Source organism: Aythya ferina (assembly GCF_964211825.1).
Source record: "Aythya ferina genome assembly, chromosome: Z".
Taxonomy (NCBI): Eukaryota; Metazoa; Chordata; class Aves; order Anseriformes; family Anatidae; genus Aythya; species Aythya ferina.
In genome coordinates, this window is record NC_140299.1 from 50,258,958 (window position 1) to 50,331,046 (window position 72,089).

Below are 72,089 nucleotides of genomic sequence, written 5' to 3' on the forward strand. Positions count from 1 at the left end.
ATTCCAGCTCTAATGAAAGATTTCATCTACCAAGACAGGCAGTGTTGATGATACTTTGCAGCCAAACAAGTTCTTCTGGCCTCACCTAATTCTTTTACAGTGATTAAATTTTTAGAGCAGAAGGGTTATATATCTACTTTCTTGGTAACCCTTTCCAATCTACATGACATTTTAAAACTTGTTAGGGCTCAAAGAATTTAAGCCAAGTCCCTCATCAGGATGATAAACAGAAACCAAGCTACTGTGCTGAAGTCATGCATAACATAGCCTGTCTGTGGCACCCTGATTTTACTGATTAATATGGATAGTTAAAAGCTGTCATGTCATTTGTCTTTGCTTTTTTTTTTTTTTATTTGTCTTTGCTTTCATGTGTTGGGTCTTATCATACAGTATGCTACAGAGTAGTGGGAGGATTGCAATGTTCTCCTTAGGCAAAGAATCATCCCATAATGGTCTTGAGTTAGCATAAACACTTAAGGCATTATTAATCTTATTTAACAGACCTCTTAGGCATGTAAGTGTAGAGCAACTTCCTTGAACCTTCCTAAAGGCACAACTGTCTCTACACTTAAACTTCTCTTTAATCGTGCTGTGTTGCAGTGAGTTAAAGGGTACAGAAACTACCATTTTCTCCATCTCTTCAAAAATTTTATTGTGGATTCTTCTAATATTGGCTATCCTAAAAGCGTGAATACAATCTTTTGCATAGAGTGAGCACTGCTACAGATGAGGACATGTAATTATTTGTGGCAGTGATAGAGTTTAAGTCTAATGTAACAGGACATCAAGGGCTTTGATCTGATTTATTCCTGCTTTCTTTGAGACTAAGAACTTGTTTCTAGCAGAGAAATAGCAGAAAACAGAAAGAGGTTCAAAAGCAAGGGTGCTGGTAGTTTATTGGGTACTTTGCTGGAATAGATGAGGGTTAGAGACTTTCCGTCTTCCTTTAAGATAGCAGAGATCAAAAGTAATTACTGCAGTCCAGTCTTGTAAAGCACTTTCACATGTGTAGTTCCTTAAGAATGTAAATAGTTTAATTTGATGGAACTTGCATTCTTCAGATGACATAAATGCATAAGCACTTTGTTGGAATAAAGAAGATGTTGATTTGTCATGTTGACAAGAAGGGAAAGTTATGATCGTCTCAAACAGCAAAAATGCTAACCTCGCACTTTAGTCAACAATGGAAAAGTCATGGCAGTGTTTTACTTAAACTACACATCAAAGGATATTTATAACCTGAATATATTTTTAATTGCAGTAGGTTTCACTCCACGTAGCTCTTAGTATCATAACACTATTAAAAATCCCTAGTCAAGTTCCCATATGCTTTTAACTGTGATACAATTACGTTCAAAACCCAGTTACTCTTTGTTGTGGACAGCAAACAAGAACTTATTAGTAATGAAATAAACTCCAACGTTATGGTCTACTATGTTGAAAAAGGAAAAAAAAAAAAAATCCAGTACATAGTAATTATTCAATAGTAGTTAAAAAAATGAGTTGTCCTAACCTGTTTTTTCAAGAAAAATTGGGGAGATAAAAGGGGAGAGGAGTCCCAGTGTCCATGATTCAGTAACTGGGGAACTTAAACTAACTTCTTAAAAGCCAATTGCTTGTGGTCTCTTCCTGGTGGCAAACTGATTTCAAATGGAACTGGACCAAGCTCTTTCCTTAAATCATACAGGTTTATTTCCATATGCTGTTACAACCCTTGTTCGGTTCAGGCTGAGCTCTATGATTTTGTTGTGGTCAATTTCTTCCAGTCATTCTGCCAATGGCCACCAAATATCTGCCAAGAAATACAACAGAGAAAACAAGGCTGAAGTCAGGGTTAAGGAGAAAGGGTGAAGGTCTGACATTGCAGTGATACTGCAAGAACCTGACTGAGATGCAGGATCATCCAGCAGAGCATCGTTGCTGTCACCAGGAAGCAGTTGTTCACACACATACCATGCATATTAACACACTTAAATGAGATGTTAACTCTGACTTTTCTCCCTGTAGTTTGTAATAACTGCCTGCACCCACAAAGTTAACTTTGAAATCTCAGGATCCCCTTATGTTTACAGATGTATATAAAATGTTTGTAAGGTATCCTTACAGTCGGTATTTACCTGTGGTTGCTGTATGTGCTTGATTATTTTTTTTTTTCAATTTCAAAAAACAAATCATGTGGACTGTTTAAAACCAAGAACAAGTGTTTCATCATCCTGTTCTGTGGTCTTCTCCCAGCCACGTACAGCTTAGTTCTACTTTTTTTGCACTGCAAAGTGAGGCTTTCCCCTACTATCGGTGAAATTTCCACATTTACATAAATTAACACGCATCCTAATTGCAGTCTCAGGTAAGTGAGCTAAATAACACAGGCATTACTATAACTGCACAGAGATTATTTTCATTTCACAAAGTGTGGCAGGTATCTTTGGCCAACTATTCTCTTCCACCATCCTTCTTCCTTGCACTGGCAGAACCAAATAGTTAAAACTGTTACTTGATAAAGATTTACCAGTAAGCACATTGCTCAGTGTTTGCTCAGCTGTGGTGCTGGTTAACCTAAGACAGTCATTGTAATCTGTGGTCCAATACGAGGATATGGAAAAAGTTTCTTCGTTCTACTGATACAGCCAGAGATACTGCCCTTTTGCCTTTCCATTCTCAAATAAAAATCTCACATCCAGGTGAAGCGGCACTGCAAACTGGGCTAACTGGTCTTGCTGAACATGTAACACAGTGCTATGACTCTGCTTCAAGTCAGCCAACTATGCAGCTATTCAGCTATTAACAGATTTTCAGTACCTCCCCACAGTTTCCCACTCTCCAACAAAGTAAAATACTTATCTGATCAGTGCTTTCAGAAGAATCATGTTATTAAAGCACAGACATCTAGACCGTATATTGCAGACATCACAGAGACATGCATGCACTAAAGGAACCGATGTAATGCAATGATTCAGGCCTGGCTTCTGTGTAACTTACAGTTATGCAAAATTTTGAAAGTAGCAGGTGCCTGGTGTAACTCTGAAGTGCACCAATAGAGTGGAGTAGGCCATGCTAATAGACAGGGACCTATTTATTGCAGTAATTAAGTTGCATTTGCAGTACCTTCCGTGTCAAATGATGAAGGGCTGCAGGCTGGAGAAAGCTGTGTACTACACAGCCCCCCAAAAATCTAACAAAACCATTGTTATAAATCAACTGTCAGCAGAGCTACACATATGTGTAATGTAAGTGTTTTACAATAGCATGCCAGTATCTTCAAGCAACACAGAAAAGTCTTGGCAACTTCCTGATAGCCAAACCAGACGCTGCAGAATTTCATTGTTTCAGCACCGTAACTCTTCATACTTAACATGTCATGGAGTACAGCTCCACATCTGAAAACAAACAGAATTTCTTAAGCAAAGTATAGCATAATTGGGTGTGTGTGAGATACAGGGGAAGTACACACGCAAAACCTGAAACTCTAGTACAAATGTGTATCATGTATTTTTTTCTCAACTAAGCTTACTGCAAGCTGGAAGTTTGTTTTTCCCTCCCAAAGAGGTGCTTTTTATGGCAGGAAGAGATCTACATCTTAGCTATCTTCTGTAAAAACTTTGTAGAGATAAGGCTCTGTAGTTTTTGGCACAGCATAGATAAGCTACTTCAACCATTGATGGGAATACTGTGGTAGACATACTGTTGAAATTGCCAAGTTACACTGAAGTAAAAGTGATGAGGCTTTACCTCCAGAAAAGTCCTAGTGGATTTTAGCAACCCATTTTAATTATGTCAGCATAAGAAAAGTAATCAAAAATATGCTGTTCAATTGCATAGGCCTTCCTTTCCACTAGGAGCATGTTTATTTTGGAGTCAGGAGAGGATTCATTTATTTTGAAAGTATTTGGAAATAGTGTCATTCCAGACAGAATGTGGCCTAGTGCACTACCTATATATCTCTCTGCCTCATACACTTGCTTAATAGCCAGTGGCAGTAGAAAAGTATTAATTATATGTAGTGCTGCACATGTTTAATTAAATCATCTCCTGAGCACTTCTGCATGACTGACATTCTGGCAAAACAGTGGTATTCACACTCTACTAATTAAATCAAAAGACTCCAGTTAAAAAAAAAAAAAAAAAAAAAAAAAGAACTTGTTTGGAGAAATGAGCAAAGAACCAGAAATAAATGCTGACTTACTAATTACACAATAGACCATACGAACTTCATCAAGTAGAGGCAAATGTAGGACTCACTTTACTTCTTCATGAGAACCCTTTGCAGATATCAGTAAAAAATAAAAATAAATAATAATAATAATTCCTTTTTCTCCTACATCATCATGACCCAGCAATGAAAACAAATAGGTTAAATAGGTTGTAGGTTGTAAAGAAACTACACAGTCCAGGAGCTGTGCTGTAGGCCAGAGAAACTTGAACAAATTATTTCTCAGTAAGGCAGATAATTGTCCAGATCTTTTGCCAACGAATATACCAATATTTGTCTTCATATTTTCTTGCTTCTCTTAGCAACATAGATGGTTAACATGCTACAGGAGATAGTGCAATGGGTGGATAATCCCACTCATATAAACCTGATTACAGGACACATTCATTCCATACTTCATCACATTTGTGTTTTGGAAGTAGTTCATTTGCTTTCCTTTTGTTCTAAATGTGCTTAAAGTGGAGTAACAAAAGTGTGAACTGAGTATGAAGTTTTCACTCCCTTAATCAAAGTTTTAAAGAGTCAACCAACAGCTCTAAATGTCCTCTGATAACTGATTTTGACCAGAGCAGGCTGACAACTAACGTAGTTTGACAGAAGAGTTCCTAATATCTACACTGCTCCTTGTTCTTGTTAATACAGTAGTCTTTAATCTTTATTGTGTCTGTGAGAAAAATCTCAATAACTTTCTTCAGATAGGATCTTCTGTGAAGCTATTTTATTTGCGATTGCAGTGGCGGGTGTCCTGCCAATTAGGAGCGCATTACAGTAAATAAATCATAACCTTTTATTCCCTATTACCTGACACCTGATCACCTTTCCTGTTTCCTCATTGAACCATGCTACAGGTTCACAAGCTACTCGACACTCCTCTATACCACATATGTACAATTCTTTTTGATCAACCCTTTAATTTCTCTTTTTTTTTTTTTTTTTCTTTTTTCCTTTCTTATGTTTTGAGAACTTGTGGTCTTTGTTTTACTGTTCTCCCACTGCTCATCCTGTTTTTCTCAAGGTTCTACCTTATTTTGGAACAGTGAGGCTGTCCACTTACCTGCTTAGAATTTTTCCGTGTTATGACTACACAGCTACCTTTGAATACAGAAAATTAGTTCTTTACTGCAAAAACACAACTTAGTTTCTCATAACTCCTTCCTCTTCTTTTCCTACTTCTATTGTTGTTTTTGAAGTGTTTTGCACTTCCTCACTTTCTTAGCTTTTGAGTCTCTTTAGCATTAGGGTGCAATACTTCTCTTCAAATGCATTGAGGGATAATTGTTTCCATTCAAAGCTCCAATTTGCAAAAGATGGTATACAGGAATTAATACAAGGAATAAGCAAAAAAAACACACAATACCACTATTATTATAATACCAACAAACAGTTGCTTAAACCAATTCCAGTTAGGTAACCATTAAGTTAGTTTCTCTCAGATGTCTCTAACTTCCCAGGACATGTCATCTTGAGCTACTCTATGTAGGATCTTTCTTTCTGTGTGTGTGTGTGTGTTTTTCCCAAATATTTTTGAGATAAGTCAAATTTGTCCCATTTGATCTACATATGTACAGCAAGCAGTATTAATTACAGTGCACACTTCTCCTTATGAGGTTATTAATAAATCTAATACCATTTGATTCTTGAGTACTAGTTTTGCAATCTCCTTTTTCTTCCATCTAGACTGTGTTCTAGTTCTTCAATTATGGCTGCAATATGTAAAATAGCTTTTTCTAATTCATTCACCCCTAACCAAGGTATAAACCACCTTGCAAAACTGTGAAATACTAGAGGATTTTAATAGAGGATTATCTGGAGACCACTGTGTGTGGTCCCAGGGGGCTTTGGCTTTGCAGGTCTTCAATAGTAGTTAATTTGGAATTATTGCCTCCAGGGTGCAAGTTCCCTTCCATCCTAGGGGGCAACACCTTCCTGGCTTTATTGCCAGTAGCACCCCTTGCCATTCGGGACAGGCTATCCATTTACAGGATTCTCATGTTGTATCTGGTGTGCATAATGTACACTAGCATATGGTACAGTATGGATACGGTGCAGTATGAATACTGTACAAAATAATGCAAATCCCAGCCCTCTAAGTAGCACTTTCTTTTTTTTTTTTTTTTTTTTTTAAAAAAAAAAAAAAAAAAAAAAAACATGCCTTCCCCTGTTTTCCAAATAGACCACTGCACAAATTTTATTACCTGCTGGGTAGGTTTCCATGAGCTGCCACTAAATTCAGTTTATAAGTTAATGCCCAAAATTTCAGCCCATTTCCAGACTTCCTGGGATCTTCCCCTTTGGATACCAATGAAATGGGCTGTTAAATCCATCAGAGCTTCCAGCAGGAAAACCCTTGTCCACTTCCCTGTAAGATCAGCAGTAGGTTACTTGCACTAACCAGACCCTTTAAAAAGAGAAAAGATGTGGCATAAACACAGTGTTATTTAAGCATTACATTAAGAAATCAAATGTAAAGTCTGTTGTACATAAATGTGCTAAACAAAACAAAGCAATGCATTTCTAAGCACTTTTTCATTTTTCAAACTAAGATAAACAGCAAGCTCTCACACTGCTACTTGATGTAGTTGCTAGAAGTCTTTTTAACTTCACCATCCACAAGAAACATAAAGAAGCACAGTAGAGAAGCCTAACCTACATACAGGAGGGACTGAGAGAAGCAGACTGATAAGAAACTGAGAGCCGCATCTGATTAGCATATAAATTTTCACATGCAGTGCTCATAAATTTAATGCAAACAGATCAGATTGTTATTTATAGAATATTGAAACTGCATCAAGGTCTCTACAAATCACCTAGAAACAGCTTTCTGGATACAAGAAGGAGTTGTTCCTCTGAATGTAGTCTCTGAAAGTTCAGGCTTTCTACCTGTCATGACAGAAATGATGGAGGAGCAGCAACAGTGGAATTTGGGGCCTTTTGAGTCTGATAAAAGTAATTTTTCTTCATCTGGAAGTTTGCTGAGTTTGCTGAAATGACATTATTCCATGTCTGCATGAGCTCTGACAGCGAATCTGGCAAACAATATTTTAAATTCTGTCTTACATATTCTTCACTTTTATGGATAACACTCCTGACCTACGTCTTCTACTACATGCTGTGGCACACAGTGATATTTAAACCAAAAACAAATTGCTGTGTGGCACAAGAACAACAGCCACAAAGACAATCCGTCCTGAGGATATTTTAGCTGCCAGTTTTGCTTCTGATGTAAAACCAATCATTTGCATTTTTGATCTGCACAACTCTGGGAATCCTGTTACTGTTCTCCTTATTGAACATTCAGTGAAACATGTGAAGCTCATTTACTTGTATAACAAAAAAGGAATACGACTTCAGGACCTCAAAGGATTTTTAGATGTGACACAAGACCATGAAGGTCTTTTGCTCTACAAGCATATCAAAATGCCATTCCTCTCAGTCAGAACACTCTCTCCTCTCTGAAGTGAGAAATTCTGTGAAGAATGTCCTACTTTTACATCTCAGAACGGCAAACTTTCATTTAAGTTCTGAACAAATACCCCATAGAAATGAAAGAAGACGGTTACCAGCATTTTAGGAGGACAATAGAGTGGACTATTATAGTTTTCATTAAAGAGCCCTGACATGCAGACTTTGATCCTGTTCATACAGCAGCTTCTACATGACAGAATTTTATAAATGTATGCTACTGTCAAGTTATGCCAATATACTTTATTGCTGTGGCTTATCATCCAATAAATCCAGTTGAAGATTTCTATAGCGTTTGATCATTTCATTAGTGACGTCCACTGCAGAACAGTTGAGTGTATGCACAATTGTACAGAAGGAGAACCTTCAGATTATGTAGTAAAATGGAAACAAAAATTAATTACTTAGAGCTGCTGTACAGACATATAGCTAGTTTATTCTAAGTCTTGATATTAAATGTGAGCTAATAAAAACATCATAACCGTAAATTACGACGACTATACAAAAATACAAAATAATTCAGTTTTTCAAGTCTAAGTATTTAATATTTTAACAAATAGAATTAACATGATAATATGATACTTATGTGTATAATTCTACACTCTGAAGCAAAATAAATAAATAAATAAAATTGTTATTAAAGTTCTGAGGCTAAGACATATGGGGTTCTCATGAAAGAGTAAACTCGAGATTTTCATATTTGGGAGCCCTGAATGAGGCATCTAAAATATACTGTTCAGCACCAAAACATATACTGTAATTTTAAGTGCTGTACATTTGAAGCTGCCATTGATTTTTATGAGTTTGCATCATACTCTTAATGTTTCAGAACTCGGTTAACTTTGATTGTATGACATTATGTGCGACAATTCTCTCATCCTTTTGAAGGAGGAAGGCCTAATTTTGAAGTATTTCTAGTTTTATACTTGCTGATAGTCATGCATAGGTGAGAGATGTAATTACACACCTTATAAGGGTTATAATGTCTTTGGGAAAATTAATATGTTGCTGCAACTGAAGTGACTTCGGCCCTTCTCTAGCCTCATCTGTTATTCTATTCACTCTCTGTTGGTCTGTAGGCAGCCAGTTTTCCCATTCTGTGAATCTTTCCAGCCCTGAATGAGGTCTTCTCTTTATAAAGATAAGCAAGTATGAAGTGCTTGTGAATACATGATTCATCCTCTCCTCTTGAGACTTACTGAAAGCTTACGAGGCGTAGGGTTCTTCTGTTGTTGTTTGTATGTTTTAGAAATCTTCAAGTTATTTTCCACTGCAAAGCTGTGAATAAATGGTATATTTGAAGACATATTTCCACTGCACACCTGACCTTTAAAGACTCGTAATTTGTAAGAGGTTGTTTGTTTGAGAAAACAAACAAACAAACAAACAAACAAACAAAAGCTCTTTGCTCTTCTCATTTTGAGTTTAAATCATCTTCTTCAAAGTTAGTCCGCAGCAAATTTGAAAGAAGACTTAAGAACTAACTATTCAAACAACGGTATTTCATTTACTATGTGACTACTATTTATTTGGACTACTTAAAAGGTTTTACATGTTTCAAAGTATTTAACTAATTATTGTAAAATGAGAACTTTTTCCCTGATTTCCCCATTCTCCCCTCCTACTCTAATCACCTTTTGTTCTTTCCATTCCTGGGATCATTGAGGTTCCTAGAAGCCAAAGCAGGTTTCCACTTTTAAAGGCTATGACAGACAAAAATAAATGAGTGTAACTAGCAGGCAGTAAATCTTTGCAGGTGATAGATGAGATCCAAATGTGTGAGAAAAAAAAAAAGTCTCAGTCCTCTCATACAATGCCACTGCACCACATACACAATACATGATCTTTGAACACACATACAGTGAGAAAAGCAATAAGCATTTATTGTCATGATAAAACTTCAAAGCTTGTTTTGTACCAAACACTTTAACACTTGAGACTGTTTGAAGTATGCCAGTCTTTTATCGGCAAAGCTGATTCACAGAGTCATTACATTGATAGTGATACAGACTATAGCGGCCAGAAAAGGCTTCAGTTTTTGTAAATCTTCCTTTACAATGCTGGGACAATATGAGGATGTGTAAGCCTAGAAAGAAATGCCAGTTTGGAACCAGGTGCAACTTTGAATAGGTCTGGTAACTACTCGCTTTGCTATGAAGTAGCTATGTAAATTACTCAGCAATGAGAGGCTTCCAGTACCTTCCCCTGCTGAGAGCTCATGATAGCAGAGATGAATCTCACAATAAAGTGGTGGAGAGTTACAGGTCATTTATAATCCTATGAAGAGAAGGCGTACATCTTCATGGCATGTTAATAAATGATCCAAGAAGAGTGATACTGAAGTGACAGTTTTCTCTTTAATCCGTGGTTATTCAGGAGAGTAAAAATAAGCTATAAGGAAGTGCAAAAGGAAAACAGTGACAGGGCAATAAACCAGCAGAGGAAATTCTGAGAAGATAAATGCAAAGTAAGGCATGGGAAAAAAATAATCCTAAAATTACATGTACAGCAAGTGACTGCAAAAGCAGTAACGGTCAGGACTGGGACTGTAAATTTATGACATCTAATTATGTGAAAATGTTCTATTAGTTCTCAATAACAGAAAAGCAAAGCAGGGAACAGAACAGAAAATCTCATTGTTTTACCATACACAATGCAGTGTTACTATACCAATGGTTAGAACATTGTGTGGATTTGTTAAGATTTATGACATTACTCATCTTAAAAGTACATGGTAGAACCCCAAATCATGCAGAAATAGGCAAAAGGATGATCAAAAATATGGAACAATTTTCATGTGAAGATATATCAGATTGGAAAACAAATGTCTGAGAAGAATGTGACTCAAAACTAGAAAACCATGTCTTGAACAAAAAAGGCAAACAGAAGACGAGTATTTACTGTCTTTCCTAATACAAGAATGAATGTGCATCGAATGTAACTATGAAATACTTCGTCAAGAAGAAGTAGGGCTTTTGTTTCATTGTTTTTGTTGTTGTTTTACAGAGCATGTACTTAAGTTGTGGAACTCATCACCACATGATGCTCTGCATCCTCCCATAAAATTAGTCAAAAAAGGGTAGCCAGACTGATGGAAAAAATTCTCTCAAGGACTATTAAATGAAAGAAAAAAACGTATTTTATGGTGCATCTGAACAAATGACACTCCAAGTAGCAATTACTGGTAGCTGGGAAATACTGCAGAAATATGGCTACAAAATACTGTTATACTTTTCTCATGTATCACCACCAGTTGTGACTACTGAACACTGGGCACGAGGCTAAAAGAACCTATGATCTGATGGAGTGCAGCCATGTTTTGTCCTAACAGAGTGATGACAATGCCATTTAAGAGACAATGACTTTCGTACAGCTTTGCAATGTGGCAGACCAGAGATGCTCAGTGGCAGATCAGCTGAATTATTACAGCAATGAAGACATAACCCCTGAGAATTTGATGAATGCTTCATCCGAGAGCTCTCTCTAGACCAGAAAAAAGTAACTACTTACACATACAAGGTCATATGAGAACTTCAATAACAAAACAGTGATGTTATAAGATGCATGTTATATAACACTATTGTTTGATTTTAAATCAATTATAAATAACTGAAAGATAATGTCAACAGAATGGATGATGGTTCCAGAAGCTAACTGAATGCTATTATTGTTCTGTAATGTCATGAAACAATGGTATTCTGCTCTTAAGAAAATATCAAAATAGCCAATGCTAGCCTCCAGCAATGCAAAGGCAAAAACCTTGCACAAACTGTTCTGAAATGCCACAAAAGACTCTCACCACAATCTGAGTCAAACCAGGGACTTTTAATCCCAGCTTCCACAACTCTGATGTATTTTTAAGAGCAATGGTATTATAACACTAGAGATATTGGTCATAATCACTCATAAATCTGCTATTTCTAAGCAAGAAATTTGGAACAACAGGTGTGAAGCAGTAGCTAGAAGGTGTTGCTGAGAGGTCCAAAACATCAACACCATATGGAGTTCAGGGTTTTAACTTCAGACTAAATGTACCCTGGCTGTCTGGGTTTAATGATCACGTTGCATACATGTCTCTAAGCTGCACAAACTTACACCATTGTTAATTGAATCTGTCCATCCCAATTAGAAGGGGTGGGGGTTGCATCCTGAGAACAGATTAGATTTTAATTCCTTCTGAAAAGCATCTAAGATTTGTGCAAACCAGATCCACTTGTGAATCAAACCAATATGAGAGTGAGTACAGCTGGGGGATTCCCTTTACTACTGGCTCCATAGTTTACACTACGGCCCCAATCCAAAATACAAATTTGGATGTTAATTCTCCTATTAAGCAGCAATCAGAGTGCTGACTGTTTACACTGAGATTTTTTTTTAAACTGCTCATTAGACTAGTTAAGGAATTGTATTGATTAAGTAAACAGTTAAAGAACTGCACTGCTTTGCAGTTTCAGTTTTTTAACATCATGGAATTTAATTTAGAACATGCTTTTTCACATTTACACAGATTAAAAAGCTGAAACTTGGAACTACATTACTTTTAACAACTGCATAGCTATAACTAGAATTAGATATTCGACTAGATATCAGAGCTGGAATACTCAACCAGGTCAAGTGTTGACGAGGTTAAGTGTTGTCTAATGGTGGCTGTGATCACAGAATCAGCAGTGTGGCAGGAAAGGGAATAAGGATAAGACAAAGAAGAAATAATGGCTAGCAAATTTTTAGTTCTCAAATGAACAGCTGTTACAATATATGGAAGAAAACGAAAACACACCAGTGCTTTGGAACTTCATTACTGGGAAACAGCAGACCAGCTCCCGTCCAAGTGAATGATGAACAGTCACTGTCATACAAAGCTGCCTAATGATTGTTTTAAGTAAATCAAAAACAATACAGAAAAAGCCAGAATGACAATACACCTACCAAGGTTTAGATGTTCTTTACGTCAGATACATAACAAATGCTGTCAAAGAAGAAAAATACTAGGTACACATTTGCCCCTCCTTATTAGAGCAGCTGAAGAGCTACAGAGCAATTTTTCCAGAATAAGAAAGATTTCAAGGAAAGTAAATCAGTACAAAGACTATTTTAAAAATTCAACCTCTTTCTGCAGTATATTCTATCAGTAGAGAAGCTGAAAAAGCATCACAATGAATTACACAGATCACATGGCTGTGAAAACTATAAAACAACTGCATTTGGAGAGAGTAGGACAACTATGCAAATCATGGCAGAGAGAGGAAAATGAACAAGAAGTCTTAACATTTCAAATATTGGAAAAATATCCCTGGACATAATTAGGGAGATCATACTCAAAAGGTGGCATTGGCACTCCTAGTTAAACCCTCCTGTAATTACCTTTGGAGTGTGATATTTTCTCTCCATAGAGCAAAGATATTAATACATACGTAGAACACTTAGAAGTCAAGTAATGAAAATTATTGCAAAATTGCTATGATGCAAGGAAACACAATAGCTTCAGCCTATGTTTTCAGAAATATCTGCAATGCTTAGCGACTCGCACTTTCAGATGGTAGCTGTTCAGCTCGTCTTCAGATCAAAAAGGGGATGACAGCATATAGTCAGATTCTTCTCACCATTTAATTTTATGTCACATTGCTTGTTCTGAATTTTCTAGTACTTCTAGTGATTTATCCAGTGAGGAAGGAGTCCCCTTCATACCCTATATGACATGTCTACTTCTTGGCCTTTGTTCTCCTGCTTTTTTTTTTCTTTTTCTTTATAACTCAACAAAGTTATGAAAAACCACTTTGCTTCCTGAGGATATTGCTGTACTTACAGGCAAGGAAGAAAGGCTTGCTTGCTTGCTTGCTTATTATTACTATTATTTTCTTTCTGAACTGCCAACTCCCCATACATAAAACTGAGAATATTGAAAATTCTAGCAATTTTGAATGTGTATTTCTTCTTGTCTTTAGCTTTGGAGAGAATGCTGGCTTGCTTGGGGGAAAGACGTTTACTATGTGGCATTCACTACTAAAAAGATAGTCAGGACTGCTGGATGAAAATGGAACTATAAATAGCCGTCCTTGCAGAAAAGATAGGACTTCATGTACCAAATTCTGCTCTTTTCTACACCATATGACTCTTGAGTTATTAGACTGATTTCCTTGGCATTCCTCCAAGCTTAAACTGATGCAGCCTGAGCACATTTCACCTCACAAAAATTAAAAGGATTTATTTAAATATATGAATCCATGGGATGCATATTCTTTGAATGCACTATTATTTTCCATACCCATTTATGTCAAATTTGGAGAAATATATAACCTGTGAAACCTATGGCATTATAACTTTTCAATAAGGCACATTTGAAAGACTTTGTACTATCAGCTGTAATACTGCAGGTCTTCATGACAAATTGGACTTGCATTTGTTGAATATCAAAGGGTGACAATAGGCCAGATACTTAATGGCAATAGCATAGTATCTCTTGAGATCTCTTCAAACCCCATATTGCACTTCATTTTTATCTGTTAGAAAGTTTTGTTAAAAAAAAAAAAAAAAAGATAATGAAGAAGGGAGGAAGTGGTGGAGGAAACTCTTCAACTCTTTTTTAATTCCTGAAGTGCTTTTAATGACATGGAAATTTTTTCCATCTGCCCCTTTAACGGCTAAAGGCTGCTGTAGTAAATGAACCTCTCTCAAATTCTCTCTTATATGCATGTGGTTTTTGTATGTATAGTTCTAGTTGTGGTGTGTGTTAATGTAAGTCATGTTCCTATGCTTCTTCTCAGACTCTCCAATTGCTGTGATTAAATCAGTTCTCTGAAGTTTCCTTTTTATTGTAATCAAATGAGCAGCACTTCTTTGTTCGTAGGAAGAGGTATGTTTACTTTTTAGTTTTATTATGTTGCTAAGCTAAAAAGAGAGTACCTTGCCCATTCTATTCTGCAGGTAGGAAGCTATATTTTATCTCAGTTTTTAAAGAAATTGCTGTTCATTTTTACTTCATTGTTTAACAAAAATTAACTGAAAAGGCTTAATGCTGCTGTGAATCTAAGGACACAATTTTACAAAGCAATAAACCAGTTAAACTTAATTGCCTACCTTTTTGTTTCAAAGCAAGCTGCCTCCATCCTTAGACTTAGATTCAGCATACTGTTAAGTTTTCAGTACAATGGGCCTGATTTAGTCCTCATTAATGTCAGCACTAATGGCAAGTCAATAGCAATGAAAAAAATACTACAATTCTGCAGAAAACAGCTGCTTTAGCAAGACTATCCATATGGATAAATATATATTTATTCATAGGTATGCCCCAAAAGGCCTACTCTATTACTGTAGCTTAAATGGTTTGAAAAATTTTCATGTTTACATACACTTTATTTCATTAAAAAAAAAATCAAGCTAACTTGATCTTCAAACTGTTTCCATGAAACTGTCAGTTCTCTTAATCTCCTTATACACTGGAAAGACAAAACAGGTACTGACTTCTTATTGATTGATCACTTTTTTTTGAGTACACATTTCATATCAAAATTAAACTATATCCTTGTCATGGCACAACTCCTTTGTTAAAATTTAATGAACATACAAGATATTTCTTGAAACTTGTAATTCTAAAATTCCTTTGCACTCTGTGTAGATTTCATTTTGAGCTGCTTTCTACTTTAAAAGATTCCCAGAGACTTTTAAATACTATTGTAGCTTTACAGATGGGTAAACTGAAGTCAGAGTTGCTAAAACATAAATAATAGTCAGAAGAGCAACAACTAGAACATACTAGGCTTGACTACCAGGCTTCTCCTCAAACTAGAGAGAACAATGCAAAGAACAGGATAAAGATGACAAGCCATAACAAAAAGGGAGAAAATTATCTGAATGGGATCAGTAGCAGCACTATTGACTGGCTAGATTTTATTGCACATACACAGCCAGAAAGCAACTTGTTTAGTGAATGAGTTTATCAAACAGACAGAACAATCCATTGTGATACGTCTTGACTGTTAGTGGTGGTGGCAGTTCAGCTGAACCTTACAGAGTAATTAGCTAAGGATAAATTAATCTGTTCTCAAACGTGGCCTGCTGATCTTCCCCAGGTTGTAAGCTCTGCTTAAAAGCATGGCTTCTCTATTTTCTCTCTCTTTTTCCTCTTTCTAATGTTTAACTTAGTCTACCTTGGACCTTGTGTAAATACTTGCATCTGCAGCTATGAAATATTACTTGCACGTTTTAAAAGAGTTTTCCTGAGTAAAAACAAACAAAAAAAAAGCTGTATGTGTTGGATTAATGTCATACCATTTTCTAGTTAACACTGGATCTTTAGATTATCTGTGCAAATGTTCTGCAGGAAATATCACATAGCTGGTCTCAAGGAAGACAAATATTTAGTTTTTGCAATACTGTCCTTGAATGACTACATGTACCTTAGGCAAAAAGGATTTGGCACAAATCTCTCTATTTTTCTTTAGCCACCATAAATGAGGTTTGTTCACAGAGCTTGTGGTTTTTCAAACTTGGGATCTTGGTTCTTTTAAACTATTCCAGAATGTACCTAGTTTCTGGCATTTATTACTTTTCCAAATATTTCACAGATTCTGCTTTAATGGTAGTTATTTCCAAACACTTGGTCTCATAGTTCTGTCCTTATTAGAGATATCAGGCTAAAATGTAATCAATATTTTACATTTCTGCAAAGCATCTTTTAAAAGAAAGGAATAAACTGAAAACTATCTTCAGAATACTTATTTTCATTTAAATTTCATTGAAATCAATTCCCATTAATTCAAACCAGAAATGAGGCAGTTCTCTACAAAGAACTAATATATACTAGGCACCCGCTATCCCACATAGACCTTCATTAAAATTTAAGGTTTATTTGAACTGCAAAACATTTGAGTTGATTTTTTTTTTTCCATGAGTTATATTGTGCATCTGATAAAAATCTAATTTTCAAGAAAGCTCTTCTTCATACTCAGATTTACAGCCATTTGAGACAGAAAGAATTCACACCATGCTGGGAATCTTCTAATTGTTTGCAGCAATTAGATATTGTTTGTACCTACAGAGACTGTCACCGGGCATCTATATGAAGTTCAATATGGCAGCAATTGTTTTTACCTTGAATTAGTTGATTGCAAAAGCAGCTCTCCATTACCTCAGGAAACATCCTGTCAGCTAAGGTATAAATGCAGATCCCTTTGCTCATCAACAAAGCTGAGGCTTTGTGCAGCTGCAGAAGGAACCACTTCTGGAGCTCTCTGTGGATTCATTCTTGAACAAAAACAACTGCAAGCAGGTATGATGCAGAATAGCACAGCCATCACCATCCAAGCAACATCAAAACACTATAATTTTCACCATGTTAAGCCTTCCTTTTAGGATTCTGAAGTGCTACCTTTTAAGTTTACTGTAGACTTTGATTTTGCTTGTTTATTTATTTGTTTGTTTGTTTTTATTCATATCATCACCATATAGATTTTGTTCTGAAGATGGTGCTGCTGGAGACCAACAGCGTGTTTCCCCTCGTGTAGTATGAACAGGCATAAGAAGCTGTGAACACAGAGGTGTGAAACTTAATAAATTTGTTCTTGGGTATTCAAGCAAATTTTCACCATTTGTCACATGGTGGAAGCTCCAATGCAATTTCTAAATATGGTCTTCTATAATTAAATGGAAACATGTGGTATGCATAACCTGCTGGAGGTGCATGTCCTGCTCTGTGCCTGATGGACAAAGGATGTAGTATTAGCTAGAGGACATCAGTTTTTACTGACACATTTCACACCTTGGGATGAAGTTTATACCTGGGGGTGAGGCCACAGCACCAGCGTGTCCCCAGACGCCAGCATGAGTGCCAGCACCAAGCCAGGAGTGGAGCCCTGGCCCTGCCTCCAACTGTGCCACTGCACCTCACCCTCAGGCCAAGCACTCTCCCTCCTGCCCCACCCCGAACTCATTTCAATCTGTTAAGGCATACACTGGAGCAAGTTGCCCCTTAAGACCCATGTGACTTGAACAGAAAGGAAACAGAAGTAAAAGAACTGTAAACAAATACTCTCACCCTGACTCCATGGTCATGTCCTTTCTCCCAGGCTGGTTCCAGTTCACCAGCTCAGGGGCTGGCTGGCTTGCAGCAGACTGGGTGCTGCCCCAGCCAGGCTTCCGTGTCCGTCTCCTTTCCCTTCTGAGGCACCTGGCTGTGTACCTGTTTTCTCCTCTCTCCCATGGGCTGGCAAGCTTTGCTGCTCCAGAGGGCTCACTCCTCACTTGGTCATTTCCTTGCACCACTCCCCCCATCACCCACACAATCCTCTGCACAATTGCCTGGGAAAGGCTCAGTGCTCCTTCTGGATCCTCATGTCCTTCCAGCAAGGACAAGGTGAGCCCGCAGCCTCTTATGCTGCCAAGCTACACCCTTGCAAAGGAACACATGCAATAAATGGCAAACAAACAACACATAAACGGGTATGGCCTTTCACAGCTGGTAACTACTGAAATTGCAGCCCTGAGGGAGTGGTAGCAACACTGAGGGGAGAGAGGTGCCCAGTGGGGGCAAATAATCCCGAGGCTGTCACAAAACTGCTACCACATGCCACCTCATCTGGGGCCTGGGCCCAGAGACTGCATGCCACCAGCCCCACTGCCAGCAGCAGCTTTTCCACAGCCTTCGCTTTCAGGTAGGGCAGAGCCCTCTGCACCACCTGGTGGAATGGGAAAGACTGAGAGAGGTCTTGTGGATGATTGTTCGGCTTTCTTTAAAATTTCTGCCATTCGAGAGGAGTTAGTCCTTTGGGAGCTTTCCTGTGTTGCTGGATGCATCCCGAGACATGTAGTTGATTTTGCTCACTGCTTTTGGTATGAGATAGATGCTGCAATAGTTTCCTGTTCCCTTGAGCAGCATACAGAAGTCTGACATAATGCTTTTATGAAAGCTGAAAATTAAATGAAAACTGGTTTGTACTAGTGAGTTTCAGGCTTGGCAGCTTAGCTTGGTGCTGGTGGTGTAGCTGCCTGCATGACCACTCAGTATCTTAAAATTCTCTACCTTTTTATTAACAGCTTCCCATAGTCTATTAACAGCTTCCTATTAAGGCATCTGGTAAGGCTGTGGTCAGCTGCGAGACTGGTTTTCTCTGAAGTTTGTGAGTTTGGTCTGACAGCCGTGTTTGATTAATGGCAGCCCAATGTCACTGAACACAGAAGGGCCAGAAAAGGCAACATGCTCCTTTGGCTCACAGTTGACTGATGAACCAGAAAAAGCTGCAGTGAATGTGATTTTTTCTTTTACACAGCACTTGCAATCAAATCTTTGTCCATGCATATCAACTTAAAGCAGCAGGTTGGGCAGTTAATAAAACTTCACGTAAGAGGAGGGATGGGGAGAGAAAAGAGCACACTGCCTTGGGTTGTTTGGCCTGCATAGCTACTGCCAAGCTGCTCTCATGTATCACTCAAGACAAGTTAACTGGGATATTAAATACAATCAACAAGCAAGAACTAGGTCATCTGTTACTTAGGATATTTTACTATAATGTTTCTGAGATAAAATGAGTATTAATGCTAAAATATATTTAGACATTTGGTTTATTTAGGAATATTTATGTGTTTAAAAATAAAATCATCATGGGACCATGGGATAACAGGCTGATAGGGTAATTCAGGCTGGGAGGGAGCCTTGGAGGTCTCTGATCCAATGTCCAGCTCACAGCATGTTCAGCTGTGGGGTCAGACCTGGTGACTTAGGGCTTTGTCTGTCTGGGAAGTGCTACCCTTTGAGGAGGGCAGCCTTCATGATTCTGAGGGGGCCTTCATGATTCCCTGGGGCAGCCTGTGCCACTGTTTGCCTCTCTTTCTGGTGGAAAAGTTTCCTTACAGCCAGTCTTAACCTTTCTTGGACCTGCTGCCATGCCTAGCTGAGCTCTCCTGCAGGGCCCCATAGGCAGTGCAGCTGCAGTTAGGTGCTGCCAGAGCCAGCTCTTCTCCAGACTGAACCAGCCCTGGTCCCTCTGCCTGCATTCACACAGGAGGTCCTGCAGCCCCAGCCATCTCTCTCAGTGGTCCTCTGCCAAACTTGTTCCAGTTTATGTCTTTCCTGCACTGGAGGGCACTGAACAGGATGCAGTATCTTGATGTGGTCTAATGCGGGCTGAAGGGAGCGGGAGTCTCATCCGTTGACTGACTGGTGGCATTCCTGTTCATACGGCTCAGGACGTGGCTGGCCTTTGCACTGTCCGGAGCACAGTGCTGGGTCATGCTTGGCTTGCTGCACACCCTGACCCTCAGGAACTTTTCATAAGAGCTGCTCCTCAGTCTGGCAGTTTACAGCCTGTGCCTCTGCAAGATGTTGTTCAATCCCAGGGTAGCACTTTCCATCCTGTTCTGGTTGAATTTCATGAGGTTCCTGTTGGCCCATTTCTCCAACTTGTTTACATCTTTTTAGGTGGCAGCCCTGCCCCAGAGCATATTGATCAACACCCCCAGTTTGATGTCACCTAATGATAAATTACAGCAATCAGTTTCATTTTTAAATTGTCCTTTTTATTCTTGTTTTTCAAAACATGCCTGGGCAAAACAACCTGTGCAGGGGACTTGTATAGGATTTTTCATTTATCTGTTAGTGGGACAAATTGCTTTTATGGCTATTACTAGCTAACAAAATAAAGCTGCCCTTGCTGTAAGAGGATCCTAACAACATTTAATAAAGTTTATGACTTAAGATATGTATTAGCCTCCTAGAATTGAGCTTTGATTCACAAAAGCACAGACACCATTTTGGATTCAATTTTGCATGTTTCCTTAAGTTTAAAATAAATCTTTGTGCTACAGTAAGACAAACATATCAATGTCATCTCTGTTTAAAAGGTTTTAAATTGATAATACAATCCAGGGAAAATATTAGAACAAATAATTGACCTCTACATAAAAAAAAAAAAATAAAAAAATAAAAAGGAAGAAATGTTTGCATTTCTTGGCTTATGAACATAAAGTTGCTCAGAAGTGGGAGAAGGACTATATTTTGCCACAATTGCCTTCTTCCTTTAATTTTTCAGATGTCACTATAGCTTAATGTGATTAACTGTTTAATATAGCCCCTGTAGTCTGCATGAGTAGATGTCCTCAAACACTGAAGAAAGACCCCACCAGTAAAGAACAAAGAGGAACATCTGTGTATCAAGTTCCTTTTTATTTTCTTCATTTGTTGGCAGAAAAAAAAAAAAAAAAAAAAAAAAAAAAAAAAAAAAAAAAAAAAAAAAAAAAAAAGGGGACCTGTACTGTCTTCAAAATCAGATAAAGAGAAAGCTTCAGGCAAGTCTGGGAGATGTTATACCACATGTAGGGAGTGGATGACTTTTGAGACAAAGCGAAATCCCAGCTAAACCATACAGAGTTCACAAATCTCTTGCAGGGTTCAGTTATGCTAGTAACTACCGATGCTGCTGGGAGTGTAACTAATAAAAGAATTTTAACAATACAGGCTGAGCCCCTCTATAGAACAAGTATTTCCAGATACAGAAGTATGCAGAGTTGGTCAGACTAGGTTACGTGCTATGTCTAATTTAGGAAAAGAGCAAAAAAGGACTTCTTGCCCTTTCTCCCCCTTCTTTTCTTCTTCCCCAGCTTTTTACCTCAGCAAATTGCTTTTAATTTCCTAGAAGTTTCAGAATAAAATGCTTTGACAGAAGGAAAGCTGAAGTACAATCTATTCAAAGTCTGTTGTGCTAGGCACTGTTTCCATAAATTGTATTGATGGCTCAATATTGGCTGCATTTTGGCTGGGGACTGAACAAGCCAGCAAGTGATTTCAAAAATAATTTTAGTAGTTGTAGAAAAGTCTTCTAGCATCTTATTTATGCCTTTTGAGAGTGATAATAAAACTTTTAACCACTCCAGCTGGATGTCCCCATCACAAATCCCAAATATCACATTCCATATGATATCAGGATCTAGAAACAAAAACAGTCAAGACAAGATCCTCTGTACATGAATAATCCTTCCACTGGGATTGTTTTCAAATAGATTGCTTTTTTTTTTTTTTTTTTTTTTTTAATTGCAGCATATGTTATGTTATTTATATGATATTAAATGAAAAGGCTGTTACTGCCTGTTAACTTTCCATTTTAACACCTCCACAGCCCTCTCTGCTAAACATTTTTCTCCCATGGTGGTCTTGTTTTTATTTTAAATGTTATCTCTTATGAGTCAAAATCTCTATACTGTTCTCATTATGGAAAACATTTTTCCATAATGTAATATTTTCATAACTATTTTTCATAGTGACCATGGCAAATTTGCACAATATCCTCAAGTATACTGTATCTCCTATGTTAGTTCTACTTAAATTGTACTAATTTGCCCACATGGAAACAAGGCCATCTCTTGCCTTGGGCACTAAACTTATCCTTTCCTAATTTTGTATTGAGACAAAAGGTGCCAGTGCTTGAGAACATTAATATTTCTAGTAAAAGAAGATTTGATAGTACAAATCTCTATCACACATTACATTATGTTGCATCAGCCAACCTAGAGAAACTCTTCCAGTGTGCAGCTGCGTACTATGTGAAATGGCATGCTCAGCACGAAATATTGTCTGCCATTTTTTTTCAGGTCAAAAAATACTTGATATCCTTTCTTCATCCTGTATCTTCTTGTTCTGTGTCTTAAAACCTAACAGTTCTTACATATCTTCTGCTATCACTTCAGTTTTGTAAGCTGAGCATGGGATTCTTTTCTCTTAACTTGAGCCATATGAGCTGCCTGGTTTAAAATCAATCTTTAATTCTGCCTCTGCTTGAGATCAGTGACAACAGTTCCTGGACACCTAAAGTAGAAAAAAATGAGTAGATGTTAGGCTCCATCAGTGTCTTTCCATTGGCTAGAGATGGAGCCTACTGAGGAAATGTGAACTCTAACATATATCTTTATGGCAGCAAAACTTGGGTGAGATTATATTAATTTCTCAGTGGGTTAATCAGTTTCTTGGTATAGAAGAACTTTATTCAGATTTACTGTTTTCTTAGATTTTATGAACCTTGTTTTGTATACCTTTTATTTTTATTTATTTATTTATTTTTTTTTTCATAGACTACTAAATGAAGTTAAACTTACTGGCTAAAACTCATACAGATGGAAGAAGTAGGTATCTGGCAGATATTCTTTGTCATTCACTTCTATGACTCACATCTTCTGTGGCTTGCATTTTAGTCTATGTTTGGGCCATGCATTTACATGTTAATACAGCTATAATACTTGTAAAAAACTTTTCCATGATGGAGGGTGTTCACTGCAAGGAAAAAAAAAAAAAAAAAGTGGTATTATTCTGAAATTAATGTCTATACATCATTTAGTAACTATTAGATGTTATGGTTTAGGTCGTCTTTCAGACCAACAAAACAACTAAGGTTCCTATTGATTGTGGGCATTTCAGATTTCTTTTTTTCTGTTTTTCACCAATGTAAGATATGTATATGTACACCCTGGCTCCTGGCTTCATTCTGTCTCATTCTGCTCGCTTAAATTCTCCCAGCAGCTCTACTAATTTTTTCAGTTGCCATTGTGGAACATTCATGGAACTTACTTTATAGTCAACTTAGGTTGACTGTATACAGTGAACTGTTATTTAATTCTTGCAGGTGTTATGAGGATAGATTGGTATTTTTATGATCCTGTCTTTGCTGCAGCCTTTGTCCTCAGAAGGATGCATATCAACATATCAACTGTGCTCTGAGGTCTAGGGCAGACCTGCAATTACCCTTCCTGAAAAGTGATAACAAAGATAATTGCTGTGAAAATGTGTTGACGCTGCTATCACAGAAACTCATACCCGATTTTCTTCCAAACTCTTCCACGAGCTTCTTCAAATACACCCTCCCAAGCACATATTCCTTGTGCTCCCACTGTGTGGCCATCCCCCCAACCTCCACCCTAATTTGCTAGTAGAGATCTAGCTTCATAGGTAGGTTCAATATTTTCATTCTCATCTCTGGAAGTCAGTTTCTATGCCTGTGCTCCTCTCTGGTATTAGGTAAAACACAGAATATGCTCCAGCCTTAGTTAGAAGGTGATGAAACTTTTTTTTTCTTTTCACATATCAAAATGAGGATTGTGTCAGAATCTAGCTTCCTAAGTAGCCTGATACAAGGTCTTTAATCTCCCACAGAGACACTATAAATCTGTGCAATGTTGTTATGTCAGAGTAGCAGGAACTGGTAACAGGATCAAGCAAACCAGCTGGCAGTGCACAGAGGTGATAAAAAGGCCGTGGATAACAATAAGAGATCTGGTGCCAACATACAGACCTGCCTTTTTCTGACAGTCTAGTTAGTGTGGACACTTTCAAAGTTTTGTCACAGGTCTCCAGTCAAGAGGAATTCCCTGGCCTTTGCTTGTAACCCAGGGATCTCTTCCACAGTAAGTACCAGAAAGGCCAAGCAGACACAGCTCTGTAATAACAGCCATTTGGCAGAGGCACGATCAGATAATTGCTGTTTAAAAGTTTAGCAATTGTCAGTTGTTTAGGGAAGAACAGATCCCTATGGTAAGCATTTAACAGAACATGGTCACACCAGATTTTCAGGGTCTAGACTCAGACAGTCAAAATGTAGCCTGAGGGTCAGCTTTAGCCTTTTGTTTGATTTTCTGCAGCCAGATGCCTTTTATCAATTAGAGAAGGAAAACAGCTGTTTAGGAGCATGCCTTCCTGTATCCGTGGTTGATAAGAGTACCTTTTTTACCCTCTGTATTGAGAAGCAAGACTCTATTGCTCCTGTTATTCCCTGCTAACCTGGCCTGGCCATGGGGAATTGGCATTCCACAACAGGAATTCAGACCCCTTGGGCTGTCGAGCAGAGTCATTCTGCTCTAGATCATTTCTTTCTTTGATCTTTTGATTTGGCAGGCAGGCTAGTCCATCATATCCTTCAGAAATGTGTGGAATAATACCATGACTTACAGTTTTAGAAATTCTGAGATAAGCTGCTTGTTGTACTACTGATCATAGCCAAAGATAGGCCAAAGTGTACATGCGGCATGACACCAACATACTGATATTTACGTGTCGTTCTATTGCTGCATGTTGAATTGCTACGTACTGACTAACTGGCAGTCATTTTACCTATCATTAATTTCCAGTGAAGTTTGTGCATCTCTTGGGAAAGTTTCAGATGGAGGATACTATCAATTTTTTGTCTAACCCCCAATATCCACTGGAAAAGAGAAAGAAACACAGATGATATTGTCCATTGAAAGCACAAGTGTTATCTACGTGCACCGTTCACATCACCTACAGCATGACATTTAAGACTAAGCAAAGCCATTGGTTATGTAATTAGTTAGCAGAGGCAAACATCCTGCCTGGAAAAAAACAAGAACAAAAGCTGATTTGTTATATCTTTACCATTCTCTTTAAGCCAATATGCTGCTCTAAATACAGCACTGCTGTACCAGTGTTTGTGTTCCTTCCTCACTAACAAAGCTGAGGTCCTGCTGCAGAACAATTCTCTTGCAGTGACATCAAATACAAATGGCCTCTGAAGTAACACATTTGCTTGAAGAAAGTCCTAGTTACTAAAATTAGCTGCAAAACTGCATTTATCATGAGAGATTACTGTGTCAATGATGCCATGCTGTGCCCCAGGAGACTTACATAATAGGTTTTTCTAACACTAATAATTCTGATTTTGTGATTCTCTGATCATCTGGGTATAGCACGAAACTTAAGCCTGCATTCAGGCAGAAGTAACTGGATAGAGAGATAGAAAATTCCAATTACTTACATTAGCTGTATAACGACATTTATTATGAGAGATTACTGTGCCAGTGATGTTGTGCTGGTCCCCACGGGACTTACCTAATAAGTTTCTCTGTCACTAATAATTATGATTTTGTGATTCTGTGATCAGCTGGGTCTGACACAAAACTTAAGCATGTGTTCAGGCAGAACTAGCTACAGAGAAGGAATTTTCACTTTTGGCTATACAGAAATCATAGTGCTTATGCACTTTCGCATATAAACACTGCTGCTAAGACTACCTTACTTCAAACAAACTTATCCTCATTAGATCCAGTGTTCCATTTAAACGTTAAAACACAATAGGCAGTGCATATTTGGGCAATCATTGCATGCATCAAATGATGTTTAACCACCCGTCAAGTACAATAATCCCCTAGAAATGCACCAGCTGAAATACCCTATTGCTTTTATAGACCTGAACTCACAAAGAATAGAGGGAAAGCAGTCAAAATGGGCACTGACCTAAAAGGGTACCATCACAGCCAAGCACAAATCTTTATTTATATCAAGTGTTCCAGAGCCATTATATAATTTGATGAAGTGTCCAAAGTATTCTCAGTAATCTCCCTAGTCAGGGCTAGTTTAGCAGAATACACATATGGCACAAAAATCTTGTTTTGTTTCTCCAGCTCATCTATATTTGTGTAGATTCCATAATCACGTGGAAAGATCTGCATTAAAAAGCTGCCTCTGGTTTCTGGTGTCTGGGGGAGAAAGAGTCTGCTTGAAATGCAGAGATAAATTTGTCATTAGTGGAATTATCTTACTTTTCTTACAAATTAAAAATTAAAAATTATGCAGTGAGTTCAGGTTGGCAGAAGAGGAGAGAAGAGTGATTCTACTTAAATGTTGATGTGTACTTGACCTTGAACTTACTTCATTATTGTTTATACTAACACAGAAGAGTCAACGTGATTCAGAGGAAAATCAGTTGAGCAAGTCTTATATCAGGCACTTCTCAAGTTGCAAGTGAATGCACAGTTTTCTGCTTTTCTTTGTGCTTGTATTCACCTATAGTAGGAATGACTTGCACCTTTACCAAGGATGTAGCCTTATGTTGACACAGTAGACAAGCAGAAGTAGATAAACACGGGTTATAGTTACTATACTGGTAATATAAGTTTATGTGGGCATATTGGTAATATTTGATGAATTACATAAATTTGTATGAGTAGATATTACTGCATTGTACCTATTAACATGTTCTTCGTCCTTGGTTAAGCCTTCAGAAGCCTCTGGCACAGACACATGCAGTCCCAAATCCATGATAAAATCAGAGGTAAGGGAGATTCCATTGTTACTTAGCGTTAATCACACCTGCTTGACAGTGCTCAAAGGCCAAGTGGAAACAAACCCTGTTGGATGTATATTCTGAGGCTCTCTGGGCAAGGCAACAGGATGTCTTGGAACTTGAACTGTCAACTCAGATCCATTTAGAGACAGAGCTGGAGACAAAGTAGACTATGCAAACCATGATATTTACTCATTCTAAAAGAAGATGAGAATCTTGGTAAGAGCTCTTACCTCTTATTCTTTTTATTCTCTTAGCCCAAACAGTGGTGAACCATTAGTGACATATATTAAAAAAACTTGATTGTCTGGGTAGTCTCACAACATTTAAAGTTAAGTATGAGTGACCAGACTGCAGATTAATCAATTAGCAGGTACTGGTCAAGGAGTACCAGCTGTCTACAATAGCACAATATATTTCAGTTACTCTGTCTACTACACATTTGGCAGAGCTTTATGAATGTAAAACACCTGAAGGATTTCAAGACTAGGACTTGGTTTATTCCAGGCTTCCTTCTTCCTGGTACACTGTACTCTTGGATGGATACTCCCTTTGTTTTTCTCCTCAAGCTGTCTATCACGGTTAGGAATCCCACTACTTTTCTCACCAGATTGATTTTAAGAGGGAACTATCTCATGAGCCAATGTTGCATTCTCTACTGGATTCATACCCAAACTATGCAGGAAAATGATACAGGAAAATTGCTATAGGGGGTACTGCCATAAAAGGGAGCTGAGCTGTATGGATGAGTAGTGGAGAATAGGACAACAGAGAGAGGTTGAAAAAGCTGATTTCAGTACAGTATGATACACAAAACCCTCATTCTCCAAATTTACATGAACAGAAACTGTTGACCCACATTACTGTGGGTTTTACCAGTCAATTGACATGCTATCAGGATGTTTCTTTTAACAACTGTTTAGAGGAGTAATCCTTACATGTGTATATATTAGTAGTCTAGAAAATAATTAGAAAAGTGTCAGAAACAATTAGAAAGGAACATGTACTAATTAGGGGTATGAACCTGAGATTGCCTGTTATTTCTAAGACAACAGTCTTACTGCTTGTTGTCTGTCTTTTATATGACAGCCTTTTATGTTTTATAATTTAGCAATGCAAAAACTTAAGTGAGCCCTCCTGGCAAGAAGGGCACTCAAAAGCACACAAGAAAGAGATATAACTAAAAAGAAACAGTATAACTACAGTGTGAGTTGAGAGAAAAAGCAGGGGGTTATATGCCTTGCAGACACAGTCAACTACAGCTTATTTTTCCACTCATTCCATGCTCAGTGGAAAAATGGGACACTTGCTTAAAATCCTCGAGTTTTTCTTTCACCACTTCTGATTCCCACAGATTTTACTAATTACAGCTCTGCAGAGATTCCCAGTGGTAGCCAGCAGGCCCATTTTTCCTGCTCACAGGAGCCTATTTAGAAAGCCTGGTGATAACACCGGATATAACCCTGATAACAGTAGGTCATTGCTGATCTGAGTCACACTAATAAAAATGATATCAGAATTTGGGACTTTGTAATAGTAATGTCTCTACAGTGGTGTAAAACTCATTTGAATAGAATTGAGCTCATTGATTTCAATAGAGCTTCTCATCAGAGTAAAGCCATCAGGATTGACCCTGGGAATCTTGTGACACAATGTTCCAGGAAGCAGCCTTTGTTTGCACACACTGCAGCTCTTATTTATTAATATGTGAAGCCAACAATGGCTATTGTCTCTTTTCATATTAGAATGTTGTCACATGAGCAGTTCAAGTGACACCAAGGATTGCAAGGCGAAGACAAGTGGCTCTCTCTGGCTCCAACTAGAAATGCTGTATATTTTAATATATTAATACTCAACAAACGTTCCTTCAGATTAAATCACCCACAGAATTTTTTTTTTTTTTAAATTAAAAACCACACAAACATCTATGCTTAACAAAGAGTTTAGCCACCTAAACAAAGGAATGATGTATTATGAAAATCTAGGCACAATATCTATTTTAAAAAGCAAAACAAAACGAAAACAAATGATGAGTAGCTGAAATCAGGTTGCAGGTTATTTACAATGATAAATTTCAGAAAGTACTCAATTAGTTCTTGTGCCACTTGGAAATCCTAAGTGCAGAGCTGTAATTTTTATATGGGCTTTTGTTCTGCTGTTTGTAAAGACTCATCTTATTTGTCCCCTTGTTGGTAGTAGAATTTTGTCTTGCAAAATAAACAGCGTATAAAATATTTAACCTTATTTACATGAACCCTATTATGTATAGTTTCCTCTGAGCTTTTTCACTCTATCTAGAACAATCCTTTCTTTGTCGCCTTACAAGTGCTGCTTTCTCCCCATATTTTAAATGAATCAGTTTTGCATAACTGCATCTATTATTCCATTCAAGAGAAAAGATGAGGACTCTTGTAAATGGTATCAGGCTAAATTGAAATTAATACAGCTAAGTCTTTAGCTGGTATTACAGTGCAAGGAGCAACTTTGTTTTTGTGCATTTCATGGTAGAATAAATGCAGAATAACAAAAAAGAGACAGTGAGCACTTATATCTGAATTGTATTTGAAGCTATATCTGAACCACTGGCATGTAGAGAGTGACATTTGCACTGTAGACAACGAGGAGATGTTCTGTCCTGGGAAAGGTAGGAGCAAGTACATAGAAGGTATTTTCAAAAATGCTGGACAGCATTTCCTTTTTCAAAAATGTATTAAGCACATAGCCTTCAATCACCAAACACTCCCCAGACCCAGATTTTAATAGGTGTTATACAACAAAACCCAACAAAATCTAACAATTTTTTTTTTTTTTTTTGATCTAATCCTTGAAAGCCTAAACTATAGTTTGCTTTACTAAAGGCTAGATTCAAAAAGTATACTGGATTTTAAAAGTGTAATGGGATAGCAATGACCAACAGTGTTATGCTACTGAAATTTTTGAACTCTCTTACTTGACACTTAACTGAAGTGTCCCTGTGTTTCTGGCGAGACTGTGTTGTGCTTCCTAAACAGCCAATGTCACCAGCCTGTTTGTCTCTAAAGCTCATTAAGCAAGGGAGACAGGACAGAAGAGAAAATGGAAGATCTCTTTTTCAGGTAGTACTTCTTTTATACAAACTAGAATAAAATCAGCAATATTCTGAAATGAAGTCCAGCAATAAGAATCTATGAGAAGTTCTATGAGACCTTGTTTCTATGACCTTGTTTCATACAAACAGATATTCTTGAATGGTGCTGAGGAACCCACCTGCTTTTGAGAGCTGAGAGCTCTTATCAGTATTTCCCAACGGTGAGTTTAAGCAACCTTCTCCTCAGTTTATTGACTTCTGTGAACCCCATTCTAAGGTGCAGACTCCTTTTTGTGTCTATCACAGACGTAGCTCAGGACAGGTAATTCCTTCAGGCACAGGAAATGTTGAACATGCCAATGCTGAGGAAGTTCTGGATGCATCTACTTCCCATTGACTTTAAAGCATGTACAATTTCTAGTATTTGGATCCTTAGACATATAAAAATCTTTACAAGTCTGTCCTTATATTCCTTCGATACTCAAGGTACTTCTGAGTATTGTATTTCTAGCCTTTGCTGTATGATTTTAATAATATTGTATACCATATGAATCCAGAAAAGATCCCTCAAATGCCAAAGGCATTTAGCATTAACTTGACTTTAGAAGCTTAGGACAATGCTCTCCCTTTCTCCCTTATGACCTGAGGCTCTGTGGAAACAGAGAAAGGGAAGGCAAAGAGCCAGGAAATAGCTTATCTAAGTACTCTGAGTCTTTCATAAATCAACAGTATTACCACTGGAGAGTGAAGCCAACAGAAGAATAATGCCAGCATCACTAAATTGCATCCATCGTACATCCTCCTTGCAGGGGGAGGATGTTATTGCATGGCAAGTAGTGCAGCTTAGGAGAAATAGAAATAAGAATTACAGCTTCTTGTAGATGCTGTGAAATGTATGCCTCTCTAGACGAAAGGAGACTCTACAGCTTCACCCAACATATGCAGAACTGGTTTCTAAATCTGCCTGTGATTTTGCTGAAGTGGTCAGACTTGTCATTGCCCTTCTCAGGAATTCTCATCAGTCCATGAATATTTTCATATCCCAAATGCTTGCCAACTTACCCCTTAGAAGCTGCTGCTCTCACCAACCACGTACAGCAACAGAATAAAATTCCAGAGATTTTTGTTGCACTGGCAACTACCATGTTTTACAATAGTTATGCAACAGATGCATCTCTGTTCAAGGGCCATTTTCTTTTAGATTCTGTTCGTGTGCTGTTGAAGTCTTTGTGAGTTTTGCCACTGACTGAATGGGCTCTGGATCAAGTCCTTACTGCTAAAATTGTTCTGCAGTGGTAGACAAGATAGTTGGCAAGGAAGAACAGTGGCACCCAGTGGTGATTTTCTTTTTCTTTTCAAATTATGTTCTCTTCACAGACTTCTTCCTTAGCTTTTTGAGCAGATTTCCTCATAAAATATATAAATTAGTTTACATAAAGAATATACAGACATCTGTGCATTCATTATGCAAAATATATTTGTACACATACACATGCAAGTATTCATAAAGAGAAACATAGCTTTTATAAATGCAATATAATTATAATGTTCATTTAAAGGAAAATAATCAAATGAATTGCACTTTAGAAAAAAAAAATCACTTCACCTAAGGTGCTTAAGGTGAATTTACTTGATAAATGGATAATGTCATTTCTGCAGCAGTTAATGAAAACAACTGTCCTAATGAACTGTTAACAAATAATAGAGGTTGAATATTTAGGTGCAGGTAGCTATCTCTTATCTTTTACTTTATTTCAATAAATAAGTGGTGAAAATTTTGTCTTTGTAAACTTCACAAATTTGCAAACTCTAGTTTAAAAAAAAATGTAGTTTCTTGCAACAATGCAATTCATGTTTCATAAAAATCCTATTTGGGAAAGATTCATACTACAGGTTATTCATTATCCAACAGGAACAATATTTATTTGATAATCACTTAGAAAATTATGCAGATTGTTCAAGCCAAACTTCTCTTGAATGTTTCCTAATTTCTTATTGCTTTTACATGGTATACTGTGGGAGATCCTGTCCTGTCTACATCTATGGCTACATGGCAATCGCATTAATGCAGTATCTATACTATAATCTTAAATGTAATCAGTCTTGTTATCTGATGCTAAAATAAATTGACAAATAAAGGTTTCTAAATGCTGTTAAATTCTTTGTCTCCAGAACATAGGTGCTGCAAGCAAAGCACTTGTTTGGAGTGATCCATAGCCCTTGTTTGTTTCTGAAGCACAAACAGAAATTATTAAAAAGGGTTAAGTGGCTTGGGCCAAAAATATACCAGAGGCAATCATGGCATTTTATCTGGATGGACAGTTCAGAGCTAATGCCTCAGAATACGCTCAGGCTTTGTTATATTTTCTAGTGTGCATATCCTGTAAAACTATATAGACCTGAAGGCTTCTAAAGTCTCAGGCAGTCCTGTCATGCTTGAACATGCTTTTCAGGGCTGCCGAATAGGAGTGATGCATAAGGTCTGAAAGGAAAGAGAATTCCTGGAGCAGAAAGTTGTAGATTGATGGAGGGATGGAAAGTGGGGGAAACTTGTTTGAGCTCCCTTGGTTGAGAGAGCAAGCAAGCCGAAACTAAAAGGATCAATGAGCACATGTAAAAATGTTAAATTTTAATGTTATGTTTTGTCATCGTTGCAGTCCTTTGTTTAAAAAAAAAAAAAAAAAGTTGATAAAATGGAGAGGATTATATTTGTATGTACAAGTTTGGGCAAACTAACTACTCTGAGGTATATCAGGGGAAGAGCATTCAACTTCACCAGTACATCACAGCCTTCAGATTCATTCTATAAAAACATTCACTGAAGAAGAGAAGCAGATACCTGGACTGGAATCAAAACGAAGTATAGCACTGGTTCAGCTGCAGCCTGTTTGGTGCTTTGCCATCTGTCATGGCAGGTAATAGAGCCCTGTGATTTGATACCCACATTTTGTAAATGGAGTGTTACTGAGGAGGAGGAGGGGAGCAGATACTTGTCCAAGTAGCTGCATGATCAAGAATGGAGAGGGAAGATTTAGGTTAGGAAAAAGCATCGCAGGCTACTGGATGTTATCCTTTCTCTTCTTTTATGAAGTTAGTGTTGTAAGACATGTGGTTAATTATTTTTAAGTGAGGACTTGCAGTTCATTGACCACTGTCAACAGTCTTTCAAGTTAGCAGCATTTTCAGAAGGGGAGGCTGAGATCCTCTTTGATAGAGGCCCTACACAGAGACTTGTCAGGCCCTGTTGAAGAAGTGTGCATAGACAGTAGACCAGTTCTTAGCAAATTAGTAGGTTTCAGTTATATCTGTTTTCTTTACCAAAACAATATGAAATTGGCATCAAATATGGCTTTTGTTATTCAAAATACATGGTAGTAAGTGAAGCAAACCTTTCAAAACTTAATTGTTTTCCACCTTATATGCCATGTGCTCCAGTTTCCTGCAGACCACATACAGAGTGCATATTAACTCAGCAATACATTGTTTATTTGAAATGTTAGACTTGTTTTCTAAACAGAAGCACATTAGGAAAAATACCAGATTTTGAGTAAGAAGTGTTATCCCACATGTGCATTCGCTATCAGCCTTATAAGACTTTTTTCTTACTTACACTTCTACAAATACACACAATGTCTGTTACTTTGCTGTACAGAATACCAAATGCTAGTTAAATTGTGCTGACAGCTTGTAAGAAAGCAGTGCTGTTGACCCCAATTACTAAAATCTGATTAAGAAGCAAACAAAATGAAATTCACTCACAGTCTAAAAATTTGTAATCTCCTGTCAGTGTAAATTAATTGTTGCCAGCAGTTCTGACTAGGGCTGCTGTGAAGCATTCATGTCTAACACAGCAAATCTCTTCTTGGAAGTTAATATAAAAATTGTCATCCTGACTGTAGTTCGTCAGACCAGGCTTTCTTATGTCTCAAAAATAGCAAGAGGATTACAAACTACTATTACAACAAAAAGGCAAAACCTGGCAAGCCTGAGGAATGTATGATGTGCTCCTCTTTTCTCCTTTTAAAAAGAAAACCTTCAAAGCAAGGTTCATGAGAACTTACTCTCTAACACTGAAGAGAATATAAAAATAAGAATATTCCCCTAGTTCTCTTGAGCACTCTCACAACCAATTGTGATTTGTGAGTCTTGCTATGCTCAGACAGAACTCCATCTTCCAGGAAGGCTAGGAGCTGCTTTTCTTCATTCCCCATGGGAATACTTGACACACCTAGCTTTAGGCAACTCCCCTCCATCTGCTAAGTGCAAGCAAACCAGCACTACTAGCAAGGACTCACACTGAAGGGCATGAGTCGTAGACAGAATCAGTTTCCAAGCCAAGACCTACATCAGAGGCCTACCATGTACAGTGAGATTAATCTGGCCAAAAACATATCTAAAGAACCCTAGGTATCAGCTTGCCAAATGCTAGTGTTGGAATTTTTTTTCTGTTACGAGACTAAAGATTCAGCCACTGTTTTTTATAAACCTGCAAAATCTCTCTCTATATATGTATATGTATATCTATCTATATACATGTATATAGATATAGGTATATAGGGATACAATATAGGGACATAATCCATATATATATATATATAAATACTATCTATGACTTCATGTCATTTTCCCAGAAAAAAAAAAAGAAAAAAAATACTCATATAATACATTCTGAAAAAGGTTAGTATATAAACAACACCAAGGTTTTTGAAATAGTAACAGCATTAAATATTACATTGTGATAAAGTATGTGATATGAAAAGACAGGCGGTTGTTTTTGAGTTTTACTATTAAATTAACTTTTTATGTGTAAAAGTTGATTTTCTTAAATCTCCAAGAGGAATGAATGAAAGGATTATACACACAAAATAACTCAGTAATATACAGTAGATGTATGGAATGCAATTTTCATAGATTGCTCTGTGGTAGGAATAAGTAATACCAAATAATTGTGTTTCTCCTTAAAATTAAGAAAAAAGACTGATGTTTTCACAGCTAATTTTTGAGTATATATGATTAAATTGTCTCAGATTTTGAAGCATATGTACTGATAAAATCAGAGAATAAACTTTTCAGAGATTAAATTCATAAACTTAACAGCAATACATACACACTGATACTCAGTTCCAAACATCCAGAGTTCAAGCCAGGCTCTGAGTTATTCAGATCTCTCATTCATAAAGTAAACTCAGCAAATACAGGACATAGATCTCTATAAGTGCTGGACAGAAGTAATACTCCAAAGCTGGCAAGTCAACAAAATTGTATTTGAAAAGATGTACATAAGCCAAATCAAAATCATGCAAAGCTTTAAGACTGACTGAGAATATTCTTTAATAGACCATAAATCACCAACAGACATCAAGGCTGTGAGCGTGCTGTGTGGAGTGTGCAGCTAAATGTTCATAAGGAGGAAATAGTATGTTTGGTCCTTTTAAGAAAGGATAACAACAAAAAAGGATCCTCTGTTATTCTCTCTAGGACCATCAGGCTAAAGCTAGTTCAGTAGTATAATATGCACAATTTTCTGGCTATGGTTTGTACTGTTGGAACAAAACATGAATTAAGTGAAATCTGGAGGCCTCCTGGATAGGCAAATCTACAGCAATTCAAAGTCAGCAATGTTTTAATCTGTAGTGGCAAAATATAGTAAAGCTGAAAGCCCCAGTGCACAGTACTGATTGAAATGCTAGAAAAAGCTTAGAATGGACTAATCTGCATTAGCAGAAAGATAAAATAGATCTTTCACTGATTGTCAGCAGTAGGTGATTATTGAGAGAATTTGATTAAACTTTAAATCCATCCTTATTTAAGTTTTTACAAGTTCTGCATTATGTTGTTTGTATTTCTTAACAGTTTCATAGCATAGTCAGTGGAGCAGAGGCTGAAATATGGATAAGAAAAGGCAACCTGTGAACAACACTCATCTTATTTAGGGTAATTGCCAAATCACTCCTAAGCACTATATTCTTATTTATTTCAGTCTTGGTCTTCAAAGCTACTAAGTCCAGTAGAAACAAGAATGCTACTGATGTCAGTAATTTGGGCAAAGAAGACAAGAAGATGGAATGTACTTTCACTGCAAAGATGTTTGATTTATCTGGGAATCAGCCAAGGTGGAAGGAATTTGGCTGCATTTGAAGGACACACAGAAGCTGTACATTTCCATGAAGAAAGCAAATACAAAGTAGAAATGAACTTAGCTTCTTTGCTGAATTATGGACAAAATCAAAAAATTCACAAGAGTATTGAATTAGATTGTTGGGTATAATATTGTCCCAATGCTGTTATACTCCTACCCATATTTTAGGCAGAGCTGGGATAATTAAATTGGTTTGGAGACATACTTCAGTGTTATAAAAAGCAATAGTCATTGTCATATATGCAAGAAATAATAAAGACATTCTTAATTATTGGTAGGGATCAAATGAGGCAAAATATGAGGAAAAAAAGTAGAATTATGCATTTGTAACGCATGAGAGATGATATCTGGAAAAATTATGACCTAGGAACAGAAGAATGGAAAGAACCAGAAATGAAGAACCAGAGCTGTTGTCTCTGTATATGGTGACAAAGATTACTCTCATTAGGTATTAGAACCCTCATTCCAAGCAAAAAGGTGGGGTCCCCCAGATCCCCTCCACTGACCCCCATAACTCTCTCGACAAATGAACTAGAAGACACTGATTATTTCTCTTTATTCTTCTTCTCTGGTGTTCTCCCTTATTGCCTGCTCTGTTCTCCCTACCCCCTCAAAACAGGACTTGCACACACGGCTACCTTGTCTAGCATAGTGAATATTATTAATTGTGCAGTAAGAGATTGTTTTGCCTGATGCAAGTCTCAAGCAGAAGAAATCAAATTTGAGAAATCCAGAGTTTGATGATAAAAATGTTGACAGACTATGCTTAAAATTCTTGATGTTGTTACTTTAAATTATTAATGCTGTTCAACTGAGTACTATTACATAGCAGTCTAATAAAATAACAAATGCTCTATAATATAAAAATGTAATATGGTGCATTTATATTACTTCATTGTTAATGGGGAATAATTTACCCTTTGTTCTCCTCATAAAGTCAAACAGAAAATTTCTAAATTTAGAGACAAGGGACATAAATTAGTACTATACTATACTGGGCCATACCCTCAGCCAAAGAGCAAAAAAGAAATGTGCAATAAAGATGCTTATCCTGGTGGTGGGTATTTTTCAGACAGGCACCTGGAAAATAATCAGATAAAGAGTTCTTTCTATCTTACCATTTTCACACTAGCATTATATTATTAGTGGCAATGGTATAGATTCAAGGCACCGTCTGACGATCTGATGTAGGCCATGTGAATGACAAGGGTCATTTGAACTTTGTATCCCTGCATTATAAAATGAATGAGCTTTGGTGTATTTAGCTAAGAATCATCCCAAAGCCATTCTAATGAAGAATCATTCCAGTAAAAGCTTACTAGCTGTGCCGTGTGAACACAACTAAACTATCTCAAGAGTCAACTCTGATGTTCAGTGATTTTTAAGTAACACCCAAGGTGAGCAGTCTAGGGGATTTGGGAATCCCTCTTCTGTGCTCTCTGCTGCTGTAGGATTATATATGGCTGATTAAGCACAATGTAGATGGCATTAGGATGATGCCTGGATTTTTATTGCCCTACATTTGAACCAGTGCATCTTGCCAGAGCTAGAATTCTGAGAGTTGCATTGAAGCAGCAAATAAGGGCTTGCAGAACTGAATGCTGGAGATCTGTGCATATCGGACAGTATTGATATTATCCAGATATTTCTGGTATGTAGGCTATGTAAGTCCCTAACTATCCTCGATAATGCAGAGTTAATGTAGTCTTTTCATTGTATTTCCATAGTCCCACAGTGATTGGGGTCATGGAGAAACTTATGTCTTGTATCTCCTTTTTTTTTTTTTGTCTGGGTTGGGAAAACTCAGTGCCTTCAAAAAGGCATCTTCCAAATCTTTTCTGATACTATTGCTCTTGCTTCTCTTCAATGTCAAACTCTTTATACAATGTCTTAAGCTCTCAAACTTAATTCAACCTACCCAAGGTATTGTCAGAACAAAGCAGTGTAATCCTTTATACCTTCCATGTAGCAATACCATTAATACTTAGGCAATGTCTTTTTTAAAAGTAACACTACATCTTTATTCGTATGTTTTGTACTCCACTACACAATAAAAATTCTTTTTTACAGCACTTCCACCTAGCCATTTATTTTTAATTTTACAAGGGTGCTTCCAAGTTATAATATTTTGTGTTATGTGTTATGCAGCTTGTCTTTTTTGAACTTCACCCACATGATTTTATAGCGATTTGTATTTGAACACTGTGTTTGTGACTCCTCTTAGTTCATGGTTGCTTATAAATACTCTTATCTTCCATTATAGCAGTTAGCAAATATGTGAGCTAGACCTGGAAAAGACCAGATTGTTTTCCAGTTGACCAGTCCCCAGATATTCCATATACCTCCATACACTTGAGATGTCTTCCAGTCTGATAGAAAAATATTAATACATGTATTTTGCTTACCTCCTGTTTTACAATCAGGTATATTTATGCCTTATTGTAAATTCTTGAAAAAAGAATTTACCTCCTTAGTTTATTAGGAAAATGTCACACAGAACTGTAAAAAATCTTAGGGAAATCAAGGCAGAGTTTCTCAAGTGCTCTTTGCTAGATATGCTACCTAAGAAAAGCACAGGATATGATGTTTTCTTTGAGAAATATATGCTGACTTTCTTTTATGACTTTATTATTCCCTAAATATCCTGAAAAGATATAGAACAAGTTTAAAGTGTGATTCTGGGTAACTAAATTGATTGGACTGTAAATCCTAAAATAATTCCTCTGTTCTCAAAACATACTTTGTTCTTTTTCAGTTTTTCAGTCCACTGGAACCTCTCTCCAACTTTTCTTAATAGTCTGTGATAGTCTGGAATGTCTCATCTAGTCCTTTAACTTTTCTGAGATGTATCTTACCTGTGTAATCTTTTCCTGTTTTGTTTGTTTGTTTGTTTGTTTGTTGTTTGTTTGTTTGTTTTGTTCTGTTTTGTTTTTTTTCATCTTGACCATTTTTTTTCTGTCTCCATTTAAAATGATACAAACATCAAGCTTTTGTTTTTTTTTTTTTTTTCTAATCTACATTTTTAAACACATCATCATTTTTTATGATTTTATAAGATGAATTTTATTCTGACAAATATGAAAGACATATTAGATTACATGTTATAATTGACCAAACACATTAGCATTAATACATGTATTATGGCAGCCTCCAGTGTTTAAAAGCTGAAGTATAAAAAAATGCTACAGATGGACAGTGGCCGACTGTGTCCCTGTGTCCCACATCTAGACTGGCAGAACCTGTTTTCTGGCTCCTTAGTGTCACTTTCATTTTCTGAAGGTCACTCAGATGTTCACAGCCAGCCAGAACCAGGACACGCAAACATTTCTGAAGTATTAATCCCTGCTGCCGTCTTTCATGGTCATGTCATTCTCACACCCCTGTTGTCATATAACCAAAATGCAGGCATCTGGTAACACAATTAGCACACACAAGTACATCAGGAACCTGGCCCACAGGATCATATGACAAATACACATTTTGTTGCGTGTTTGTGAATGCTTGTGTTTTTCTCTAGCAATGGGCACAAGGACCTCATTTTTGAAGCAAAGTCATTTCTTTTAAGTATATTGCAGAAAAGTATCCAAAATAAGAGGAAAACAAAAATTTCAGTGCTTGTTCAGCTGATGAAATTCCAAATATCTTTTTCAATAAATCTCTTTCTCTCTGTCCCATCCTTTGTTAAGAGTTTGGCTGGAAACAAAAAAATCATGTCATTACTTTTTAAACACATGTTCCTGCAAACTAAACTGTAAATGGATTGCTAATGAACATAAGATAATGAATGGTTATACTTCCTAACTACTGCATGTATGCATTTTTTCATATTTTCATGTTAATTCTTTACAACACGCTCTACAGTGGGATGAAAGTTAGCATTGCTTCAGAGACACCAATGACTCTTTGTAACTTCTAAAAATCATATGACAATTTTTTTTTTTGATAAGTAATATGAACTATGAAGGTGAAATTTTGACCTGATATGGAAATAATGGAATAATATTGTAAGTGGATTTCCAGCTTCATCTGTAGTACACAGCTCTGTCAACTGCAAAGCTGAATATCCTTCCACAACTGATGGATATTCCTTTAAAAGGGAAGTCACCCAAATCCTCCTGCGTATGCCAACAGGGGCAACAAGAGAAAGATCTTTTAAAGGACAAAATCTGTCTGCACACCCTTGCCTGCAGAACAAATACTAAAGCAGCTGAATGTCAGTGATTTAGGGATAGACTCATTTCCTGTATTTGCCTTTTTTGGCAGTCTCATAATCCCACCAGTTTAATTCGTTGACATTTAAACTGAGCAAGTGTCTGGATATAGGCTGCTGTATGGCAGGTCTACACAAGAAACAGCATTACTTTACCTAGAACAAAACAGAGGCTGCACCCCTCCCCTCCCTAACCCTGGTGACGCTGCAGCCTGGATGAGCTGTCATCACGTGATGTATTTGAGCATGATGGAACAGTGATCCCCTTCCGAAAACTGTGTCCAGAGCAGTGTGCATGTATTTAGAACGTTACCTTGCATAACATCAAGTGCACCAGTCATTTACAGCATGCATCGCATTTTGCCTGCAATAGCAAGTTTCTGAGTATTGTTTTCACAAAATTTTGTATCACCACAGAAAGTTTTTCATTCTCCATTGCTGTAGAAAATCCACTATTCAGACCAAATCAGAAAGAGAATTAGTTTAGTCCATTAGTGCACTAGAAAAAAGCTTTTTTTTTTTTTTTTTTTTTTTTTTTTTTTTTTTTTTTATGTTGCTTTATTGTAGTTAGCATCCACATTTAAGGAGGGTTGTTCTCTCTCTCTAAGATCTTTTTAAGTTGGAAACTATATTATTTTACTTAAATTACCTAGGTATATTTCCAGTATATTCTCTTGACTGTATTACTCTAGACTTTAGATTCTAAAACAGTACACTTCAGCATTGTTGCCTGAAGTAATGTAGTTAATGGTATTTTTATAAGCATTTCAGTCAAAGTTATTTGATCAGATCTCTTCTAATATTTTGTTTTTAGTGGGAGAAGAGTGTTTATTTCTGCTAACTTAGTGTCAGTTATGGATGCATTTTTTATATTACGTTGAAATATCCAGAGTTTCACTATAAAAGCCTAACTTGCACTGTTGAATTATTCCTTGGCTTCTTCCTTTTGTATGGTAGATAACAGGTAGCAATGACAGAGTATTGTGCTTCCTTTGAGCTCCATATCTATCAACATCTTCATTAGGTAACTTAATAGTATGAAATAAGGAATATCCAACTTAAACTGTTAAGAATGTTAAACATTTTTTTTCTTCTGTGTTCATTTTCATTCTTTCTCAAACAGCCATCCTGAACTATACAAATGCACCATTCACTGTATATGCACTAATCTCTGAACTTTCTGGGCCATTTTTTGAAGATAATTTTCTCCAGGAGTAGAATATTCTTAATTTTCTTGAATTTCATGCATCAAAGTAAACTTTACTGTCCTAACCACAAATTCAATTTTTGCAAAGAAACAGAGAGAGTGAAAAGAAATGGCAGACAAATATGAAGTTTGGCAGAAAATAGAATAAATCCCAGAAAACCTAAAAACTGTGCTTTTTTTTTTTTTTTTTTTTTTTTTTTTTTTTTTTTTTTTTTCCCCACAGAACTATTTTTTTTCCTGTTTGGAGTAACACATCATTCTGATGCCCTTGATTGAAGAGTGATTTGTGCCACATATTGTGTAAAGCCTAGATAAAACTAGATGCCAGTTTAATGGTGTACTACATTCCTTCATATGTAGGTAATGGGAACCAGAGATATTTTGCCCTTAATAGAGACACATACTACCTTTGTAATCTGATAAATGTACTCTGAATGGACATTATGGTACCTCAGTTCCTCTTCTAAGCAATACAGAGTAGAGCAAAACTATGGAAAATACAGTGATGATTACTGTTAAATAGTCATCACCTCACCTTTAGATGATGGTGAACCACACGAGATAATTGTCAGGGTATGTGGGGAAAAAAATCTGAAAGCCATCCTGAAATGCTGTGCCACAACTGATTACTAAAATCTCTCCTTGGTGGAACAAACAGAATCCTTGAACACCAGTCACTCTGCAATAAAACAAAAAATAATTAAAGTGTCTTGACCAACCTAGTCCAGGGTGATGTGAAACATCTGTATGAGGCATGCTGGGCAATAAGAGACCTGACTGTAGTTGTCGTTTAAAGGTAGAAGGCAAAGAAATGTCTTGATGAAAGCCAAGTTTTTTGTTTCTTTGTTTGCTTGCTTGTTATTTTTTTATGCTTCCTCATTTCTTTCCTCTCTCCACGAGGATCAAATATCACATAAATAGCTTCAACCACCACGCAGCTGTTTTTGACCTTATGTGAAGGAGAACGTAGGGGTTATAATGAGCAGAAACAGGAAAATGATGGTCTTCAAAACATAGAGAATATAGCAAAATACAAACTCTTCCATTGGTCTCAAAGATGCAGTGTAGACAAACAGCTGATTACAGCAGGACACTGCACCCTAAGGAAAATTAAGGGTAAGAATGATGTCAGTCAGTTCTGTCCTCTGGAGGTCATTAGAGCTATGTTAGCTCTGCAGCATCAAGGGGCTAGCTCCAAAATTTTAGTAACATATTACAGGGTCGTTAAAAGCTTGATTTCCCATAACCTCCAGTGGTCTGGTTGTAACAAAGCTGTCCAAATTGACCTTTTCCCACGACAACAATTCATTTGTACAGATTGTTTACACGACAGGATGCTACTTTATTTCAAACAGGAACATGGCGAATGCAAACAGTGTCTCTCCTCAGGAGAGAGTGTTCACTTTCATAATGCAAGAAAGCAGGGAAGACATGAGAGAAGGTGTTTCTTTAGTAACAGCTGCAGGCTGTGTTGTGAAGAGTGAAGTAAGACAAATGACTTTTCAGGAATCTCAAATGTCACATGAAGAACATATATTCCTATTATTGTTGCCTCCTTCATACTAACTACTGTAGCATGATCAGTGGCCTTGATTTATTATCCATGTCGGAGAATGGCAGAGTGACATTTAAGGGCAAAGACCTTACACCAGTACTACATAGATTTAAGTGAGGGGACTTGTCTTCAGAAGTTGAATACCAGCTCCATAGCTTATCTTAAGTGTCTGCACTCACATTGCTAGTTAAAAGAGCGTGAGGCCAAAAAAAGCAGAAAACCTCAGTTTCTCCTTCTCATTGTTTCCCCTTGTTTAGGGAGAAGTCATTGCAGTATGCCACGCAAATGAATTCTTTTTGAACAAATTTTTGGCTGACATAAGCAAAATTGGACACAATTGTACTATCAAAATTTATTCCCATTGTTCCCTAAAATTTCAATAATTTTTTAAAATTTCAAATATTTCCAGAGCCAATGTATGATCAAAGTTTAATTTATCATGTATCCTTCCAGCTTAAAACAAAACAACAAAAACAAACAAACAAACAAACAAAAAAATACCCTTTATACTTGCCTGTAATAGCTAATAGACTGTTTAAGAAGAAAATTCAGGTTGGACTTTCGTGAAGTTTTTGGACAGACTTCACATTATACCATATACACTTTCAAAATTTGAAGCAGTCCTGTCCAGCCCCGAAAAATCTCATTTATTAGAGCAGCAGATTAGGATGAGTATTTCCACAGCATAACTCCACTGCTTCTTCAAGCTGTAGCTGGAGCTTTGTTCAAGCAAATACCAAACTGACCAAATTTAGTTCAAAAGAATGACATAGCCACTTATTGTCATTATGTGACAAGCAGTATATGCAGTCCAAAGAGTTTCCAGCAGTTTTTATTTCTATTGTTCAGTAGAGTGATCACTTCAGGTATCTAGGATACTATTTCCTAATTATAAATTATTAGAAAGGTCATACACCAAATTAAAAGGTGGTGAGTGATAGCACACTGAGGTAATATTTCATATTCACATATATATGAGCTAAACTTGTCTTGCCTGTGCATAAAGCAGCAACCAGTGTGAAAGGACGCAGTCAGTGAATACTTAGATCTAAGATTTCAAGCTCAGATAAAGATTTCAGATATCCCAAATGAATTAAAGGGTCAGAGAGCAGAAAGGCCTCTGCAATTTGTCTTCATGGCTTCATTATCCTGCAGAGTACAGCTGTTCACAGTCCAGTTCAGTGAATCAGAAAAGCAGAACTTTTAGAAAGGGCAGGCATTTGAAAAATTATTTTAGAATTATTCCCAACATTTTCCCTCCCCTAAGATTTAGAAGTGCTCCTGGATATTTTGTGGGCCAGTGAGGAAAAATAACCTGAAATGTTTAAGGATTTTTCCTCTGTTCATGGACTGTGGGAAGATCTGAGGACAATAGAATTGCACTGGCATAAGTGCATGAAAATGTTTTCCCATGGTCTTCTGGGTGTACAAGGACCATGTGGCTTGAGCAGAGTACCCTGTAAACATACACATTACTGTGTCACATGGATGTTTTTTAGCAGCTTACAGTTCCAGCAGTGACTCATATGTTTTAACTTGCATCCTCTTTCAGGCATAAAACTTATCAATCAATAGTCTAATCATAACATGAGTAGTGGGTATGTTAATTTATTCTATCTTTACAAAGCACTCCCAGACTGAGCATTTTTAAATACTTTAATCTTACAGAAGCTTTGCAGCAGATTGCTTGTGGCTCGCTTGAGCTGTTTGTGTGCGTGTTTATGTTTTTGTTTGTTTCCTTGTTTTTCCTTGTTTTGTTTTGTTTTGTTTTGTTTTGTTTTGTTTTTTTTTAATTTTGGTGGTGTGTTTTGTTTTTGTTGTTTTTTTTTTTTTTTTTTTTTTTGTTGCTTTTTTGAATTTTTCTTATACTCCAACAGGAAAGCTAAAACATGTTTTCTTTCAGATTTTGTTAAAATAAATAAATGTATTTCTCTTTTTAACTCTGAATCCACATAGTAGATACTTGAACTGCTTTAGTGCATTGTTTGAATAATACTGCATAATTTCAGCAACTGCAAATGGTTCTTTAAGTTTGGGACATTTGCATCTTAATACACAGATTGAATTCTCATGAATGTGAAGCTTTCACTGGAAAACTGAAAATGTTAACATAATCACAGGGAAAAATATAGATTCGAGAATTTTTTTTTTCTTTACCCTTGCACCAGAATATAATCATACAACGCTTGTTAGCTTGTATAGAAATTGAAATTAGTGGGAAAATCTTGCTGGAGGCATATGTTTTACAAAGTACTTTTCAGATTATCATATATCAAAGAGCTTTCTGAATCAGGCCTTTACTGCAGAAGTATGTCTTGCACTGGTCTACATCAAGAAAACTGGGAATTTGTTCTAGGATAAGGGGTTTTGCTCTTTTGCAAGACATTGCATAATTTTATAGCCCCGTAGAAAGTAATGCTACAGGGAGATGATATTTTTTCAGGTAGACTTGGTACAATTAATTTGTGAGTAGGTAACTTGCAAAGATTCCACACTAGAAACAATAGCAACTGGCTTTCCCTTTATATTTCACTTACAAATAGAATTGCAGTTTCCTTTCAGGAACTCAATATCACAACTTTATCAAGTCACTTTAAGCTAGCATATTTTTACTTTTTGGATGTGATCTGTATAGACTACACTACCCCTCTTCCCAATGCAAGCAGCTTCTTTGTAAAAAACATGTTCTTATGATATTGTGTGCATACACTTGTCTGGTATGGGAAATTTTCAAGTTGTTAATCCATTTGCTTTATGCATGTACTATCTGCAATGAAATAATGTTTTTAGAAAAAAAAAAAAAAAGACTATAGCTGGAAAACAAAGCAGAAATTAAATGCATCCAATTAAAAGCCTGACTCATCCCTTAATCCTCAAACTGTCTTCTGCTGCAACCAAAATTTTCTTAGCACTCATCTGAACATAAATTCCCAGTACTAGATCAATCCATATCTTCCATCCTGCCGGAAGACAGCAGATCAGATTTAGCCACAGTTCTCTCTTTCAAAAACAGGATAGTAGTGAGGTCTGGGCAACACCCTGCAAACATTGAATTGCTTTGTCTGAGCAGTGTAAACATTTTTCTCTCTCAGGAGCATGCACCAGATATTATAGAGTCTTTTCTATAAGGGAAGAGACACTAAGAAAATTTACCAGCTAGGTCTATTGCCTAAAACAAGTTCAGCTACTGTAAAAGACTGGTGAGAAACTAGAAGGTATGCAATGTATGAGGGGCTTCCTTCTGGCTAGGTATCATGCCATACAGACAGCTGGGTGGAGCAGGAACAAGTTTGCTTGTACACATCAAGGCCTATTTGGAGTTAAAATACATCTCTCTTTTCCTCAAATAAATTTGGTAGATATTGTAAAAGTCTGTGCAGTGAAAATAATCCTACTCTTTTAGTAAACCCTTAGATTAAATAGGTGAATTTTTACAATGCTTTGTCATGCTAAATAGGCTGTATTGAAAAGTTGTAAGAATTGGCAGATTAATGCTTACCTTAGTTGTACTTAAAATAAATCTGGGACTGAAGTACACAACTTAAACTGAGCTTGAAGAAAACCAGAGTATTTTCCCTGAAATCTAGATATATGTAATGCCCATCATTTAAAGCTTGTAAAAGAACCAGTCCCCTATCCTGAAATGAGATTTTCTAAAACTACCTTTCTGCATAGCTTCTGGGATAAACTGTAAAATTTTTGAAGAGGGAGAGGTATTGTGCTTTTTGGTCAATATGTGAATTCACAGCTGGAAGTTCAGGCAGGGATTTTAATTGCAATAAGTAACATGGTGCTTGGCATGAGAGGTGAAGGGTGGGTGGGCAGAGGTATGCTGGGGAGGGGGGGGTGAAGTGGGACTGGGGAGTGGCAAATGTTTGCCTTTGTAGCTGCCAATGAGACCACAGTACTCTATGTGCTATATAGCTTCCAGATCAAGTGGAAGGGACAAGGGATGATGATTGGTCATTACTCTTTCCACCTCCAGGCAGCCCCTGAAATTCCTGCTTAACTGACCTGGCATGACACAGCCAAGACAAAAATATGCTTTTACAGAGTGTAAATAAGCACAGAAATAGAGAAATACAGTGTTCCTTTCGTCAGCAACTGAATCACAAATAAACTTAAACAATAGCCTCTTTGAAATTTGGCTAATGCCTGAAGAGAAAAAGAGGAATGCAAGACCAAAAAATCCACCCACAGTCTCAACAAACTGATAATTAAAATCATACTTGTTTACCATTCTAAATTGGTTAACCTTTTTGTGTTTCTTACCCCTACGGACTCCTGTTTATTTTATTGCAACGACTGCTTGTTACAAAGCTGAGATCTTAATTTAGATGGATTATGTACTTCCTTTGAAATCAATAGGAAAACTTTCATTGCATTCAGTGAGAGCAGGATTTACCCCTAAATCTGAGCTAGCTTATTTATGTATTTATTTATTTATTTTAACAATGGACATTATATGAATGAACGTGTATTTATGGACAAACACCCACCCACATTCTACTGTTTTTGTTGTTGTTTGTTTGTTTTTCATCTCTAACATGTTTTTTAAAAAGTCTCCTAAGCTAATAATACTTCAGGAACTCAGATTAATATTTCAGGAACATTGGATTTGGAGGTGCCCACTGTAAGCATCACTAAGGTGATGAGAAAGTATTTAATTCCTCACAAGAAACTGAAACACTTAAAGATATTCTAAACTTCCTCACCATATTTCTTCTTACTTAACAAGTTCACACAAATTGTAACTAAGTCTTAAAGTGACAAAAAATTTAGCTTCTCAAATATGCTTATAAACAAGATACCACATGTAATTACTGTGTGATTTATAGCTACTTCCAAAAATAAGAAAAGAAACTTCCGCTGAATGTCCATTCTGGAGTCTTTGGGGTAGAAAGGGAGGCGATCACCAGAAAAGTAATAGAGTTGTGTATGGAGTAGATATATTCCCATATAATATATGGGGATTATAATCTTATATTAATAATAATAAAATATAAATTAAGACTTTTAATCCAAAAGTTATTTTCCTAGAGAGTAACCATTCCTCAACTTCACCCTGGTACAAACAGCTCCAGAAAATCATAAAAATAAAATGCCTCTATCTATTAAATAGCAGAGCAGCAATCCATTATAAATCTGCCTCTGCTGACCCAAGTTTCAGGGATTTAGACTTAGAATCCACATATACCTGAAAGCTGAAAGGCAGTGAGTGCAGAGCAATTAGTGCCTCTGAGAAACGTCTCTACAAGGGCACGGCATTCCAGATGCACAAGAAAAGCATGACAAACTGCAAGTTAGACAGTTAAATTCATAGAATCATAAAATATCCTGAGCTGGTGGGGACCCACAAGGATCTTCAACTCCTGACTCTGCACAGGACTACCAAAAAATTAAACCACGTGCCTGACGGCGTTGGCCAAATGTGTCTTGGTATACCTGTCCTTGGGGATGCTTGCGGGGACACTGGGACCACTGGTGCCTCTACAGGTGCCCTCAGTGTCCCCACACCCTTGTCCCTGGGGACATTAGGACCCCCCCCCATAGCCTTCAGTCTTCAGAGACTTCAGTCTCTGGCAAACATGGGTGACCCCTGTCACCCCTATGTCTTGGGGCAGACATATTGTTCCCTATCTGGGGAGGCATACTGTCACCACCCTGGGGATTCCAGGACCCTCAGTGTCCCCACCCCAGGGTTCCTACAGGATGAGGGACCCTAGTTACCACAACACCCATCCCTAGAGAAATGGGAATCCCATTCCTCTGAGCCTTTGGTCTAATTGAATTATTATAAAATAACAAAGAAAAAACATACTAGCAAACAGATAAAATTGTTCTTACATTTATTTTTTTTGCCTGAAACTGTTCTGTAACACAGAAAAAACAAAACAAAGCAAAAAACAAAAACAAAAACAAAACAAAACAAAACAAAAAAACAGGAGTTAAAAAGATAATTCCAGAAAAGCTACATTTCTTTTTCTTTTTTTTTTTTTTTTTTTTTTTTTTTTTTAATTTGTTACCGTAAAATGTTTTTCTATATTTTTGGAATAGGTATTTTTACTCATATTTCTATATTTTACTATTACCATCAAAGATGTTTTCTTCCCTAGTTGATATTCATTTACCAAATTCATGGATTGGACTCTTCTCACAGAAATTGTTTTCATCAAATAGTTTTTTTCTTGTCTTCTCTAAGAGAAAAATAAAAGATGATAAACATGTAATTTCAAGTTTTGAAGGAGTTATTATAAAGATTATTTTATTTTATTAATATATATTTTAATAATGAAGCTTTTAAGTCTATGAATAATATGGTTATAGCAACAGAAGTCTTCTCCCAGTGAAGTAAATGAGAAATATTATACCATGTTTAATGGGTTTTGGTTAAAGCCCTCAACTGAATGACCTCACAGCTTGTTTCTAGAAAAGCAAGGTATTTCATGGAATAAAACCAATGCTCTTTTGCACAGTAACAACTGCATGACAAAAAATGTATTTAACATGTCTATTTTACTTGAATGATAATTTAGAATACAGAGAACAGATGGATTCTGTGAAAAATTATCTCATAAGTGCTCACATCCTGACAGCATGTCAATTCCCAGTGGAATCAAAGCATGTCTTTCTATTTATTTAACAGAAATTCATTTTGTACACTGTAATGATGTATACTTTACAGGTGTCTATGAGTATCCTTTCTATTTCAGGTCTTCCATAACAAGCTGAAAGGAACCCTTTTTATATCATAGCCACCTTTTTCCTATCTGACATCACAGACAGCAGCATATTACAATGCACAAAGCCATGTTATAATGCCTCTATAAGAGAAAAACTCTCCAGATAATAGGAGGCAATGCACCATCACTTCACTGAAATCATTTTATAATTGCCACCTCTTGCTCTCCTACCAGTGCATTGCTTTTGATGTATGTGCTGTCAGTGTCACAGTGACCTTGCAGCTACAGCCTGTCCCCCCTGGAACTGAAGCCCCTGTAGGCTGTGTCATATGCAACAACAGGCAAACAGATGTCTGGCTGACGTGACACCTTTGCTTTGGGGTTTGTTGCTATTTTAGAGTCCTATGGTAGTTTCTTATCTCCTAGCAGCCACTTAAGGAAAGGCAGTGGGCTATCAACTGCAGGGGCAGTTCTTCACTATTACACAGCCAGGTCAGGGCTTAAGCTCTTAAAATTTAACATTTAGCAAGAGAACTATCTTCCATTTCACTGATAACCTCATTATTTCATAGAGAATAAAATGTTGTTTTCATGCCTTCTGCTTGTTCTCTTAATCAAACTGGCTTTTGGAGGTGATCAATCTGCTTTATTTCTTGTCAGGATGGTGCAATTTTTAGACTCACTGCAAATCGTCCACAAAAGTGCTAAGATTATCATTTTCAAGGAAGCATGCTGATACTAGGCAATTTGCATGAACCTTTGTCCCATGAGTCAAGGCAGAGACTACTTCCCATCTGTTCACAAGTAGGAAGGAATCAGTTCAGGCTTTGGCTTTCAACCTAGCAGATGTCTCAGCTGCTCTCCATCTCTCATGCACTGCAAAGGACAAGAGAACAACAGCTGGGCCAATTGAAAAGGTATTTTTGTTCTAGCTGGGGAATAAAAATCTGCTACTCTACTTGGCGGAACTGAAACAGACAGACAAGCAGAAACTACTGTGCATTACAAGAGGCATAATATCATTGGGGAGCAAGTCCTGCAGAAGAGGATTAGGAGAAAAGACATATTGAGTCAGATACATAGCTCCAAAGAGGCACTCCAAAAGCTCAGGCAGATGCTGGTTTCTAAATTGACTTCCAAATATAGCTTATTTAGGACTGAACCCATGGAAAAAGTACACCAGAAGTGATCTTTACCCCATAGAAGATGCTGGGGGAACATCAATTTTCATAAAGGAAAATATTTCTTTAGAAAAGTTTTGAGCTTTCATAATGAAAGGAACTGTCATGACTCAACCCACACTCAATCATCTGTGACAAAGCTGGTGAACACATTCAGCTTCAGTATTATATTATTTTGCTTTTGGGGACAGCATACTTCAGATAGAATATTTAATGGGCACAGCCTTATTTTAGCTGATCAGAGCCATGTGTCTTTCCAGTAAGGTCTTTCCATTTGGTTCAGTCATTGGTCTGCAGCATACGATTTCTCCAAATACCTTAGGATTAGAAAGTGATATATCTATTTCCAAGAAATATATATAGTTTTTTTTCATAACAAGCCTGATGTATCACTTCCCTCAAACTAATAAAGTAGCTATGTGTGAATTTTGTATAACACTGGGGTGTATTTTTTTAATATATTTTGTGCTTTGCAAAACCTTTTCCTAACATTCATATATCAAACCTGTGTTTCTTACACATATTTTTAAAATCACATGGCTAAGAAAACTTCAGTCCAAAGTTTCACCTATCCTCTAGAATGCTTATTCTTTCTATTCCAAGGTGAATTATAAAGAAAAAAAAAAAAAAGAAAAAAAAAAAGGAAACTTTTTCATTGCCTTTGAGGAAAAAGTGTCTCCTGGGTACCACAGCTGCTTTAGGAAAGTGGTAAATTGCTGCAGCAAAGCAGTTTTGGTAGGCTAGCTACCATGCCTATGGTAAAAGTGACACAAGCAGTTGGCAAAAGGAGTAAGTTTGCTGGTGTTGCAATGAAGGACTAGGGCACAGTGCCATGGCTTGCTCTAAGTGACTGGAGATTCACAGTTCACTTTCAACAAAGCAATGACTGTATGGAAATCAAATTTGGAAAGGAACATATTTCTGTACAATTAGATTTGATCACAATCTGTAAATTCAAAGCTTGAATTTACAGACACATAGCTAAGACACATATCTAACACTCCTGATCTGGTTGATTTAAAATTCTGTGTATAGTATCACAGTCTTCCAAAATTCCAAAAAAAATGAATCAAGATTTCCGTATTTCATAAGTCATAGGTAGAAGTACCATTTATTGAAAATTCAAGTAAGATTTCACACTCTAGGGAAGTGCTGAATACTTAAAATTTTTAAACGAATTTTATTTTGCAAAAACATGAGATTCCAAATTAAATATTCGATGGTAGATCAACACTAACTTTGCCAACAAAAGTGAAGTACAAGATAACAAACTGCCTTCAAACACTTTCATATTTTTAGTCAAGAATGTGAAGTGAAAGAATGTTAAAAGACTATTCTATGAAGTACTCTTCTACAGTTAATAACCAAACAGACTAACACATTTTTAGCTTTGAAATTAAACAGTGTATAGTAATAAAAGTGCATAGAACTAATGCTTTCTGAAGGGGAGAGGGGAGAAGGTGAGTCCTCTCAAAATTCACTAAGAAGTCAAAATGACAAAAAGTCAAAAGTCTTTTTGACATTCAGCAAAATGCAACTATAAAATTAGTTGTCTTGCCTGCAACAGAGAACCTTAGCATGTCCACATGCTTTGCCATGGGGCAGTGACTTACAAAGTCATTTTACAGACCGTCAAGTCATAACTTCTCTACCTCAGACTGCAACCTCAGATTCTCCTCAAAACACTTCTTACCTTTACTTATAGCATCTGAATACCACTGAACATCCCTTGAAAGAAATAGAGAAGTTCAAACAGACTGCAAGCCTGCAGCAAAATTATTCTTTCCTCCTGCTGAATGTAGTGATGAAATCTTCCATCAATTCAACATGCTGTAATCCAGTTCCTGTGGCTTCATTGGTGAGAAAATTAGTCTTATTTTCACAGCACACCAGCAGCTACAGATGCTAGAACTTTCAGTATTCATTATGCCTGCTTTCCTTTGGCACCTTTTATGCTGCACAGTCTTGTTCCAAGCTTTTTTATGGGTTTCAACCACAATGGCACAATGGTATATGTTTACTGGCATACCAAATGATCTTTGAATATAGTATAGATTTACTTTTACAATATGGAAGGGAAGGGAAGTTTTGCTTTGCTCTTGCAATGTTTTGCTATGTTTTCCAGTATAGGTACCAAATGCCCAAAGCAACATCTGCTTATCACAAGCCTCCTATTGATCTCCATTAAGAGAATGCTATATCTGAACAGCACGCTGGTATGTTCTTTCACCTATCAGAGAGATGGGGTGATAGCCAGCTGATGACAACTAATAATGATTCCACAAGATGATATCTGTTACATATGAGACCATCTGTGGGTCACACAAGACAAGGAGGTAAACTCTGTGCCAAAGATTGTAACTATAAATGGCATGTTTGGCCTAAAGAAACATCCTCCAAACATCTTTAGTATCTCTGAGGTCTTCATAAACTCTATTTTATAAGAGGTTATAAACATTTATTTCAAGCCTTGCAGTATTTGAATCACTGTTTCAAAGCTACAGCAATGTAGTAAGGTTTGGATTATTTTCTTGCTCTGACTAAGCAAAGAACATTTCATAGTCAGCTGAGAAGGGGTGAAAACTTTCAAATTGTACTTAGATGCCTAAGTCACAGTACAAAAAAGTTAGATCACATCCAACATTTATCTCAGCAAGACAAATCTAAAATGATACAGGAAAATCCAAAAATAATTTCAACAGTGTTAATATGGTGGAAGTAAGTAAATGATCTAACTATCCTCTCTAGAAGTTGTTATTTTCAAGTATTCCAAAAGTAGGAAAAGAAGTCAAAAGGATTGGGACTAGATACTAGTGGCCAGCACCACGAGTAAATGTCTGCACAGTTCCTCTCACCTGAGTTGCCATACTGTGAGGCAAGAATGGCTCACCTGCCAGTGAATCTGTTCCTGAACCTTTGTAGTCCAGAACATTAAACATATTATTACATCTCAGATGTTTTAAGTGACTAAGAAGGAAAAAAATATCCAAAATCAAATTAACCAGAGGAATGGAAGACAGTTTTTTTCCTTGGAACTCAGACTGCTCATGAATATGAAATTCCTTTTTGGTGATATTTGGTAGCATCCCAGCCTACACTGCTTTTAGAAAATTTAGGCAACCCAGATGGCCTTTTTTTTTTTTTTTTTAATTTAAAAATTCACACTGCTCACACCATTCTTTCTACAAGTATCTGCCTTCCAACTCACTTCAGTTGTTCAGTTGCTACTAATGACAATAGTGAAGTGAAACTGAGTGCAGAAATCTGCTTTCAAAGGAAGAAAAAACAATTAGTAATTGCCTTGGATTAGAAAATTCTCCTTGACACATGTTCTGAAGCAGCTATAATTTTATTTATCATGAGCATTGATAATGAGAGTCATCATGGACTAATTGTGGGCTAATTGTGGACTACTCTTTCTTTCTTCCTTAGAGAGAACCAACTATAGAAAACAGTCTAGGATTTAGTACAGTAGTCACAAGTCCCTAGCCCATCTATAAACATAGCACAATAAGTTTATGTAGTCAGAGATGTCTCCAGCTGAAATTCCCACCTTCAGCAGCTTTACTTCAGCAGCTTTATTGGCTTATATAAGTATCAATGGGTTATGTAGAAAACTGTGTTCAAGCTGCAATTTATAAACTTGGAAGTGTGATCACACTGGTTCATTGAGGTAAGAACTCTAGGCCAGAGTAGAATGGGAGTTCTGAAGATTTCTCTCTCTCTCTCTCTCAATCTCTCTCTCTTTTTTTTTTTTTTTCCCCCACAAGAAGCAGAACTGTATAGTCATTTAAGTGAGCCAGCCATGGGACATCTCCAAATTCTTTTTCCACCCGTAAACACCTGAAATGAGAGAGGGAGGGAAGACATCAGCTTGAGTTCTTTCTGGCTGCCAGAATGCAAACAGCATTTCAATACATTCTTAAGTGGAGGAAGATTTTAGAAACTGCTGAGCATTACCCACAACAGCTGCAAGATTGATCCAGAGCCTCAATTTTCTTGCTTCTCATCTCCTGTGATCCAGAGGGGGAGTCCAGTGCCATAACTAGCACACCAAACACTTCCACTTTAAATCTACTAATATAAAGCATACTTTCCAGAAGAACCTACAAAATAAATGACAATTGATAGGATTTCTGTTGTGAGCAGAACCCACTCTATGATAGACTTTTCCAGCACTGTTTCCTACATTCTCACTGAGGAGTTCAGAGGCTCCAGCCGAGAACACAAGGGCTGTAGTTCATACTTTAGTGACATCAAAGAGGCAAAAGTGACTCCAAACTCTGGTCCAAAGTACTTCTAGTAGTCAACAGCCAAGTTTGAGATGAAACCTGTAAAGCTATCTGTAAGTTTGTCATTACGTGCAGAAGACTGACTGCCAAAGACATGTTTCCCCAGACAGCAAAACTAAAAGGGCCGTGTTTTTTTGTTTGTGCAGATTCTTCTTTTTACGTACACCACAGCAGTTCCGCTTCATAACTCTCCTTTTGCCCATATCCTCTATTTCTTCCTTCTTTTCCTAGTTCCCTTCTGCAGATGTAAAAGAACCAGGTGCACCAACTAGTGCGTTCTCTCCCTTGTACCTTTTGTTTCTGTGGAAATTTTTCTACAAGATTGTTGCTCCCATTTTGAATTTCACTGAAAAAATAAAACTGGATTAAAAAAGTAAGGGAGATAGGCATCGTAAGTGCACAAGCTTAGTTTCTTAACTAACCATAAAAACTAAAGTTTCTACAATAGTGAGATGTATTCAGCCAACTCAGTCACTCTCTAAACAGGAGGGAGTAATTCTGGTTGTGAAACCTTGATTAAGCAATATATCAGTTCAACAGGCAGCTTTTTTTTATGTGTCTTTGTCTAAAGAGAGATTTCTGGCAAGTATGTGTGCTGGGCATAGATTTTTTCCACGTCCTCACAGCAAATTCTAGGAATACAACACTGTCTTGTTTCCCACCCTTTCCCACCCCCTTTTGGTTGACTTTTCAGGGGTTTTGTTTGCATTTTAAGGAATTCATATTTCATTGACTTACACATTGTTAAGCTCTATTACATTGTTCTTCCTAATTAGTGTTTTCTTCCTACAGCTTCAAGGCAACCAAACTGAAGTTCATTATTTAAAACAGAGGTTTACACAGCAGAAGATTCACAAGACTTGGACAATTGATACCATATTTATCTGAACAGTTGCTGTTTCAATCAGCAATTTCTGAAAAACAGGGATCACAGGATTCCTTTAATGTAAGTTTCTTCTTAATGTAGTTCAAGCAAATCTAAAATCTTAGATCAAATGGGTCAGCATTTTTATCCAAGTTATAGGGAAAGAACAACAGCTATTTAACTGTCTGTTTTGATAGCCAGTCTGCTAAGTGACTGAAAAGAAACTATAGGAATAAAATTACTGAAGTGTGCTGATACAAAAGAAGAAACTTGTTATTTCACTAAAGACAAAAGCAACACTTATCTCCTTCGTCTTTTCCTAGCTATGTCATTCTGTTACGTGCTTTTTAGACATCAGATTTTCAGATTGTGTTTTAGTAGCTAAAACACAACTGCTTACTGCAGTAAAACTGAGGCTGAGCCTACAATGTAAAATTCAGTTTTGCTTTGCAATTGGTTGGCATTTGTGGTAGGTTTTCACAGCATAAATATTAGTGCCTTTTCAAAGTGCCTTAAAAAAAAGTTCTGACAGTGTAATTTTACAAGGAAAGTGGGTGAGGTTTTAAAATATGAACAGAGAATCAATTTAAGTAAAAATAACAAAGGGGCCAATGGTCTGGTAGAAGCTACAAAACTTTAGTACAGCAGTCTCCACTGTTAAATAACACTAATATAATAATTGTTCAGGCATAGTTCTAGAAATTCATTACTTTTCTATTCACTAAGTGTATCTATACGAACCATAAACACACATTTGTGAAGCACCACTATATTATAGACCTACAGATGGGCATTCAGTAAACCACTGTGAAAGTAAAAAAAAAAAAAAAAAAAAAAAAAAAAATCACCTTAAATTTCTGCTAATTTTAATATGTAATGGACCTAGGAGAAACAGTTTCTGCAGACAAGCTGACTTAAAAAGCATAAAATTGAACTATTTAGAAAAGTGTTGTGTCCAGTTAGACTATCTCATACGTACAGTATTTAAAATTTAAAAATGGCACTAATAGAGAAAGACCAGTATTTACTTAACACATGCATCCTCACTCACACACACCAGTTTGGGCCATCTGTATGGCAAAATAAGTAAACTGAGAGCCCTGAGATGGAGAATTAGTCACATTAAAATTGAAATTAATTTTATTTACTAGACATGTGCTGCTTTCAAGCTTAAAAAAAAAATCTACTGTTAAGTATATGCAGTTATATATATGTGCCAAGAATTCTGCCTGTTTCTGATGGCTGTGGACATGAAGGATCATTTTCTCCTTCAGCTTTACCTAGTTAACATTGACTTAGCTTATTGATTAAGAAGTGCGGGAAAATGATGATCTCGTAAGTTTTACATACAGAATATGTACAGATAGAAATGATAACCACCGTAAGGCCCATACAGAACAAACATTATTTTGACCAATATGCAGGATTTACCAAATAAGTTCACAGCTAAAAATGTTTAAACAACTACTGCTATTAGTTCATTAAACAAAATAGATATGTTAAGGAAATTTATCAATCCTGTTGTATCATTTGCCATCTTTATCAATATTCCTTGTCTAAAGCTCTCTAAAGCTTTCAACATTGTTCACTAGAACATATATGTGGTTGTTTTTTTTTTTGACTGTCTTTATGTAAAAACATGCCCTGTTAAATTCTTTCTCCTTCAGCTTTTAAACTGAGGAAGATAGGAAAAGGAAAGGATTATTTTAGTAGAAAACTACTCAATGTTTAAAGAGTAGGAAATTCTCAGAAATGTTTGAAGCACACATAAATTTTCATAGTAACCATAAAAAAAGCCAAGAAGCTGAAGAAAGTTATCTGAAGGCAAGCAATAAGTGAGTGTTTGGAGGAAAGGAGTCAGAATGGAAGAATCGTAGAATCACAGAATCATTAAGGTTGGAAAAGACCTCCAAGGCATCTGGTCCCACCATCACCCTACTACCAATGTCACCCACTAAACCATGTCCCTAAGCACTGCACCCAACCTTTCCTTGAACACCCCCAGGGATAGTGACTCTACCACCTCCCTGGGCAACCCGTTCCAGTGCCTGACTACTCTTTCTGAGAAGAAATGTGTCCTAATTTCCCACCTAAACCTTCCATGGCACAACTTGAGGCCATTCCCTCTAGTCCCATCACTAGTTATCTGCAAGAAGAGGCTGACACTCAGCTCCCCACAGCTTCCTTTTACGTAGCTGTAGAGAGCAATGAGGTCTCCCCTGAGCCTCCTCTTACCCAGACTAAACAACCCCAGCTCCCTCAGCCGCTCCTCACAGGACTTGTGTTCCAGGCCCTTCACTAGCTTTGTAGCCCTTCTCTGGACATGCTCCAGCACCTCGATGTCCTTCTTGTAGTGAGGGGCCCAAAGCTGAACACAGTACTCAAGGTGTGTCCTCACCAGAGCAGAGTACAAGGGAACAATTGGAATACATTGGCTAACAGAAAATACAATGTTTAAACTGGTGCAGAGAGGAGTACAGAAATCAATGTTGAACAGGATCAGGTAAAAAAACCTCAGCAGACCTTTCTGAGAAACAGTCATAGCAGAAGCACCGTAAATGATCTGTAGCAAGAGTGCTTGCTAGTATGTATGGCCATAATAGCCCTGTGCTGAACAATGGTTGAAAGCTGAAGATAAGGTAGGGAAAAGAATTAGTCAAAAACAACAACAAAAGCTAGAAACCTAGTCACTTATGAGGAAACTGATGATGATAAAGAAAACAAGGAGACTGTAAACAGGCAAAAAACAAAGATGATGGGGCACTACCCATGCACATCACATTTCTACTCCTAAAAGAACCAAGAATTGCAGAACTGTCTACTGTAAGGATATTTTTTGGAGAATAATATGATTAACATAAGTTCACAGCAATGGGGAATCAGTCACTCTTTTTCACCAAGTAAGTTCTTTCCTGTGAGGATTACTGTTCTGCCCACTGCATTATAGTTATGTGCTCCAACAAAGATCACTTTAAATCATCACCTACAAAAACTGTTTAGCTTTTTGGTAATTTGAGACTAGCTGTTGCAGAAAAAAATGGAACATCATGTATGACAGAAAATGCTCCTCACATAGAGGAGATGAATTCATTACAGACAAGGCAGAAGAACAATAGACTCACTGTTGAAGAAAGGCATAAATAATTGAGAATGTCTGCAAAGGGACTAATTTCTCAGAGAAACTGGCTTTTAGCCACTTGTAAATTAAGTGCGAAGAGCACAGAAGTAAGAGCAAACAAACCTGAAATTATCAGGAAAAGGAACAGCCAAATACTGGTTCCATTCAGGCAGTCAGGATATTAGCCCTAGCTCTAGGTGAATCATAGCACAAACATTTTCTATGAGTTTGTAACAGCAGACTACAATCTTGTTTCTCTGTTTGACCTCTGTGTGTGTGTATATATGTGCATACGTGCACATAGGCCTGTGCACACATGTATATTCAAAATCAGGCATACTTCAGCATCCAGTACATGAGTATAGGATACTATTCATAATCTCCATCTTACTCCCAGAAAGTCCAGTCTGGAGGAACACGTTCCACAACAGCTATGTATTCAAGCCCATATGTATCTTCATAGATTGTGCTCACAGCTTCCTAGCCTCATGCAAGCTCTCCTATACTTCAAAACCTCACAGCCCTTTTCTTCCAAGAGCTGAATCTTGGAAGTCTCCAACAGAAGGCTCCATCTACTGGGACCCTCACTGCCTTTAAGCTGCAGGAAACTTGAGACTCATTTGTCCTGGAGTCTAGACCCCTTTTGCTGATGCTATAGAGAAAAAAAAAAAAATCCAGACAAATTTAGAACAGTTCTGTCTTTCTCAGGAAGATCTGCCCACTCTGAGAGTGGGCAAGCCCATGTCTGTAAGCACCTTTCACTCTCCCCCCCCCCCCCCTTTTTTTTTTTTTTTTCTTTTTTTTGCCTCCCACATGGGTTGTAGGAGGAAAGAGGAGAAAAGCAAAAAAGAAAAAGGAAGAGCAACCAGTACTATCTCTGGAGGTGACACATAGATCCTGTCTGTGGGCCTCTCAGCCCGGTTTCTGCTTTCTGAAAGAGTAAGATGTTCATGCTGCTTTATCAGTGTAACTGCTGGGAGCAGAGAGTTCACAGCCTGTCCTCTGTGGAGGACATGCAGGTCCTGACAATTTACCTAGTCCACAAGCAATAGTCCTTCTTACTCCACAGAGTTACAGCTCACCATCAGCCTTGATGCAAAGCTCATAGCCCTGAACAGACATACAGGAAAGAAGGATATTTTGTTCCCACCACAGTAGCTCATAACACTTTCAGGTTATGTTCAGATATCAGTCTGTGCCACCCATTCTTCCCTCTGTCCTACCAGAACTAAAACTACCCTGCTAAGCATCAGAAACACATTCACTCGCTGCAGCTGAAAACCAACTTAGCCACAAGTCACAGACATCAGTCAACCAGGGTCTCTTGCTCCAGTAGAGGTGATCCCCGTTACTCCCACGCCCTACCTCATTCCTATGTCTTTGTCTCATGTTTCCTTAGAAACATTTGCCCTTGCACAGCGAACAAGAGTTCTGGGGAACCTCACTCAGTGTAAACCAATCAGTCAGTCTCTCCCACCCATACTTCTCCTTTCTCCTTCCCCTTCCTCCCAGCTAACATAACAGTATATCTCACCCCAAAACTCAGCAGGGTTTCTGGTGAGAAATCCATCACACAAGTGGAGCTTGTCCTTTAACACTTTTCTGACTAGCTACTGCCAAGATGTGTTATTTAAGATAAAAGATTAAACAGGGATGAAAATGCCCTTACTAATGTGATTGCAGATTTTCTATGTGGCATTTATGGAGAACTTCAAGTTGGACTTTTTCCTTTAGAAGTGTGCTTAATAAAGAGGTAAATAACACATATCAGAATACAGACGGTACTTTTGTGCATCTCCCCCTGATGGCATCTTCTGCCAGAAGGTACTCCCAGAGACACAACCCTCACAACAACCATTTTAGATGTCTTTATATAGTTTGAGAAACATTCAGCAGCTACACTGATTTGCATTTTAAAAGTCAGTATATTCTCTAAAGAGTGCTTGGTTTGCTTAAACTCTTCTGTTAAAACAAAATGAAACAAAACAAAACAAAAGCAAAAAACAAAACCAAACCAACCAACCAACCAAACAAAAAACAGGAGACAATGGCTTCTCCTTTGAAAGGATACCTTGAACAAAATAGGAAACAACCTGTGTCCCATCTAAAATGTCCAGTTTTATATAAAATTATACTTCATCTCTGTCACTTCAGCACCATGCAGTTTTTGGCAAATAAATCAAAAACTGCTGAGCTTCCATTTTACAAGAGCGGGTGGAGCTTACAGTAGTGGTCAGGCCTTGGCAGGTCCCTGTTGCTGAAAACTAGATGGTGTGCAATGATGGGAGTGATATCTTAGTATAACCACATGATTTCCTGTGGTTTCTACATGATGAGCTATTTTTTTCCTTTAATCCCATTTCTCTCTCTCTCTCTCTCTCTTTTTTTTTTTTTTTTTTTCCTCAGTGTCTCTGTGTGTGTCTGTTAGTTTTGGTCTTGTTTCACACTTCTGTAAGTGTATGTGAGATTGATTGCTTCCCTTTCTCTCAGTGTGTCTGTGTTTCCCTGTCTTTTTGTTGCATTTTTTTTTCTGACCATAATAACGTGGTCTTTTTGGAGTCCATTTACCACTTTCCAAGAAGTTATAATCATTACTTGTTAGAGGCAGCCCACTCACCCCAGTCTGTCACCCTGTTCACATTCATGCTCCTAGTATAATTGCAAAAAATGCTAGCATGCTAGCTTGGTGGCGCATGAATTAGAAAATAAACTCTTTCCTTTGCTCATGTTCATCTTACCTTGCACTGAAAGATTTACTTGCCCTTCGAAGGGACCATACTGCAGCATTAACCCTTTTACTAAAAGCAGCCCTAAGTAAAGTACCATTCCTCTGCAAGGAGATCCAGCACACTCCATCCAGTCAGGGAGTGACCTGTGGCAAAGTTGTGTTGCTCCTTGACTTAGACACCCAGAAAATGTGTGGTTTCAGATTTTGTGAGGTTAATCAGCCTGCCATCAACATGTGGGAATCTGTTTCACACAACAGATCACGCACCTGTATCACTCCCTAACTTGTCAGCATCTCATTGTTTAACATAAATGCTTATTTTTGAACTGTTTCAAAACTGATTATTGTCATTGTTTTGAATATAATACTTTAATTTACTCATTAAGTTCAGACACCTTTACCTTCAGTGCATGAATAGTACTGCCAGGAAGGGTGGCCAAGACAATCTGCAAGAGCCAAAGACTTTTTCCTATGTGCCTTCCACACCTAGCCTACTGCCAAGAGTGATTTAGGTCATAGTTACAGTAGCAAGTAATTGCACCAGTTTACACTGGTATGCTTAATAATTTTCTTTGTCTAATCCGTTACTGCAACCTTTAGCTGAATGACAAATTAAGCCAAACATGTTTTTATTTAAATCTCTGTACTGCTGATGTAACCATTTTGGGTTTGAATATGGAATCTTCTGCTCAGGAAAGATTGAACTTTAGTTACTCTCATAAATGTCAATGGCTGGCAAACAATTTTGCCTAAATGTGAGCATTAAATGTCTCTGGGCAGTGTACAGCTCAGATGTACCACCATAACTTTTAGATTGTGTAAGAAGAGGCTGGAAAACAAGTAGAAGACAGAAAAAGCTCCCAGTAATAGCTCACAGGAAGTATGTCCAGCATGGACCAAGTACCCAGCTGTGGCAGCAGATGCCTGAGGGGACTTAGGCCAAGGTTCCCCTACAAGGATTTTGTTTTATCTTATCCTCAATTAAGCTTAAAAAGACAATAAAAAGCCCAATGTGAACTGAGATTACAGGAACTATATGTTCAGAGAACCATGTTTGCCTTGTGGGCAACTATATGTTCCATATAGTTCCTTGTGGAACTATATGTTCAGAGAACCATGTTTGCCTTGTGGGCTCAGAAGCTCGTTGTGATCTCTCTGCAGTCCATGCACAGCGCACCTCCTCCGTGGCACAGTGCCGCACTCCTTCCTTCAGAGGCCAGTGGCAGGAGCTGCGCCTGCTGGGCCCTGCTGGCTGCTCCTCTCCTCCTCCATCTCCGTAATTATAACCTGTTTCTTCAGGTCTTTCCTCCCACTCTTCAGGCCCTGTTTTCAAGCTTGTCCTTTCACTAGCAATGTGTACACCGAGAAGCACCACCCCAAGAGCAACTGTGAGCCTCTTGGGCTGGATCCAGGTTGGACATGTTTGATTCACCGCTTCATTGAGCATTCCATTGGCAGGGGAGGATGAAGTGGGCTTATGGGCTCTAGCCACTTCCCTCATGGCCTTGAGAGGAAGGCGTGTGCTTGGCAGTGAGGCGCAGGTGATGCACCAGCAGGCACACTGCCCCAGCTGCCTCTGATGGACAAAGGTGTTCCCTGGGGCTACGGAGAGCTGCAGACAAACTGAGGCAGCTCTCAGTGAAAGGAGACAGGGAGCTTGCTGTGAAACCACATGGTCGCTGGCCAGCCCTGGTGCTTGCACAAGGGATGTAAGCAACTCCTCAACAGCCCACTGCTGGACCAGAGCACACAACTGCAGCCCCCAGGTGCACTACAAGTATGTGCTTAGGTTTTCACACTGACAGATATACCAGCCCCAAATACAGTCCCACAATCAGAATAATCTGTAAGTGTCTCTTGGTTCTGAAATCCAGCACTGTGAAGATTGAAAATTGAGCAACTTACAAAAATTTATATTATTGAGTGCGTATATTTTCCAATTCTTACATAACATTCTAGAGATATACTTTTATTATCACTTCATACATTTTAGCCTCAGTTTTACTTTATCTAATTATAATGGGCATATCCAACACACAGTATATATTTTGCAGATGTGAAATTTTGTTACTATAATGTGGTGCAGAAATGGTTAAACTAATTGACAACATCATGTGAAGTAGCTAAATTCATCAGATACACTGGAGGTTTTTTATTTTTACATCTTGTTTTCCAAGTTATCATTAATGTCATGTTCATAGCTTTTAAAAAAATAGGAAAAAGCAGGTAACTGGATACACAGAATAGTTCAAAATAGTTACCTGAATGCTGTTAAAAACAGGGTGAGAAAAAATTAGTACTCACAGGAAAATTGCAGTAAAGACATCAAGGACTACAATATGTCTGCAAATTGCTTGCAATATCCCAATATAATCACATTTTTACTGGAGAAAAATGCACTTCAGCAACTACTATTTTTACTTTAGCTTTTAAGACCTCAAATGTAGAAAACAAATCGATATACATACAAGTACTCACAACATATGGTGGGTATTCCTTTGCTTAGGTTGTGCAGGTACCCACTTTTGGAATATTATTAAAGGTTATTGATGTAGTATGAAAAAGGTCCATTTTTTTCTATTATCCATCTGGTCATCCTCTTCTCTCCAAACTTTCTGTGACCAAGTTAACTTTAGCTTTATAACAAGCCTTCTAGACAGCATATAAACAACGTTATCAGACTCATTTAATGCAGTGCCCAGTTTATGGTAAAGGGGCAGCTATTCTCCTGCAGCCAGGTAGTCCATCAGCACAAACCCCATAGCAAGCTGAATAAAAAGCCTTCTTGTTCAAGTTATGACCGTAGCATATGAGAGACACCTGCAAAGGTCCTCAGTATGGCTCATTCTACAGTGATGCCTTTGACTGTCTCATACACTTTTCCAATTGTTTAACTTGAAACAGATTGTTTACTGCACATCAGCACAGCTAACCAGATAGTGTAAGCAATGGCTACATTTCAGAATAGAGTATTCTGAGTAATGTTAAGGAAAGCAAGCTGTTATGTAGTCTGAATTGAATTGTTTATGATACACTAGACATGGTCAAGAGCAATTTCCACAAATGAGATGCTTTTTTTTTTTTTTTTTTTTTTCTGGATGATTTTTACTGGCAAACTGATAGATACAAATGAATAGCCTGAAATAGATTCCATTGTGTACAGAGCAATCCCATTAACTTAAAAGAAAGTAGAAATATCTGCCCTTTTAAATTATTTTTTTATCCTCACATTCGATTAACTTCAGCAGTGAAATGAAATGTCAAAGGCAACACAATGCTCCTGCTCTCTTGGGTCAGCTAAGAGCAAAGCGGTTCTCTTTTTCCAAGTTAGGTTGCTGCAGCCAACATCTATAGTTATCTGTGATCTGTCAGATTATATTTCTCCCTGCCCCTTCACACCTCTGTAATACCTGCTGTGTGTAGGGATCAAGAGTGGATACCTCTATCTGCTTTTCTCACTCACACATACACAAGTCAGAAAAGGTTTTCATTAGTATCTCAGAATATTCTTCTTTCTGATCCATGTTGCTTCTGGTATGTTCTGCTCTGAGTTCGGAGTTTGTACTACATTAATACTGACATACATAGCCCTTACAGAGCTATGTATGAGTTCCTGTGGTTGACTTTATTTATACAGAGCTGGTAAAAGCAAGCAATCAAGTTATTAGTTCCTTACAGTTATCAAGGTGCAAAAGAGATTTAATTGATCTTGTTTTACAAGTTGAAGAAGTTTTTTTGGGGGTGGTTCTTATTTGTTTGTCTGTTTTCCTTAACAATTATGCTTAACTACTTCAAACTTACCCAAACCTGAGTTTAAATTGTTTAAATTTTCCAATTTTTCTAGGCCAGTGTTTTGCATTGCCCTACCTTCTGTCATCAGGCACAGAAGGCTGGTTATATATTCCAGTTTTTATATTTTTACATATGCATTTCAAAGAAAAAAATCTGTGAACAAATAAAACAGGATATCAAAGCTCCCACCACTACAATAACCCTGACAAAAACACACTTTCAGGCCTACCATACAAAAGCTCTTCAGCACTGTAAACATTTTGTCACTACAAAGAGCAACACTTGACCACTTTTTGAATACAAATAATCCTATCTGAAAGAAATGTAATACTTTTTTAGACTCCTGCTTAAACCTTGTACAATTGTCAGGTCTGTAATTCCCAGCGTGTCCAGCTCTGCTCTTTAATCAACAGTAAACAGGGTTCAGGTGGCAGAAGGTAGGTTTTGTTCACTAACAGCCTTGTGTTAAGTCCTTCATGTTCTCTCACATCTACATGTGCTCTTCTAGATGTGAGTTCAACCCCTAAAAATATAATTTGCATGCAGTGTGTTACAGCCTGAAGCTGAGAACACTGTCTTATACATACAGAACTGATGTGAACTTACTTTCCTCATAATATAACTCTATCAAGTGGGGATCAGATGTAGTCCTGGCAATAATCAAAGACAAAATACAGATCTTACACACTTGCCTTGATTTTGGAAACTGAGATCAATAGAAATTGTCCAGTGGTCTAAAAAAATAATCACAATTAATAATATAACCCTAATAAAATTACTTCATTTTATTTGCTTAGCTTATTGAACTTCCTGAGTCATGATTCTACAGAGATGAAATTTTCTTTTCAGCAGAGGGCTTGTAAATTTAGAAATACCTTTCCTAAAGAAATAATGGACAGGATTTTCATAACTAATAAGGAGAAAAGGGACCTAACTGAGCCATTTCCCAGGAACCCAGCTCTGGTACTCCGGAAGGATTTGCACCTCTTTCACTTCCAGTTTTTGAAAGGAAAATGGCAGGAAATGACACAATCGTTTATCTTTTCTATAAAATATGTATATTTCCTCTTGTTATATCTGAAAAATGAATAGTGCTTGTGGACTCAGCACAGGGAGGTCTTTCGTTCTAATAAATTTGCTATCAAACTATAGATGGTAGCTGTACATCTTCGTGTGCAATGGAAAGGCACTTTCCTTGGGTGCATGTTATCTAAACTGTGTTAGCTGAGTAGAACTGTGGAAAACCAAAGTCCTGTACACTGAAAATTAAAAGCTGTCCAAACAATCTCTGGCATATCCAGCAATTGATATACATGCTTGACAGGACAGGGAAAATAGCTTTATGGTTACTTATAGGTAGATTGTATTTCAGCAGAGATAATCATTTGTCATTAATCCCTTCTCTTAAAATCTAGCTGCTAAAATGAAAATGTATGTTGGCAACACTCATAAAACCATTACATGGGAGGCTCTCCTATTCTGCTGTGGGAAAATCAGTTCAACCATCAGTCACTGTGTAATACCTTGGTTTTTAATGGCTCTGTTGTCATTTATTACAGTGATCTAAGCACATTAGGAAGACTCTAGGAAGAGGTAATGAGCTTTACTAGAGTAACTGATATACTTAGGTACTCAACTTACTGAAAAGGATTTACCAAATAGCTTTATGAAGAGGAATTAAACTATGACCAGCCCTCCTCCCTTTTCCAGCTACCAATTGGCATGCTAAGACAGGAACAATCCATGCATGCTCAAACAGCCATTGAAATTGATTACAGAAAGGGTGGTTTTTGTTGCTTTTGGTGGATTTCTATGTGTGTTTGTTTGTTTGTTTCATTTGTTTGTTTGTTTTTTGGTTTCACTTTGTTTTGGGAGGAAGAGGAAGACTGAATGGACATGGTCTTCAAGGAAGATTTGAAAAAGACCGTGAATAAAAGGAAATTGATTTCTTTGCATGCTGCCATTACAGAATAATCAAATATGCCCCTTCTGTGCTTCTTCACAAAGAGGTGAAGAAAATGAGATTGTTAAAATGGTGTTTGGCATAATCCACAGTTGTTTCTCTAAATTTGAAAACTTATAGTTGAAATTGTCAAAGAACATACACCCTCTACTTAGTTTTCCCTACATGAAACAAAATGCCCTGTAAAATAACCTCCATCACAGTAGACTTTAGGCAGCTGAGCTTCCAGCATGGCTATTTCATTGCAAGAAAATGCACCCAGAGTTACTGAACATAGTTGCTGGGAAGAAAGCAGCAAAAGCCAGCTTTCTGCCTTTGTGGTGAAGGCAGCCAGCCAGATCCCAAGCAGCAGTAGCAAGGATGTAGCCAGCAGATCAAGGACAGTGATATTTCGCTATTAGGCACTAGGGTCAGCACCACGTATGGTGAACTACATCCAGTTTGTGTCTCCCTAGCATAAGACCAAGATGGCTATACAGGAACAAGTCCAGCTGTCTCCAGGATGGTCAGGAGGATGGAGCCCTTCATATGTGAGCACAGGCTGAAGCAGGTGAGTTTGTTTGACCTGGAGGAGAGAAAATTCTCAGGAGACCTTAATGCTGCCTACAGCTGATCCCATTGGAGGGCGAAGAGAAGATGGAGACAGGCTTTTCTCAGAGGTGCAAGGACAGGCAGCAGTAGTCAAAAGTTTCAACACAGGAGATTCCAACAAGATTTTTTTTTTTTTCTTTTCCCACTGGAGAACATTCGAATACTTGAAGAGCTGCCCAAGAAGCTGTGGGATCTCCAACCTTGTAGATATTCAAAACGCAGGTGGACACAGCCTTGAGCAACATGCCACAGTCCAGAGGGATGGGGATGCCTGTAAGGTTTATTCCATTTCACTGTAAACCCTGTATCTTGGTTATCAGCACTAAGCAGCTACAAAGGGCTTAGCAGGAGCTGCTGATCCTATTCTGGATCTGTTCAGTGCTGAGCCACAATGTTTTTCAGTGTTGTGGCCATGCTATTAGAAATACTGAATTTGTTACTCAAGAGCTGAAGTGTATTTTCTTAGACAAACTACAAGGATAGTAGTCATGCTGGATATGTCTATATCATGCATACATAGATTCAGACTCTACAATGAAGGTGTACAGTAGCAATTTCAAGTGGACATACTGAAATAGTCACTTTGTGGTTGCTTACGTTAGGATTTTATGCTGTTACCTGTCCAGTTAGAGAAACATGCCTCTATATACACGTCACAGCAGGGACTGCTTCAGGTAATAGCATCATGATTTTAGTTGTATGTGGCTAAATGTATGTATGTCTTTCTTTATGTAAATGCATTGTTTGTTTTTTTTTTTGAAAACAACAACAACAAAAACTGAGTCTTTTGATAAATATGAGGTTGAATAGATCAAGAAACATTTTAAAGCATGTAAACTAATACCCGATAGCATACAGGTATGTATACCTGTAATGCTATATAAGATTAATAAAATGCATTAACTAGCAATTACCTGTAATGCTATATAAGATTAATAAAATGCATTAACTAGTAATTGTGAATAATTATTTTCTAAACACTGAAATCTTTCTAATCTTGATGTACCATTCTATAAGTTATTTCTACATTATCCATGTGTTTTAGGCAAGATCTTTCTCAGTATATGGCTTAGAATTTATTATTTCTGTCTGCTGCTATGCAACTAAGAACACATCAGCCAACCAGTGCTTACTATCAATCAAATTCCACAAAACCATTCCGTTATCACCCCTGAACTTCAATTTTAATGGTTGTATAAATAAGCATTCCTCTAATTTAATAACTGCCATTTTCTTGGTGGCTAGAGAGAAATTCAGGAAAAGTTGAAAACGTTACACCCTATGGCAAGTTTACACTGTTATAACTGCTGGTGTAGTTGTGTCACCAACATCTTATGATGCTTCAAGGGAAGAATCTGCATTTTTGTACATAACCAAGTCTTTTGGTTGTCTTTTGAAGTTAACAATAATGAAAGTTGTTTGTCCACATCTATAGTAGGAGCCACAATGACTACAAATAATACTTTTGATAGGGTAACCCATAAGCTTAGGTCATAGGAATAAGGAGACACACAAAAAAAATCACAGTTCTTCAACTGTTTTAAATATCTGATTGCTAAAATTCTTTCACTGTATATTTTTCTACCTTGGCCACTGCAACATGTCTTTTTGCTTCATGACACCTGGAAATGGCCCTTACTCAGGGAAGTAAAGCTCTGGAACAAGCAGACAGGAATATCTGAGCTTGGAGTCACAAACAGAAGAAAGGAATGCAGTAAAGAAACTAAGGCAGAAAGATCTGAAATGACAAAGAAGGAAGACAAAAAAAGTGATCTTATGCCAACCATTTTTAGGAAAGGAAGGCAGAAATTTTATAATACAGTCTCCTGACACTGAGAAATCTGAACGGAAAACAGGAAACATCTCAATTTATACAACTGGCAAGTACACGGTAATGTTTTATGGTCAGTCTATATAGGTTATGAAGCAACATTCAAGACTCTGACAAAAACTATCTAAAGTTTAAACAAATATAAAAAGCAAACTAAAATAATTAAGATAAAAGACCCAAATCTCAACCAGAGGTAATGCCTAGCCAAAAACAGAGTGATATAGAAAAATAGAAATGGTGCTATTAGTGGTAATTCTAATTCCTCCTTTATGAGACTCACCCCTTGAATGTCAGGCAAATATCATGAAGAAAGCTACATTCTGCCTGGTCATCAAGCCTGTAAAAAGCTTGTTATCACCCATAACAATATTATGACTCTTATAGAACCTACTAAATGATAACAACCAATGATGTTGCTTCTCAAAAGCTATTTGATTAAAAAAGGACTGCACATTTATTAAGCATCAGGGTGCTTAATAAGTTTGTTGTTGAAATGCTCAGAAATTTGGAGGCTGATTCTCAGTTATACTGATGTAAGTCTAAAGTAATGCTGCTAAAGCTGATCACAAGAAACCAAGGCTGCATGGAATCAGCTCATAAGAATGGGGACCTCCAACTACACAAACTTTATAAATTCACTTCTTTTTTTGTGACAAGGATACTGTAACTAATGTCACAAGATTAAAATACTATAGGTCTGTTTCAATTTACATTGGAGTCTGAAGTGATCACCACAATCAGACAAAGAATTACAAAGATTAGGAACTGACACAAGTCTTTCTGATGTCTCAAACTGCGGACAAATAAACATACTCTAAGACTCAATGTTCCCACTCCAGCCTTTGCCATTTTTGTCTATGTGGAATAGATAGTAAAAAATCTGGATTTATTTTATTTTATTTTATTTTATTTTATTTTATTTTATTTTATTTTATTTTATTTTATTTTATTTTATTTTATTTTAATTTTATTTTAATTTATTTTATTTTTTCCATGGCTTCATCGTGTGCAAAGCATTTCTTTGCTTGGATGTTAACATTTAATTCTCAATATCACTTCTCCAAATTTAAACATATAATACCAATTTAAAGAGACTAGGCAAGATTTTTAAACCAATCTACCAAAAGTGGAGAATCTCAATGAAAATAGTTCAGATAGATACTGGTTATCAAGGTGCCAGGAGTATGCTGCACCAAATCCCACAACTCTCTTGGAGTTCTTGCACTAGCCTAAGTAACGTGCTGAGAGAAGTTACAGCACCAGTAGCTTTCCCACTATATAAAACAGATGCATTTTCTACTACCTTGTTGTCTAAGGCATAGTGACTTCAGCATGGGCAAGAAGCCTATGCTTCACAGATCCTGTCTTAGCACTGATGATAAGTGTTCTTTGTATCTGCCTTGAAAAGCCCTTAACCTTTCACTCCCTTCTGTTCCTGCTAGACCATGGAGATAACAATGCAGACCTCTGAAGGCATGATGGGGATTGATTAGTCTGTGTGCCAAAAGAGAAAAAAGAAAAATTGCAATGAATTGTCAGCTGCTTGCATCATGACACTGACACAAAAGCAGGAGCCATGGCAGCCACAGTTATCAATGCTGCAGGAATGACATCAACTTTATATTTTAAAAATAAGAATATAAAATCCAAAACTTTGCTGAAGAAAGTAGTTCTGAAATTCTGTAGAAATCCAGAAGCACTGAAAATAGGATGTGAAGTGTAGGAAAGAAATAGGTTTGTTTTCATGAAAGATGTAACAGTAACAAGAGACATTTGCTGGTATTTACAGACTAAGCATATTTCAATAAGCCAGGATGAAAAAAAAAAAAAAAAAAAAAAAAAAGGAGATTTTTGTATTGAAGAAATTTTGGTCATGGCCACACAGCCAGTCATTGTAGATCAAAGGTTTTTGGATTCTTTCCTGCAGTCCTTGGGCTGCTTCTTGGTGGTCACTGACATGGGCTGACAAATTTGTTGATCTTTGCACCAAACTGAGTATACATTCCTAGCAAATGGTCTACAGATCATAACAGAGCTTACATCTCCCAAGCTAGACTTCTTGAAAATGTCCAATGAGATCACTGCTCACATGCGTAGTTCTAGTACTTCTGTATAGATCTCCAACCTGCAAAATCCCTATGTAACA

At 37.3% G+C, this 72,089-nt stretch overlaps 3 long non-coding RNA genes across 4 annotated transcripts; 1 reads left to right on the forward strand and 2 right to left on the reverse strand.

Moving 5' to 3' along the window:
* Positions 1 to 870: 870 nt before the first annotated feature.
* LOC311426805 lies at positions 871 to 18,080 on the reverse strand. Of its 2 annotated transcripts, XR_014687060.1 has the most exons (5): positions 17,446 to 17,664; positions 9,307 to 9,375; positions 8,640 to 8,950; positions 6,406 to 6,608; positions 871 to 1,792 (listed from the first exon to the last, which is right to left on the reverse strand). It is a non-coding gene; the product is annotated as an uncharacterized lncRNA (long non-coding RNA). The 2 variants fall into 2 exon arrangements; XR_014687059.1 differs by lacking the exons at positions 9,307 to 9,375; positions 17,446 to 17,664 and adding an exon at positions 17,703 to 18,080.
* Positions 18,081 to 23,957: 5,877 nt separating this feature from the next.
* On the forward strand, positions 23,958 to 36,794 carry LOC311426806. The gene is made up of 3 exons (XR_014687061.1): positions 23,958 to 24,049; positions 26,653 to 26,709; positions 35,769 to 36,794. It is a non-coding gene; the product is annotated as an uncharacterized lncRNA (long non-coding RNA).
* A 16,509-nt stretch (positions 36,795 to 53,303) lies between these two features.
* On the reverse strand, positions 53,304 to 59,770 carry LOC311427443. The gene is made up of 3 exons (XR_014687365.1): positions 59,162 to 59,770; positions 54,724 to 54,869; positions 53,304 to 54,606 (listed from the first exon to the last, which is right to left on the reverse strand). It is a non-coding gene; the product is annotated as an uncharacterized lncRNA (long non-coding RNA).
* Positions 59,771 to 72,089: the final 12,319 nt, after the last annotated feature.